The sequence below is a fragment of the Xyrauchen texanus genome, chromosome 29 (genome assembly GCF_025860055.1).
Source record: "Xyrauchen texanus isolate HMW12.3.18 chromosome 29, RBS_HiC_50CHRs, whole genome shotgun sequence".
NCBI classification, from domain to species: domain Eukaryota; kingdom Metazoa; phylum Chordata; class Actinopteri; order Cypriniformes; family Catostomidae; genus Xyrauchen; species Xyrauchen texanus.
The window spans coordinates 7855052-7913763 of record NC_068304.1 but is presented as its reverse complement, the minus strand read 5'-3'; the positions used below and the strand labels follow the sequence as shown (position 1 = coordinate 7913763).

General features: G+C 40.6%; 1 protein-coding gene across 1 annotated transcript; it reads right to left on the bottom strand.

Moving 5' to 3' along the window:
* Positions 1 to 27568: 27568 nt before the first annotated feature.
* Positions 27569 to 54555, bottom strand: LOC127622847 (sodium- and chloride-dependent GABA transporter 2-like). The gene is made up of 14 exons (XM_052096957.1): positions 54417 to 54555; positions 54091 to 54225; positions 53531 to 53671; positions 53055 to 53142; positions 51587 to 51719; positions 35680 to 35814; positions 34292 to 34395; positions 33913 to 34037; positions 32881 to 32993; positions 32028 to 32165; positions 31041 to 31143; positions 30421 to 30521; positions 28171 to 28341; positions 27569 to 27992 (listed from the first exon to the last, which is right to left on the bottom strand). The coding sequence occupies exons 1-14, from the start codon at positions 54553 to 54555 to the stop codon at positions 27864 to 27866; spliced, it is 1755 nt and encodes a 584-aa protein (XP_051952917.1). The 3' UTR covers positions 27569 to 27863.
* Between the last annotated feature and the right edge of the window lie 4157 nt (positions 54556 to 58712).

The following is a 58712-nucleotide window of genomic DNA, read 5'->3' as shown; positions in this document are numbered from 1 at the left end:
TCGAGATAAGGAATCAGCAATTTTATTGTCTAAACCTCATAGGTGCACTACTCGCATGGTGAAATTACCCAGCAAGCATAACCAAATTAGACATCTGATGAACGTATTAATGAACAAAACAGAAGAGAGCCCTTCACTGATGATGTTAATGGTAGCCTCTTTGTCAGTATACAGTTTTTTTTCTTCTTTTGATTGATATAAAGCTTCTTTTTGAGCAGAGGGCCATGCAAACTGCTGCGGGTAGGTGGGCGGGGCCCAATGCTTGAAGAAATGTCCCGAGCGAATGTCTGTCACAGACTGAGCAAACGTCTGTGTGACAGACTAGAGCAGGTGTTCCTAATGGTGTATTTATATGTACTGACTAATTGGTAGGAGGTGGAGTGGACAGATCAGCTGAACTGATGAGCCAGCTGGCACTACCGTCTGCATGAATTACACTTAAGCTCCATTTCAGACGCTAAAGCCTCATTTAATGCATTAGGTATCATGAACAAACAATTAACAATATATTTATTAGAGCATTTATTAATCTTTGTTAATGTTTGGTAATAAAAATACAATTGTTCATTAGTACATAATACATTAACTAATGTTAACAAATACAACCTTTGATATAAAAAATGCATTAGTATACATTGAAGTTAACATTACTAATATTAATAAATGCTTATTAAGTATTTTTCATTGTTATTTCATGCTATCTAATGTTAACAAATGCAACCTTATTGTAAAGTGTTACCAAAAAAAATTAACAAAATAATTAAACAAATAATCAAACTATTTTGTCAGCCCAAAACTGAAATCCATGCACATTCTTTAGGTGTAGGTCCATGATAAGATTAAGAGATATCTTTAATATCTTCTTAACCATCTCAAAATAAAAAAAATACTACTTAATAGAATTATGTCACTTAATCTCTCCAAACTGCACAGAATTATCACCTATTCAGTGTTTTGTGATGCACTGTTCTGAAATAGACAGTGACAATATTAACAGTGTCTATAACATTTATGCAGTTTTAAAAGACACTACAAAAATTATTTTAAATATAAATGAAAGAAATTAATAATACAAGCTATATGGAGCCTTCTGTGTTTGACAGTATTTACATTTATTAACAATTAATCAATTATTTAACTAAATACAATTGGACTATTGAAATTCCTGAAAATGAACATATTATTATTATTTTGATCATCAGGGATGTTGAGTTACACTTCATGCCAGTCTTGACTGAGTCCACATGGGCCAACCCATTCAAAAAAGTCAGGACACACCACTGATTACATAGAAACTTCTTGTATATGTGTTGAGTTAGTTTTCCTTAGTGTTGCTCCTGACCAAGAGAGCCATGTAGCCATATCTCAACACCTATTCCTGGTTAGTGGTAATAAGGGGAGCAGAGCAATCGCCTTGCCAAGGGCTTTAGCATCATGACACCAGCCAACAGGGTAGTGAAACATTTGCTTGGGTGCTGTGGCACTAGCTGACAGGGCAGTGAACTATGGCTTTTGTTACAATGACACTAGCTGACAGGGTAGTAAAACATTGGCTTTGACACAATGACACTAGACGACAGGGTAGTGATTAACATTATACACATGTTCTCTTTCACACCTCTAGAATTCGAGAACACCAATATTAACTGGTTAGTCAGTGATCAAACTTCTTCCCCTGAAAAATCTGGGAAAAGAGCACTACAAGCAGTTCCAGGCGATTTATGTGTTTATGTGTTTAACAAATACACATTGATCTTTACATATTGTATTGATGACATTGCATTGGTGGTTAATTGATTGTTGCATCAATCTAAATCGATGGATTGTCACACTCCTAAGCATTATGAAGCACATTGTGAAGCTCAGTGTGTGGGTGCCGGTGGCTGAACGACCCATCAATGGTCTCAGCTGGGTTTTGCCAAATTTTGTGAACATTTATGTGCCTTGTCCAGCTGCTGAAAGGTCTGACAGTCGTGCTGGGGAATGGCAGAGTTCTGACAGCAAAGAATAGCAAAGATTGAAAATAGCATTATCTTTACCAACATACAACTGCTGGGAAAGCAAGAACGTTATCCTAAGAATGTGGAAGAAGCAACTCCAAATGTTCTATCCAACATACAAACCTCGCAATAATGGCCTTCCATACACACTAAACATCGAGTAACCAATGCATCATAAATGGTGGTCTTGAACGAGAAGTAAGAGGGAGGCAGACTGTGAACTCAAACCACAATTCCTTAATGAAAACCGCACTGAAGGACTGATAAATCAGTGAGTGCAGAACCAAAAAAGCTTAAAAGGAGTGATGAGTGCATTGTCCATGCTGCCATTAAAGAGTGCTGTCGTCCTTGGTCTGTCACAATGTGGGAAAATGCTAATTTAGGTCATGCTGTTTCCAACGTCATCCTAACATATTCCCACTAAAAAGGGAGAACATACAGTGCCTATAAAAATATTCATCCTGATTAAATATTGAATCATAGTGAAATTCATTTGGATTTTTTGACACTGATCAACAAAAAAGACTCTTTTTTTTATTTTCATTGTCAAAAATGATATGTTGTAAAGTGATCAATGGAAAGGAGGAGGCGAGAACCGGCTTTTCAACATAAATAATATTTTAATGATAAACTGAAGCGCACACAAACATAAACACACACATGACGGACATGTCCGTAAACGATCTCTCTCTCCCACACGATCCTCTGCGGTCGACCTTTATCCCTCACGGAGGCTTGATTAGCCTAATACGGGACCGGGTGTGTAGGATCACGACCCGGTCCCGCCCCTCCCTCCACCCTGCCACAGATATACATTTAGAACAAATATTAAATGAAATAATTGACTATATATGTATTGACCCCTTTTAATGCAACTCACCTAAATCATCACTATGCAACTGGTTTTAAAATTCGCTCAGTTAATTAAATGGAGCTCACCTGTGCATAGTCAAGGTATTTCAAGTGATTTTAGTATAAATACACCTGTCTCCGGAAGGTCCACCAACTGTTGAGTCAGTGTCTTGGGGAAAACAACACCATGAAAACAAAGGACCACTCCAAGCAAATCTGCAAAAGGGCTATTGATAAACATAAATCAGGGGATGGATATAAGAAAATTTACTGTGAAGTCAATAATAATAAAGTTTGATCCTCAAACCTATGACTCCACTGAAGGACTTACAAGCTTCAGTGGCTGAGATGAGAGAGACTGTGCATACAAAAACTGTTCCCCTGGTTCTTCATCAGTCACAGCTTTATGGGAGAACGGCAAATAGAAAGTCACTATTGAAAAAAAAAAACATATAAAATCTCAGCTAGTTTCACAGTTTGCCTCCACCATGTTCAAGGACTCTTATTTTGATGTTTTCTCCTGCACTACGTTTCCCAGAATCCACTGCCCTGATCACTTCCTCGTAATCCCCACATGTATGCCATTCCCTCATTAAGTTCCCTGTGTACATATATACCTTCTAGTTTTGATCATGGTTGTCAGTCCTTGAACGGTAATGTTTGTAAAGTAATGTTAGATGTTAAAAGTTATTGTTTGTTTCCACACCAGCGTTTGCTCCACTCCTATAATTGTTATTAAAGGTTTGAAAGATTCTACTCCTGCATCTCCTCTCTTCCTCCTCAACTCCTTGGACACCAAACGTTACAGCTAGCGTTTGCCAGAAGGCTTGTGGGAGACTCTGAAGTCAGCTGGAAGAAGATTCTATGGTCTGATAAGACCAAAATTGAGCTTTTTTATCCATTAAACCAGATGCTATGTTTGGCGTGAAACAAACGCCACACATAATCAAAAATACACCATCCTCACCGTCAAGCATGGTGGTGGTAGCATTATGCTGTGCGGATGCTTCTGTGCATTAGGCCCTGGAGGGCTTGTAAAGGTAGATGGTAAAATTAATCCTGCAATATGCAGAGAAATCTTGAGACTTGGGAAAAGTTTTGTTTTCCAGCAAGACAACAATCCCAAGCATACAGCCAAAGCTACACAAGAATGGTTTCAAAACAAAAATGTTAGTGTCCTGGAGTGGCCAAGTCAGAGTCAATACCTCAACCCAATTGGGAATCTGTGAATGGACTTGAAAAAGGCTGTGCACTCACGGTCCCTATACAACCTAACAGAGCTTGAGGAGTTTTGCAAAGAAGAATTATATAGGTATTAATTTCCTTTCCTTTATAGTGTTGTTAAACTTGTTCATAATCAATTCAACACAATCCAAATCTTGATAAATTAAGACATCTTTAAACAAAGAATGTGTGGTGATAAAAACCGTGTGCCTACTACCAACAACAAAACACTTGCGTACACCTGCAGCTTATATTTAACCTAATTATGTGGTAATGTGCATGGCTCAGTGTCTGTGTGAAGTGCAACGCCATCTCTGCACACCAGGTGGAGCAGAAACTGCAGCAATGATCAAAACATCATAACTTTATGGAAACATAACAAAAATAAATCTATAATTCATAAACAGAAAATGGCATCAATCGATGGCAGTGACATCCGGCCCCTACACTGCATGAAAAGAGCTATATCCAAACCATTAGACTCCTGTAGAAACCACTGAATTTCGGACATATTCAGAAAAGTACTGGCTGGGAGTGTCAAATTCCACAGGACCACAGCAATTCGATTGTATACCATTTCAGATGTTAGTGACTGATGATTCCTTCCGTGTTATGGCCATTTGTTGCCATACTAGGAAATCTTCCAAGGGGCCTTTTTTTTCTTTTTCACATTTGCATTTCTCAAATTCTGGATAAAATGGTCCCCCCATTTGTCATTACTCTCAAACTGGATTGTCGCCCTTAAACTTAACCCTAAATCTTGACAGCATTTAGGCCACTGTATGCATTGGCTTTAATTTTATTGTTTAAAATTCCTATTTAGCCCACCCAAAACCCAATCAGTGTTATGTGGCCCACCACAATTAGAGTTTAATATCAAGCAGCAAACTACGCCACCTGGATTTTTTTGTGCAAGTGAGAAACCCCAGCTAATCTCTAATCCACAATAATTCCCTTTTTTTCCTTTTCTTATCTTATTTTTGGTTCATTTGTTGGGGAAGGAATCGACAATCACTCAAACGGTACAAAAACATACACAATTTATTCCAAAAGTTAAAAGGTGAAAACACAACTTTAAATAAAAAACAGACTACAATCATTAAATAAATCTGGTTTAATCTGTGTCTTTAGTCCCCTTGCAACATTCACTCCAAGTCCATAGAGTCAAGAAGGGAATTGGCAGCTCATACTAAAAAAAAGAAAGAAAAACAGCCAGTATCTCAAGATAATAGTCAATTCCCTCAATTCTCTTTCCTCTCCACGTTCATGGTACACACTAGTTAATAATAATCATTAATAGTTAATAATCATCCCAATTTTTATCACTACACAGATGGTATTGATTGTTCAAATTGTTCTAAAATGTACATATCCGAGCTCACGGTAAAAAAAAGAACTCTAGTGCATGTTGATCACCAAACACAAGAACTAGTGTGTGAACAAATGGTTTCCAGTGCTGATTAATTTAGCATACTCATAGGATGACCGGGTAGTGCCCCTTGCCACCCAGTCTCTTCGATATCCAGCGTTGATAGGAAAAAGCCATCAGTCTCCGTCTCTCCGTCACACAGTCAGATCAACTCATAAACCATAGCCAAATACGCGCCCACTATCCTCAGCATGATGTCTCCCCTCATGCTGGCCTTTCACACAGTTAACTCACGCTTTTAGAGACGCCGATGCCTGCGCAATGTAGCTCCTCCAAAAAGCATCTTCCTCTGTGACACAGCGCACGTTCTTAAAGGCGTAGACTTCCACCCCACTCCAAGACTGGAACTTTCACGCTTGAGAATCATTCAGTGTTCACATGCTCCAATCATGATGAGAAGAAAACACAAGGTCAATCTCAACATAAGAAAATGCAGAAATCACATCACATCAAACAAAATGAGTGCAAAATAACCCGTGAGCACACAAGTGAAACACAGCAAATAATACACAACACCCACACAAATCGGCCCCATTACATCAGCATTTACCTTTTAAAGCCTCTTATTACAGGCCTTTAATAAATGTTGACACAATATAAATGCTGAGACAATAATTGTGTTTAAATATATTTATTAAAAGGAAAACGTGAATTATACAAAACATATCAATAATAAAATATACAAACATCTGAATCACAGTGTGAAGTACAGTCTTGCTTATGTAACGGGAGCCTTTAGCCTCCTTGTTAGAGCACCTGCCTCCCACGCCTGAGACATTGGTTCGAGTCCCGTACGGAGCGGGTAGAACATTAGCATCACACAAAAGTGATTATTTCCCACTATAGTGTGGGTCTGCATCAAGTCTCTCCTGTAGTTTCTGGAACAGAGCTGCTTAAGGCTGTTGGTTTTACAACCAACATTGGCCTCCCATAGACAACACCATTTTCTTCATCAGACACCATGTCCACACAATACACACTACACCAGACAATCCTCCTGTTTCTCTATTGACCTGGTCTTCAGCAACTGCAAATTATAAAAGTAATTTAACCACTGAAAACAACCACTTAAAGAACTCCTAACAACCTATGGCTAAGAAAGTTACATCAATTGAATTAATGAAACTCTTCTCTCTCTTTGCCACAATCTTGAATGAATCTCTCAGCTCTACCTTTCCGGGATGAAAGTAGGAACACTTATTCTTATACCCTCATTTTAAGTCTTGCAGGACACTTAAAAGTCATAAAATATTGTTTATAACAGAAGAACTCAATAGTTAAACCAACATAAAAAGGATTTTAAAAGATTTACAGTTTGAAAGACAACAGTTTGAATGCTTCCTTATATGATCTGTGAAGATTAGTTGGAAAAAAATATTCTGTGGAAAAGAGGAACCATTATGTGAGAGATTATAATGCAATTGAAATCAGATAAAGTTAAATACTGTATTGGCATTTCATACAGTATAAATCATCAGTCTTACCTGGTTAGAATATTATTTTATTGAAGATTCTTCTTTGAGTGTTACAGTCTGACTGACTGTAGCAGCTGTAGGTGTGTTTGAAACAACACCTCAACAAGTCTGATCAGAGATCAGAACAACAAAATTCTGTGCAGGAGGGGGTGAGGTGAAGTGATGTGTGGGGGTGAATAGGGGGTGGGGGTCAATCATAAACAGTCAACAATGGGGGAGTCCAGGGCTTTGGACATTTCTAGTAGATATATTTTTAAAAGTCTTTTCTGTATAGACATGAGTGTCACAGCGGTGTCTGATGCTGATGACTCATCTGGGCTGTCACCTGAGGCTGACGCGCAGATGTCCGCTTTGCTTTCCCGGGCCTTCGTGAGTGCGAGGCTGGACTGGAAACTTCCATCCCCCTCGCGGCTACTCAATCGGTTCGTTGGGTCAGGGTGCCGCTCATAGCCACGCCTCAAGCTTCCTTTATCCCGGAAGTGCATGACGAGCTGACGTGGTCGTGGAGGGCACCTTTTACTGCCCGGAACTGACCCATCCGGTCGTACGCTGTCACTACCATGGACGGCTCTGCGGCCCACGGGTACACGGAGGTCCCCCAGGTGGACAGAGCGGTTGCGATCCACCTGTGTCCCGAGAATACCGCGGCCTGGCGGGACTGCCCGGTACTCCCCTCCAGAGCCTGTAGGATGACGTCATCACTGACCTTGAAAGCCTACAGCTTCACCGGACAGGCTGCCTCCACCCTGCATGCCATGGCTCCCCTGCAGGTCCACCAAGCCAAGGCACTCAAAGATCTGCATCTGGGTAGTCCCGACCCCAACGTGCTGTAGGAACTGCACTCTGCCACCAACCTCGCTGTCAGAGCCACGAAGGTCACAGCACAGGCACTCAGGCGGGCGATGGCCACCCTCGTGGTCCAGGAACATCACCTCTGGCTGAATATAGTCGAGATGTGTGACATTGACAAGGCACACTTTCTCAACTCACACTCCTCACGACCGCACCTCCCTGGCAAATTCCCCTGAGGAAGGACCCTATTTCTCAGGGACGGGCCACCCTCTGGCATCTGCGCCTAGAGCTCTGGAACCTCCACGTCTGGCCCCTGGACGGGAAGGGGAAGATCTGTGTGACCTACCACCTGCAGTTGTAGACACAATCAACCAAGCCAGAGCTCCCTCTACCAGGCAACTTTACGCCCTGAAGTGACGCTTGTTCACAAATTGGTGTTCTTCCCGATCTGAAGACCCGCAGAGATGCGCAGTTTATTCAGTGCTCTCATTTCTGCAAGAGAGGCTGGAGGGGAGGCTACGTGCCCAAGGTTCCTACGACCCCCCTCAGGGACCAAGTCATGTACCTGCAAGCAAGCTGCCCCGGGAGGAGGCAGACCCAGCCTTCTCGTTGCTGTGTTGATGCTTCTACATGCTTTGCGTATCTATTTGGACTGCACGCAGAGCTCTAGATGTTCTGAGCAGCTCTTTGTTTGCTTCAGCGGACGGCGGAAAGGGAACACCATCTCCAAACTGAGGCTGCCAACTGGATCGTCGACGCCATTTCCTTGGCCTTCCACACTCAGGCCATGCCCACCCCCTTGCGGGTCCGAGCACACTCGACAAGAAGTGTGGCATCCTCGTGGACACTGGCCAACAGAACCTCCCCAGCAGACATCTACAGAGCAGCGGGCTGGGCAACACCCAATACCCTTGCGAGATTTTACAATCGCAGGGTTGAGGTGGTCTCGTCCCGTGTTTTGTCAGGTCCGAGCCGGTAGAACTCGGTAACGCGGCACAACCAACCAGGTGTTCCACTTGCACACAGCGCCCTTCATCAAGTTGATCCAGTGCGCCTTCTCTCCCAGGTTAGCCACAAAGCATCGCTTCCTGGATGTTCTCCTCCCTAGCCTTCTGGCTTGCGAATTCAGCGGAGCAATTCGCGTCCAGACCCACTACAAGCCACTGGTGCTCTGTACTGGGGTAGGGCTCCAAGGGCTTAGTTACCTCCTCAGGCAAACTCCCTGTGATGTATCTCCCTTGGGCAGTCCCACTGCCCCCGGTCGCCGTGCATGTAGAGCACCATTTTTTAACTAAAGTAATATTGTAGTAACCATGTTTGTTTTGGAGCTGAAACGTCATGGTTACTGTTGTAACCTCCGTTCCCTGATGGAGGGGACGAGAGGTTGTGTCCCCCTTGCTATGGCACTATTCCTACCACTGTAACGCACCGTACCTTATTCTTGGCTCCTCGGTGCAAAAACCTGACTGACAGATGCACGGCCATCCGTATGTCCAGGGGCGGACATGCAAATTATGTCTGCCAATTTCACATTGGCCTTTTCTCAATTTCAGAGGTACGCGAGACTCCCAAGGAAACGAAGGATAAAGACTCAATAAAATAACAAAAATGCTTCAATTTGCAATATTTGACCATCATCCTGAAAAACATAATCATTAATAGATTGGTGAAGAAGAATATCGTCTCGCTATAATTCTATGATCATTTGTTCTCAAGTTTCTGTAATTCTTAATGCTGCATTAGTACACAACATAGCAATTGTTTATGCTTAACTGAAAGTTCTGCCCACATCGAACGCATAGCATCATGGAACTCAGGAATATTGTGGATAGGGTTTCAGACCTCGTGATCTTAGGGTGTCCCCAGTGCGTCAGATCTAATGCAGCGTCGAAGTGAACCACAAAAGTGAACTAATTTAGTCCCTTTATTATATTTCAGATTTGAAAGTGTTGTGATGATAAATAAACCAAAGTCTAATAATATGCATGTATTGATGGTATATTATTCCCTTTGCACTCACAATAGCCTGTTAATAAAAAATAATAATATTCAGTTATGGAATTTGACTGTTTCCCACTGGTTACAGTTGTAAGCAAGAATAAATCTCATACTTTCACAAAGAGTTTTATTTATGTATTTGTTTGTTTGTTTGTTTATTACATATATTTATGTATTTTACCTACACATCCCGAGGTTACCAGAGCCTGCCAGATCCAGCTCCGGTCCTGCCTGTAGTCTAACTCCCACTGCTACGTGTCGCTAAGTGATGATGACTAACTGCAGCCTGCACCAGCCAGATATCACTTCAGACTACTGCGATGGACTTCACAAAGGATGATCTGATGCCAGCTCCAACCATAAGACATGGGTTTCTTCTTGTGCTACTGCCTGAACCTTGGACTTAGGATGGACCTCACCGAAATGAGCTGCCAGTCAAACTGCGATGCACCTCACTGATCTCTGCCTACATCACCTTATTCTAAGGATGGACTACATTCTTAAAATGGAATACATAGACTATCAATTAATTGCCTTCATCAGCCAATTCGACAATGCATCTATGTGAACTTCTGCAGTTAATTTAGGATGGACTTAGTCATTAATATTACAGTTCATACAAACTTTTCTGTTTAAATATTGGCCCTTAACACTTACTTACTTTACTAATTTAAACCATGGCTTGCACTACACATCAATAACTAATATTGACATCATATTCATGCTGGTTAGCCAGAGGGGAACTGCTCCCCATTCAAAATGAAATATAATGAACAAATAAAACCTGTTCAAAAAAAGTGAAGGTATTAGTTATTGCATTATTTTGTTCAAATAATCATCAAAATAATTTCAAATGGAAATTGTGAATTTAAAAAAGTTACGATTTTCTTTTCTTTTTGCTCCGATCACCACTTCTGTAAACTACAAATAGCTACAAACACTATATCAGCTCTTAACTTGGGTTGGTTTCTACAAACTGTGTATAATTTTACTTGTCTCTCAGCTTGTCTGGGTAAATAATCCACTGTTATGCCTAATATTCCGTTGAATACAGTTCAGCAAAAAAGTATTTTAAACAAATTATCATTTGAATATGCTCCTGAATATAGATGTTGAAATCTTACCACCAATATCACAGTGTTTTCTGTGATGTTATCATTCATGTAGAACTATTGTTTTGACCACTAAAAATAGTTTCACTTAATAAGCCAAAAAATTCAGAAGACCTTTATGTAGTCAGAATAAATATAGATACAGTGTTCTCTATAGGTAGTGCGCCCCCCCCCCCCCCATTTATTGGGCATGTCCCAATAAATTGTAAGCTGGCAGTTATCAAAAAGCAGCTTATAACGGCGATATCAAATCTCCAATTTATATCGAAAATACTATAAAAGGTAGTGTCCTCCCAACTATGTTCTGTTTTACAGAGAAATGGTATACAGTATATGAAGAATTTCAGTTAGGATTTAGGCCCCATCAGAGACAGAGACTGTTCTTATCAGAGTTACAAATGACTTGCTTTTATCATCTGATCACAGCTTAATTTTTTTTCTAGTACTTAGTGCTGCGTCGACACCATAGATCACAACATTCCTTTGGATAGGCTTGAGTTATGCTGTAATTTGTGGACAGGCATTAGCTTGGTTTAGACCCTATTAAGCAGACCACTACCACATGGTCTGTGTAAATGAGGAACTGTCAGATCAAATTAAAAGTTAAGTTTGGAGAGCCAAAGGGATCAGTTTTAGGGCCTCTGCTTTTCTCCTTATAAATGCTTCCCCTGGGAGTCATTATTAGGAACCATGTAATTAGTTTTCATTGTTATGCTGACGATACCCAACTTGATATTTCTTCGAAACCTGATGAAGTTTCACAATTCTTAGCAGTGTATAAATGATATCAAACATTGGATGGCTAGAAATTTCCTTCTATTTATTCAGACAAAACAGAGGTACTAATTATTGGAACAAAAACGTATAAAAAAATCTATTCAGCCAGGCATACACCTAATGTATCACTTAACTCATGGTTATGCTGCTTTATTTAGGTCTGACGGAACCAGAAACTAATCTCTTATTCTATAACCCTGCTCTAAAGTGAATGGCATCTGCGATAATATTTTTCTATTTGTTTCCCTATCTCAACCTCAGGATATATTTCCCAAGGATACCAGAGCCTACCATATCAAGCTCCGGTCCTGCCTGGTGTCCGACTCCCACTGCTCCGTGTCGCTGAGTGATGATGACTAACTGCAGCATGTGCCAGCCAGACTTCAGTCTACTATGATGGACTTCACAGAGGTTGAATTGATGCCAATTCAAAGACATGGAATACTTCATGTGCCATTGGCTGAACTTTGGACTCAGGATGGACTTCAACCAAATAACAAAAGACACTGCATTTACATGCACTTCCACAGTTAATACAGGATGGACTTCAAAGACTTTGTCACTAAACTTACAGTTCATTAAAAAAAAATTTGTTTAAACATAGACATTACAGCTTTATTTTCTGTTAAAGTATAATTTCCTATGCAACTGAAATAATAAAAATGATTTGACATGATTTTACCTGACAAGAACACATGCTTTCTATATTTCTATATTTATATAATGTAGCGATTTTGTATAATAAACCTTGTGTTTTGTCTTAATTTACATTATTTAATATGTATTTATATAAATGTGGCTGTTATACATTCACCTAAAGGATTATTAGGAACACCTGTTCAATTTCTCATTAATGCAATTATCTAATCAACCAATCACATGGCAGTTGCTTCAATGCATTTAGGGGTGTGGTCCTGGTCAAGACAATCTCCTGAACTCCAAACTGAATATCAGAATGGGAAAGAAAGGTGATTTAAGCAATTTTGAGCGTGGCATGGTTGTTGGTGCCAGACGGGCCGGTCTGAGTATTTCACAATCTGCTCAGTTACTGGGATTTTCACGCACAACCATTTCTAGGGTTTACAAAGACTGGTGTGAAAAGGGAAAAACATCCAGTATGCGGCAGTCCTGTGGGCAAAAATGCCTTGTTGATGCTAGAGGTCAGAGGAGAATGGGCCGACTAATTCAAGCTGAAAGAAGAGCAACTTTGCCTGAAATAACCACTCGTTACAACCGAGGTATGCAGCAAAGCATTTGTGAAGCCACAACATGCACAACCTTGAGGCAGATGGGCTACAACAGCAGAAGACCCCACCGGGTACCACTCATCTCCACTACAAATAGGAAAAAGAGGCTACAATTTGCAAGAGCTCACCAAAATTGGACAGTTGAAGACTGGAAAAATGTTGCCTGGTCTGATGAGTCTCGATTTCTGTTGAGACATTCAGATGGTAGAGTCAGAATTTGGCATAAACAGAATGAGAACATGGATCCATCATGCCTTGTTACCACTGTGCAGGCTGGTGGTTGTGGTGTAATGGTGTGGGGGATGTTTTCTTGGCACACTTTAGGCCCCTTAGTGCCAATTGGGCATCGTTTAAATGCCACGGTCTACCTGAGCATTGTTTCTGACCATGTCCATCCCTTTATGGCCACCATGTACCCATCCTCTGATGGCTACTTCCAGCAGGATAATGCACCATGTCACAAAGCTCGAATCATTTCAAATTGGTTTTTTGAACATGACAATGAGTTCACTGTACTAAAATGGCCCCCACAGTCACCAGATCTCAACCCAATAGAGCATCTTTGGGATGTGGTGGAACGGGAGCTTCGTTCCCTGGATGTGCATCCCACAAATCTCCATCAACTGCAAGATGCTATCCTATCAATATGGGCCAACATTTCTAAAGAATGCTTTCAGCACCTTGTTGAATCAATGCCACGTAGAATTAAGGCAGTTCTGAAGGCGAAATGGGGTCAAACACAGTATTAGTATGGTGTTCCTAATAATCCTTTAGGTGAGTGTATATATTATATATATACACACCGTGCTAATTATGGTTACTTTAGGGATGCTTGTGCATCAGCATTTGGTGCTAGAAATGTCCCGCCCCTTACTGAAACAGAAAATATGATTGGTTAACAAATACCCAATCTTGTCTGAAATAAATGTTCTGATTGTTGGATAAGCTTAGTCAGACAGTCGGTCTTACCCGTGCCATCAGTTGTAGCAATAAAGAGTATTCTATCGGGAAGTCACGCAGGCTTGAGTGAAGTTTAAGATGCCATTTATTTGATAAATGTAAAACAGAAAGTAATCTCTCTCTTTGGCGTAGGCCACGCACGGCGGTCCGAGGGAGTTGTACCCGGAACCGTCATGTCCTGCCGGAGATAGGAGGCAGGGGCGAGAAGCCTACCCCCGTGAGGGACAGGGCTCAACTGGTGGTGGTGGGGTGGTGGAGGTTGCCGTGTTAGCATGCTGAAACCGCAATGTTATAGATTGTGAGCAGACTTATAAAGCAATGGCTTACATGCGATTGGCTAGGAATTACCCAGCTAATGATGTGATGATGTACAGCTGCTATACTCTCTTTTAGAAGTGCTGTTGAAGCGCCCTGGGGCAAAGCTGCACTGCCGTGCAAAGGAGAAAGCTGCTGATATGCACCGTAGATCCAACAGCATACGCTCTACAGAGGTGAGTGGAACAGTAAGTGTCTTCAGCTCGCTGATCGCACAACCGCTCGGCTCCGAAGAAGAAATCGGAATGGACAGACGCATGATTCCCTCCTTTTATACCCGTATGTCTGGGGGAGGGACATGCAAATTCTGCCTGACAATTTCTCATTGGCCTTTTATCTCAAGTTCAGAGGTAACCGAGGCCTTCAAAGTCCCCCCTAATGTCGCTTCCTTCCAGACAACGTCGAAATGAGCGACAGATGGGGAACAAACATTAACAAAAAAAGACACACATGCAATGTACTTCTCTCTCTCTCTCTCTCTCTCTCTCGAACTGGTGCCTTTCGGCTAGTCTTTATCCCCCTCCATTTTTAGTTTTGTTCAAGGTTATTAAATCAAAAGTTTTTCAATAACTGTCAAATAGGTATTTTTACTTAAGTTTGGGGGGGTTGTATTCGTTATGAAGAATGTTCAAAATGGGCTCATATTGACTGATCCAATCACAATGGAGATTTTTCAATACTTGTTACATACTGTAGCTTCCGCCAGGAGAGCGAGACCGGGAGATGAGAACAAAAAGGATCATCACTTGTCAATGATTTTCTCTAACAGCTGTTTGTCATTGCAGTGAGCGTGGAGACAAATGCCATTAGAGGAAGAGAGAGACCAGCACACCCACCCACTGAGCCTGTGTTGCGAGAGATTTGGTTGCTTGAATATTAAATATATGAAAATTAAAGTATATTAAGTATATACAGTAAGGTATTTGCATGTGAAATTAGCATAGTTCAGAAGTTTACATATTGGAAGCATTAATTACATTTTCAGTGCATTTGTGTGTCAGATTTATGTGACTAAATTTACATTGTTGTAAAAAATGTAATGGCAGTCCTAGGTAAAAATCTGTATTGCAAATTAATTGCAATAAATGGTTTGACTAAAAATATGTAACTCTGCAGCCTCTAGTCTGGGAATACATTCATTCAGCCAACTGCTGCTAGACAATTTAGAGTCCTAACATTCAACTCAAATCCTGATACACCTCTCATAGGCAGTGGGGCAGTGGTGCAGTGGTGGCTCAGTGGTTGAGGCTCAGGGTTACTGACCAGAAAGTTGGGGGTTCAAGCCCCAGCACCACCAAGATGCCACTGTTGGGCCCTTGAGCAAGGCACTTAACTCCAGGTTGCTCCAGGGGGATTGTCCCTGTAATAAGTGCACTGTAAGTTGCTTTGGATAAAAGCATCTGCCAAATGCATAAATGTAAATAAGCAGTAAAATAGGTGCTAACAAAGCAACTTAGATTTTTTAATATGGCAAATGTTAAGATGAATATTGTGAGTGTAAAATGTGAATAAATAATGATGTCGCCCTGTTGTACAGTTGTATATTTGGTGTTATGGTTATTGCCCCATGTGAGCCTTTATTAGGAGGTTTAAATCACATAAGAACAACAGTCTGACCCTTCCACGTATAGTATCAGATGTGTGAATCAAATCACAGAGATATTGTGTTCTACTATAGAAAAGCAGTAATGTCTTCTTAAAACGTTTACCTCAGTGAAAAAGAATACCATCAGAAGATTAGCCACGAAACCAACGATGTTATTATCTTATTGTCATATTTGCTAAACTCCATGTAGTGAAACATTCCTTTTATTAAATCTGCACTATGTACGAATTACCATTGAATACATAAACAATCAGTGTTCAAAACAATGTCCTTACCTTACCCGATTCACTACGATAAGCCTATAAAAATGATTTGTATTTTGAGTGGTCGGATTCGATTTGCCGCATAATTTATGGCTTATGATGTTCATCTTTGCATTATTACATCATGTCCATACACACAGGAAAGAAGTGCTGGCTTTCTCATGTTCCGGCTGGAGAAACTAACTATGCTGTTCAGCTCAGTTCAGTCAGTCACTGTCACACAGTTCAGGACAGCACTGTTGCAGTCTAGATGGATGTTTATCTGTTAGTCATTTGGCGAAGTTGTTTACATGCTATAATGCTTAGATATGTTTTATGATCAGGTTGTTGAAGCTTATATTGCTTGACATGTTTTTATGAATCAAACATAACTAGTGTGTCAACCGATCGTGATGTACTGTATCTATGTTGTCCAGGTGAAGTTACTGTTACATGTTTAATATGAATGACTTCTGAAATTGACTTCTTGTAATTGTTATATTGCATATTTAAGCATTATTTTTTAAGTTTAATAAAGTATATTTTATCCATGTCATTATTAAATCCTCGTTTATATTTTCAATTTACAGTGTTATTGTGTATTGCAAAGACATGCTATTGTGATAACTGAGGCTGGACAATATCAGTGCAGCTGTACGACCGTGCGCACTGTGCATACCATGAGCGCTCCATTTGCTCTCAGAACATTTCATCAATCTTGAAATGTGTCCTGTATTTCTGTTGGCTGTTTAAAAGAACGTATCGGTTACCTAACGTAACCTCGGTTCTCTCTAGATGAGGGAACGAGTATTGCGTAAGCTAGCTTACGCTACGGGAAAGATTCATCTTTTCTGAGATATTGAAGCCAAAAAATTATCCTTAATTTTTGTATCCATTGTCAACGCAGTGCGGCAGCTGCAGACCTTGAGCGGGCTAGCTAGCGAGCTCATAGGTTGCTCTGCGGCAACTGCTGCAGCCTATAGACGAGCTTGGGCGAACTCGCATCCAATGAGAGGCGTCCGCGCGCTCACTGCATCAAAGCCCGCCAAAAGGGCGTGACTAGAGTGCATATAAGCGTAGTTCGTAGGCTGGAACCCTGGTTTTCATTGACTGAAGCGAAAAGTACGCCGTGGCGCTGAAGCACGGCCGGCTACGCAATACTCGTTCCCTCATCTAGAGAGAACCGAGGTTACGTTAGGTAACCGATACGTTCTCTTACGAGAGGTTCTCTCGTATTGCGTAAGCTAGCTTACGCTACGGGAACCCATTGTCAACGCCGTCGCGCCAAGCATCCACTGTATAAGCCCCAGGGAATTAAGGGGGACCCGGGGAGCCCTTATGAGTGGGGAAATAATATTTGGCCGGCAAGAATGCGGGTCATTGATTGTGTAATACATAAGCACATAGTAGGACCGGGAACGACAGAGCGGCGGTGCCGGTCTGTGTGGAATGTGTCCCATCAGTGCAGCTCACCAGGGGAGCTGTAGCGTATTAAACCGCTAGTAGTTTTGCCTGCAGAGCGGGCACTTCCATATTGTAAAATCTGACAAAGGTGGAGGGGAAGTCCATCCCGCTGCCACACATATGTCGTGAATGGAAATTCCGCTGGACCATGCCCACGAGGATGCCATGCCTCTAGTGGAGTGAGCCCTAATGCCCAACGGGCATGGCAGGTCTTTTGACGCCGTATGCAGCAGCAATAGCGTCCACTATCCATCTAGATAGTGTCTGTTTCGAGGCGGCGAGACCTTTGGTGCGCCCTCGAACGAAACGAAAAGCTGCTCGAGCGTCTGAAAGCAGCGGAGCGTGCAGTATACAATCTCAGTGCTCTGACCGGGCAAAGGAGATTGGCGTCGCGTTCGCTATCCGGTGCTGGCAGCGCCGATAGGGAAATGACCTGTGCTCTGAAAGGAGTACCGATCACCTTGGGAACATAGCCGTGTCTAGGCTTTAAAATGACCTTGGAGTCACTTGGTCCAAACTCAAGACACGCAGCGCTGACAGACAGCGCGTGAAGGTCTCCCACACGTTTGACTGATGACAGGGCAGTCAGAAAAGCGGTTTTGAGTGAAAGGTATTTCAAATCCACGGATTGAAGTGGTTCGAAAGGGGGCTTTCATAGTTTCGAGAACTATAGAAAGATCCCAGATAGGAACCGATGGGGGCGCGGGGTTCATCCTTCTAGCTCCCTGAGGAAGCGGATGACCAGCTCGCTTTTACCCCATGACTGGCCGTGCAGGGGTTCAGCGAATGCCGCAACGGCCGCCACATACACTTTGAGCGTGGATGGGGATCTGCCCTCATCCAGCAGCTCTTGTAGAAATACTGAGCAGCGACGACACCCCACATGTCCGTGGGTCCAGGTCTCTGTCGGTGCACCATTTTGAGAACACAGACCATTTTGACGCATAGAGTCTTCTCGTGGAAGGGGCTCTAGCGTGTATGATGGTGTTTATTACTCCTTCTGGCAGAGCGACGGGTAGTCGTTGATCACCCACGCATGCAGCCCCAGCGCTCTGGGTGGGGATGCCAGATTGTGCCGCTGAGCTTGAGAGAGGAGATCTGCTCTCACTGGGATGGGCCACGGCGCTGTCAGTGACAGCTGCGTAAGCTCCGGGAACCATGTCTGATTCTCCCAACGCGGGGCTATGAGGAGCACCGAGTGACGCGTTTCCCTGATCCTCTGCATTACCTGTGGCAATAGCGAGACGGGAGGGAAGGTGTAAAGCAGGCGCCTGGGCCAGTCCTGGGCCAGCGCGTCCTCGCTTCGAGAAAAATACTGGGCAGTGAGAGTTCTCTTTGGACGCAAAGAGGTCTATCTCTGCTCTGCCGAATAGGTGCCATAACGTCTGGACTGTTTGAGCGTGCAGGGACCATTCCCCTGGGGAATATTGTCTCTGGACAGTCTGTCCGGCCGTCGTTCAGGTGGCCTGGCACGTCGCGTCGCCCTCAGCGAGCGCAGGTGGCACTGGGACCAACTCAGTATGCGTTTTGTCAGATGGAAGAGGTTCCTGGATCTGACACCGCCCTGACGGTTTAGGTAGGATACCACAGATCTGTTGTCCGAACGGACCAGGACGTGGTGACCCTGAATGACCGGGAGAAAGCGCACGAGCGTGCATCGACCGCTATCATTTCCAGACAATTTATGTGAAGGAGCTTTTCCTGAACTGACCATAGGCCGAAAACCGGAGAGCCCTCGCGAGACCGCGCCCCAACCCGTGTTGGACGCGTCTGTCGAGATGACTTTTCGGCGAGATACAGCTCCCATTGTCACTCCCCGCTGATACCATTCGGCCACTGTCCAGGGCTGCAGAGCTGATATGCAGGTCTGAGTCACCTTGATGGGCTGGCGGCCTGTGGCCCAAGCCTGGCGAGACGCTGGTGTTTAGCCAATGCTGAAGCGAGCGATGTGCAGTAAACCCAGCTGAAGTACTGCTGCGGCTGAGGCCATGTAACCTAGCACTCTCTGGAATTTCTTCAGAGGCGTGAGGCTGTTCATCTGAAAAGATGCGGCTAGTCGCTGAACACGGCGTCGTGCGCTGTGTAGATAAGCGAGCCGTCATTGCCACGGAGTCTAGTTCTATTCCCAGGAAGGAAATGGTCTGACTGGGCTGTAGTGAGCTCTTGGTCCAATTGACTGCAAGACCCAAACTGTTCAGATGGCTGAGGAGAACTGCTCTGTGAGACAGAAGCTCCATATGTGACTGAGCCATAATCAGCCAGTCGTCCAAATAGTTCAGAATTCGCAAACCCTGACTCCGCAGGGGTGCGAGCGCCGCATCCATGCACTTCGTGAAAGTACGGGGTGCTAAGGACAGGCCGAACGGAAGGATGGTGTATTGATAAACCTGGCCGTCGGCGAATCTCAAGAATGGCCTGTGACGGGATTTATCTGAATCTGAAAGTATGCATCTTTCAGATCGAGAGAAATAAACCAGTCCCCTGGCGCATCATGCGCGAGGAGTTTCCTGATTGTAAGCATTTTGAACGGTCTTTTTGCAAGCACCTTGTTCAAAACCCTGAGATCTAATATGGGTCTGAGGCCGCCGTCTTTCTTGGGAACAAGAAAATAACGGCTGTAAAGCCCCGACTTCGCTCAGAGAGGGTGGCACTTTTTCTATGGCCCTTTTGCACAGAAGGCTTGCTATTTCTGAACGAAGCATGCACGCTGCTTCCGTGTTCACAGTGGTTTCGAGCACGCTCTGAAGCGAGGGGCGGCGATCGAACTGTAGCAAATAGCCCTGTTGTATTGTGCTTAACACCCACTTGGATATCCCTGGAATAGCTTCCCACGCTTTGAAGCGTAACGCTAGAGGGTGAATGGCCAATTCGCTCTGATTGCCGCACACAGAGCTGAACAAAATGTGTGAGCTGCGTTTAGTGTGTTCATGCATGATTGCTCGCAGACAGCATGAACAGGCTGTTTTGTGAGTGACTTCCGATTGGAATGAATGGGGAAAGAGTCACATCTGTTACGTGATGCACAAGCATAGTCATGGGCACGGACTTACACACAGAGGAATGGTTGCTGGCCGTGTAACAGAGCGGGCAGAGAATGGGCGCTACGCACGCATTTGCGGGCGCATTTATTGACTCTAGCGCTCGAGCGGTTCAGTAACCGCTTTATGTGAGCGTGCTCTGGTGGGGACACGAGACATGCAGTGCTTGTGTGCAGAAGTGAACACTGGATTGTGGGCACATTTTCTACACATAGGGCTGGTCGTGTGACAGAGCGGGCAGAGAATGGGCGCTACGACGCATTTGTGGGCGCCTTCATTGACTCTGACGCTCGAGCGGTTCAGTAACCGCTTTATGAGAGCGTGCTCTGATAGGGGCACGGGATGTGTTATGCTTGTGTGTAGAGGCGAACACTGGGTTGTGGGCACTTTTTCTACACATAAGACATGTTTGCTCTTTACAAGATTTATTTGGGTCGCCGTGAAACGGCGTTTGAGTGCAGGCAAGCGGGCAGTGTCACCGGCTTGTTGGCTGCTAAATTCACCACTGTAGTAGCCTGAGAGAAGGGGACTGACAGGGGTAAAGCTTTGACAGTGGTCCGGCCGCGGAGGGACTGAGCCGTCGTTTGTTCAACACAGTTAGGAAGACTTCGGCTGCTCGGGTTTCAGCGTTACCTTAGATCGAGGCCCGCGGGGAGGCGGTCTGCGGCGGCTGTCTGAGCGCTGATCGAGGCGGCCGCCCTGTCGACGCTGAGAAGTCTGAGATTGTTGAACTGGGCGCTGTGAAGAGGCTCGTGCAGGAGGCTGATCACGTGAGCGGCCTGCAGAGGAGCTAGCGCGACGCCGGCAGGAAGAGGTTCATGGCTTGGGTGGCTTTCTGGACTTCTGAGAAGCGGTCAACAATGCCACTCACCGCGGAGCCGAAGAGACCGGTTGGAGAGGCGGTGCGTTGAGGAACGTGGAGCGCTCTGCTTCTCCCATGTCGGCTAGTGTTAGCCATAAGTGTCTCTCGGTCACAGTCAGCGAGGCCATGCACTTCCCTAGAGCTTGGGCTGCAGCTTTGGTAGCCTGAAGGGCGAGGTCTGTCGCGCCAGTAGATCAGTAACAGCCTCTGGGTGCCTGCCTTTCTCATCCCACTCCGAAGAAGGTCTACTTGTAGGATCTGTAAAGCGGCCATTGAGTGCAGAGCAGATGCGGCTTGGCCGGCGGCGGAATAGGCGCGCCAACATAGGCGGAAGTCGCTCTGCAGGCCTTAGACGGGAGCACAGGCTTGGAACGCCATCTCGCGGAGGGCGGACAAAGGTGTGCTGCTACCGAGTCCTCGACCGGGGGATGGAGGAGTAGCCTCTCTCAGTGGCGCCGTCCACCGACGCGAGAGAGGTGGAGACGTGTGAACGGGTCCTGGCTGAAAGCGGAGCGTTCCACGACTTTGCAAGCTCCGTATGTAATTCCGGCAGGAAGGGAGCGGCCCGGCCGCGGGTGTAGAGCGGCGATGGCTTTGAAGAAAGCAGCCGTCGAGTCTGTTGGGTGCCTGCTCAGGGGCGGTGACCACTCGAGCCCGAGGCGGTCGACGGCCTGTGTGAGGAGGCGTGTTAACTCCCTTCGACTCGGCGCGGGTCCTGCTGGATTCCTGGGCTGAGGAGGAGGCTTGGGAGCCTGTCCACAACTCGCTGTCAGAAGCCATGATGGAACAGCAGCCCTTATCCTCCGGCCGTCATCCGAGATGGCAGCAGTGCGGCCGCTCGGCGGCAACTCGCTGGCGTCCGGGGCGGGGAGGGTGAAAGCGATGCTCGAGGGAGAGGCTCGGCGAGGCAGTCGCTTCAACCACAGTTTCCGGCAGCCTTTGTGAGCGGCGCTTCTTCCTGCGCTGGCTGAGGGTAAGGCGCGCGGCGGTTTCTGCTTTGATCGCTCGAGTCGAGCCCGCAGGGTCGACATCGGTAGCTCCTCGCAGAAATCGCATCCGCCCTCAGTGAGGGCGAGCTCTGCGTGCCCCAGTCCCAGGCAGAGGCGCCAGATGATGTGGCGGTCTCCTGTGCTGAGAAGGGCGCGACATGAGGCGCAAGTGGAGCGAGGCATCTTGAAAAAGACGCTCGTACTCTTTTGTGAATAGTTCTTGAGAACTAGCTTGCTTAATAAAAGGATACGTCGTCGGATGGCGTAGCTCGCAGGATGGCTGAAGGTAGCTGAGACGGCCGGCTTCTTCTAGCGCTGTCCACGCTTGCTAGATGCCCCTCAAACGGCGACGCGGCTTCCAGGTCAGCGATGTGGAGAGCTTCGCTGAAGAGATGAAAATCGGGGTTCCAGCCTACGAACTACGCTTATATGCACTCTAGTCACGCCCTTTTTGGCGGGCTTTGATGCAGTGAGCGCCGGACGCCTCTCATTGGATGCGAGTTCAGCCCAAGCTCGTCTATAGGCTGCAGCAGTTGCCGCAGAGCAACCTATGAGCTCGCTAGCTAGCCCGCTCAAGGTCTGCAGCTGCCGCACTGCGTTGACAATGGATACAAAAATTAAGGATAATTTTTTGGCTTCAATATCTCAGAAAAGATGAATCTTTCCCGTAGCGTAAGCTAGCTTACGCAATACGAGAGAACCTCTCGTAAGAGAACTAGCAATGCCCAATTTGCGAAAGAATAATTATTTTCAGACATTATTTTCAGTGAATTCGCCAAACAGGCTTGCAAAACTGTCTGAATCGATTCATAATTCAGTACAATTCGTTCGGCGCACACTCTCACTGAATCATTTGGAGCGGTTTCTCACACAATGTTGCATATGAAACGTTTCTTTAACCTTTTTATTTAGCTTGCAAACACAACACGGAAATACGAGTCATCGTTTCTAAATCTTTTTGTTTACTAAGCGGATCATGGGAAATGTAGTTTAAAATATAAAGACATGAAATAAAATACACAACAACAAACACAGAACAAACAGCACTGGATAAAGTGGAAATGTACCTAGTCAACTGAAACAAAATCTGTCTTTTTGAGAGGTAACTTTGAGAAACGTCAGCTAGTGATGTGTCATGTGAACAAGGGGCTGTTCAAACCAAACATGCTTTACTTTGTTTTTCAATTGTTTTCCATGTAAACATTCACTAAATGGATGTCTTTTGACTACTGCGTCATGTTTCACTGTGTTTTTAGCATCACTCATGGGAGTGCTGCTGTAAGGCGGGTGCCAGTGGGTCTGTGCTACTCCTCGAGAAAACAAAAGGCTCTCATGAGAATGAATATCTGAACTCTCTCTTGCATATGTAACAGCAACATACGAGATGCAACAAACTGGGCAGCTAACATCTCCCTTCTAAAATCTCTTCATCTCACTCCTCCTCCTCACTTAAAGCTCACTAAAAACCTATGCAATGTGAAGTGTGTACAAAAAAGTAACTATAACATGTTTGGTATCATTTAAAGTGTCTCAGTGCACCTGGTAAACTGGTCTCATCCTCCCAGCCATAATGAAAAGCAAAAAGAAGTAATAAAATATGAGAACTGTGGTATGCCCCTTAAAGGTGTGCCCTCCCCCAGATCCTCCATACAAACTAACTCTGTATGTAAATCTACAGGAACCCCCTCAATAGGGGACCAAAATCTAATTATAATGACAGACACCACCATTTGGTAAGCATATTGAATTATCTGGGCATTTAAGGAGATGTGACACATTTTTCAGGGTTCTCTGTAGTCAGACGACCCCACACGGTTTACTGTGTGTAATTCATATCAGGTGATTGCAATTCGAATTTCTTAGTTTTTAATAAAATGTCTAACTTTGACTTATCACTGTCTAATTGGAATTGATGAATTTATTATGTTACCTGGTCAATAAATTGTCAACATTTGATTTTATCCTGACTGACTCTGACATTGTGTTTTCCAAACAGATTAAACGATTCGTATGTTACCGCAAGTCTGCGTCAGATTATTGACGACTAATATTTGGCATCGATTCAAGTGTACTTGGTTTGCAAAGACAAAAAGGGAATTTCCGTTTAGAACAGCAAACGCTGCTTGACCAATCTAAATCTGGGTGTCTTACCTCTGTTTTAATTTGATGTTTCTCCAGATAAGTGTACGTGGGAAACCACGCATGGCCAATCCAAAGCTATTAGAAGAGAAGTTATGTTGGTCAACTTACATCTGTAATAGTGGCCGTGACCTCTACTGAAGAAAACGTTAAGTTACATTCAAGTGTATGCAATTCCATGGGGCTATACTGAAGTATCTTTGATTGTGTGAACGTGACCGATCTCAGGTATATAGCAATTACCTCTGTTTGATGATCCAATACTGGCCGCTTGTGATCGTGAGACCCGCGGTGTAGAGAAAAACACGCAAGGACCTCAAAGCGACATAGTTTCTTAATCTAAACGGGTAAAATATAATTAAAGGAGTTAAAAGAATAATCAAACATTCGCTCACTTTTAATGATGCTCAGATATCATTAAAAACCTTTTTCATTTATGGAGTCAGATGAAATAACGAGGTAATACATAAAAGAAAATGTATTTCATTTAATATTGTTGTGTTGCGTACAAGGAAAGACAGTAGCGAGCAGAGACCGCCATTGGACCGATAAACGGGCTTACACTGCATTTTTAGATGCTGTCAAGTTAAAAAAAACTCCTTCAACTGATAAAAACACACCTTAAGTTACCTGTGCTCTCGTTGTTGTGCGTTTTGCTTTGTTTGGTTTGAGAATGTGTAACTGGAAGAAATGCTTTTAGTCAATAACACTACTCAAATTTGAGAAAAAATAATATTCTCTCAAAGTCACCCGAATTGAATGCTTTGGGGTTGTTTATGCAAAACAAATCTCCTGTGGGAGCATGCCCGTGGACCGCCATAGATATAAGGTTGTATTGGGCAGATTTCTGTGCGTACCCACAGATGAAATCCTGCAAGCGCCCATGGACACTATAGTATAAAAATAATGTCTTCTATTGAACTCGTATCAGCCATATCAATGTTCAACCTCCTTAATTCAAAATTGTAGTACAATTCAAATATTAATAGTAGATAAAACAATTGAATAATCATATTAAGATATACCGGTGGTGGCTGAGGAGAGTTTCCTGTTCTCTATATAAAAATGCTTTGAGTCTAATGTTAGTGTAAAATTCAATCAAATATGTAAACAAGAGTATTGTTTAACTTCATTAAAGCAATAAACATTTCAGTTTCAAATGTTTAATTGTATAACATGACTCCAGTTCCAGTCATTATCACAGTCTTGTGATATTGTCTAGGTAAGCTCAAATTGGGAGATTCAGCTGCCAGGAGAGCAGTGCAGAACACAACTGACGTAGTCACTTGAGAGCACAAAGTTACAGCTGCAGCTTTAAAGGTGCACAATGTAATATATTTACTGTACTTAAGCATAAAATGATCATAATATACTATGAGAGATTTAGGAAACATGCTTGAATTACTGGCTTCTCCAAAAACAATGCTACATCAGCCCGTATATTCTACTTTGAAATGTCTGTTCCAGGACGGAATTTCTGTTTGTATTTTGGCCTGTGTGATCCTGCCCACAGCCCATTTCCCAATAGTATTTAGACAAAACGGGTTGCCAGATTTGAAACAAGTTAGCGGGCAAACACAGTGCGCTGCAGCCAAGGAAGCCAGCAATACATCTAGCTAACATTGACAGAGTTATATAAATCCACATTGCTCCTTTAAGCCAACATGTCTGAAATATTTAAGTAATTATTGAAAATGAACTATTGAATTGTATAAAAAATAAAGCAAACCCTGAGGTTGTAATGCGGACACCACACGCAGGATAATTATTTTTTAAATAGTTAAATGGGCCAGAGTCAATTATTCCACTTACAGATTGCTTTCCATAGATATTAAAAGTTATTTCGTACACTATAGAAACTATTGTATTGATCAAGTTCCCAGGTGCGTTGAACCACAGGCTGTTTATTTCTCATGTGTGTGAATGTGAAATGGAGAGAGGGAGCTCAAGAGTGCTTTCCAACTGATATCACAGACATTGTTTGTCATTCTTATCCGATATACTAAGCCAGTGTCTTTCTTTTAGATGGTTATTTTAATTTGCTGAGGTGGCCTGTACGAGTTATATGAAATAACTGAAATAATTTGTCAAAGTGATATGCAACCGTTATGTGGTCAAGGCCCGTAACTACTTTATAGCCATGCGTTTACTGAAAAGTAATTGCATACCTTAGAATGCCTGTCAACCAGAGAATTATACAACAGTTATTTCTGGCCCTCAAATCTGATTGCACGAGAGGCGTTCCAAGAGTGCTGATAGCTCAGACCATCCATCAGCACTGGGATGCTACACTGTTTAGATTACCCCACTTGTGTTTGTGGCATTCTAAACTAAAGTGTAAGAGCAGTGCAGATGTGTGAATTTTCATTCATCCCTGTGAAATTTAAGATTTGAGCCTGTAGGTGGTGATAAAAAGACTTTATTGTGTGTGCTATGAGCGAGTAGAGTTGAAGTTGAGACAGCATTGTCAGTCAGTGTGTGTTTTTAAAAAAATCATATGGCATTGTCTCATATTCGCTCGGATTATTGCTACACTACAGTTAAGAAATACAGCTGTTCTCCATGTTTTCTCTCCGGCAACAAAACACTTGAATGTGTGTGAAATTCTGTACTTTTAGGATAATGTTTGGTAGCATCACTCCACAATCGGAACAGATTACTAGCACACAACAACTGAAGAATAGAGTTAAACAAACAACTTACGGTTCTTCAATGCAACAGACCCAGGTAATCACACGCTCAGTCTCTCTCTCTCTCTCTCTCTCACACACACACACACACACACACACACACACTTTCACTCACACACACACACTCTCTCTCTCAAACGCACGCACGCGCATGCACACACACACACACACACACACACACACACACACACACACACACACACACACACACACACACACACACACTTGCTCATTCTTTTTACTCCAATGACTTATTAGAAACAGCCCAAGCTGTCATTACTCGTTTTAAGGTGGCGTTTTTACATTTGTGATGGAGGCTTGTGTGCATCTTTCAAACTAGCAACAGCAGATCCTGATCCATGGCATATAGGTTATGCCAGTGAAAAATTTCAAAATAATTATTTTTTCATTGGGACAAAAGTGTTTTAATGAAAAATTAAAAAGCAAAAACAATTTCATGGCTTCACTGAAATATTTTTGGTTAGTATTTTCTCAACTGACCCAACTTTAGCAGGTGTGACAAAAAAAACCTTTACATGTTACGGAAAATATAAAAACCAGAGAATAGTGTTTACATTTTTCTTTCAATATCCATTGCCATGATTGTATTATACAGAAATGATTTCTTTTCTTTTCTTGCATACATGTTGTGTCAATTTTCCTTTGTGCTGCTCCTGACCAAGTCTTCCATCTCTGTGGTGAAAGTAATTTCCTGTATTTCAGCTTGTTGCTTACAGTTGAGCGGGAGGTTTGTGTCAGGACTACACAAGTGAAGCCAACGCTGTCAAGGAACACAAACACAGGGAAACAACATTACACTTGTAACACTTTGATAGAACTGAATTCATTAATAATTTACTCTTGGTTAGTTATGTAGATCTTTTTTTTTTTTAAACAGTTAAACATTCACATCCCTGCCTTGGTAACATCACAGGGATGAACATGTTTTCATGCTTTACCTGTTTCAGGCTCCCTTTGCCAGCAATAAGTTGGCCCAGTGCCCATCCAGGCACCAGCAGAATGGAGGATAGGGCCAGCAGCCAGCCGAGTACATATGCCCAGCCCGGATACACATATGAGCGGTTGAAAGTCAGGGGCTTGTATTCAACCAGCGAACAGATGAGAGAAACCTGAGATTTGTAGAAAAGAAAGTGAAAGTGGTGTGGGATAACTTTAAAGGAATAGTTCACTCTGAAATGATTTTTTCTTTGATAATTTACTCATCCAAGGGCCATCCAAGATGTATCTGAGTTTTTTCTTCATCAAAACAGAATTTAAGATTTTAAGAGGCGTGACAATGACAAAGTTTTCACACATACCTGAGTTTGCTTGAAAAACAGCACGGGAACAGCCGATGAATTCATATATCAACCCTTTGTTGGTTGGAAATTCTCAGCGGTAATATGTTCACTGCACACCCTCCAATATTTGACAGAATGTAGGGGTGTGCTGATATCCAGGTTCAAGCCAGAGCTTCAATAGCTCATGATCATGTACATGCAATCGATGAAAAGTTCATATTTTCTTGGCATGCATTTTCTTTGGGGTTTCTGAAGGTCGAAGTATCCAGGATACACACACCAAATGACCATTTTGAACAATACACTTATACAAATACAAATCTACAGCAAAGACTATTAAACTTTTGGACAGCGCTCCTCTTGTAAACAATGATTCGCTTCTTGTCTCTTCCTCCACGTGACGCGTGACCTTACCAATGATCTTACATCATCCCTCTCATGGAGATGTGCAGAAGCGAACATTTGTAGTTAAAAAGTATATAAGTATTGTTTTGTTTCTAAAAATAATAAATTGTTTGGGTTCAAAATAACTTATGTGGATTATTTTGATAATATTAAATATTCGTTTTGGACCATCAAAAAATGGAGTACATTCACTTGCATTATTTGGAGGAGGAAGCCTGAAATGAAATCCTAAAAATCTTAAATTCTGTTTTGATGAAGAAAGAAACTAAGCAAATTTAAATTTTTGGGTGATCTATTCCTTTAACTGAAACAGATCGGCCCTGTGTCAAGATGAAATGCTTCAGTTATGCATCCATATATAAATAATATATAATATATTTATTTAAATAAATATTTATTAATAAATATGTTATTCTCTATTCACATTATAAACAAAATTCTCCAATCCGAGCATCATGCTTTCAAAACAGTTAAAGGGATAGTTTACCAAAAACAAAAATTCTGTTATCATTCAATGTTATGTTGTTTCAAACCCATACGACTTTCTTCCGTTGAACACAAAAAGAGATGCCAAGCAGAATATTAGTCTTTTGGGCACCATTTAATTAAATTGATTCTTTATTGGAAATGAACAGTAATTGAGACCAACATTCTTCTGAACATATCCTTTTGTGTTCAACAGAACAAAGAAAGAGTTTTTATACATTTTTTACAGTATTTTTCATTTGTACATGTGTGTCTATGCTGAATATGTTATGTCATAAATAGATAATACATCTATACTGTTGAGTTCAATGTTAGTATTTGCTTTTTAGAAAATAGTTCACCCCAGGCCATCCCAGATGTGACTTTCTTTCTTCTGCAGAACACAAATAGAGATTTTTAGAATAATATTTCAGCTCTATTGATTCTTACAATGCAAGTGAAGGGTGAATAGAAATAAGAAGGTCCAAAAAGGACATAAAGGCAGCTAAGAAGTAATCTATGTGACTCCAGTGTTTAAATTCAGATCTTCTGAATCACTATGACAGGTGGAGGTGAGAAACAGATTAATATTCAAGTCCTTCTTTTACTATCAATCTTCACCTTTGACCAGCCCTGACCAGTAGGTGGCTGAATGTGAAGTGAAGATTCCTCACCCACACTTATATCACATATGAAGATATGGATTTTACCACAAGAGTTTTATTGATTACTTTTATACTGCCTTTACGTTCCCTTTGGACTTTCAAAGTTCTGGTCACCATTCACTTTGTATGGACCTACAGAGCTGAGATATTCTTCTAAATATCTTAATTAGTGTTCTACAGAAGAAAGAAATTAGTAGTAGTTTATTATGCCATGCAATTGATCTGTTTTACTAAATTAAGAATCTGTTTTGATGGCTGTGTAAATTTGTTTTGAGAGCACTAACCTATGTTTGAAGAAAAAGTAATTTGAATACTATTATTAACACTTCTGACCAATACATGGCATCTGTGAAACTCAAACAGATGTACTTACCAAGGACACCAAAGGAGTCAGATATTTCCAGCACAACATGAATATGTAGTTGGGTCGAGAACTTGTCATGTCTTCAATGATGTCAAACATTCTCTCAGCCCCTGTGGTAGAGGTACTTATGTCATAATTGAGCATCATTTGCTTTCAGGGCCAGTTGGAGGGTGCTGATCTATCAATTTCAGCATGTGTGCTCTAAAAACATGTAGTGGCACCCTCCACAGAACATAAATCACAAGCACATGGCTATGCTGGCTGTGTAGAATCAGAACTAGTAACTATTTGAAGTCAGAACTTTTCAATGAATTGGTCGAGCGTGCTAACATATTTAGCATATTTACCATGACTGTACCATGGTACTGTAACAGCAGGCATTTAATAATAATCTGACAACCTTTACAATGTCAAAAGTGTTTTTAGTCCATAGTTACATTAATACTACACAATATAGGCTAGAGGGTCTTGCCTAGGGTGCCAAAGGGGGCAGGACCAGCACTGCTGCCTTTCCAATCCTGTCTTGTAGTTTTGTGACATTTTGTCTTTTATACTACAGTATGTGGAGATTGATTAGTATACGATGGGTTTCTGTTAAGGTCACTTTCTGTTGCTTGTTTGCGACTCACCAAAGATCCAACCCATGGCCACAGACTCAAAAATAGACAAGAGCAGAATACTGGCTCCACTGCAGGAATAGTAGTCAAACAAATAGAATATATACATCCCGCCCTGCAGGTCACAATACAACATTACAAATCAAGATTAAGTGTCTTGTACGTTTAATGAGTGTATGACAAGCCATTTTAACATTTAACATCAATATGAATTATAGGCATCTAATACCCACTGAAGCCCCCGAATCACATTCAGCAACAGCCAAAGCGGTCTCGTATAGTGCTTGTAGAGTTTTGTGAATGGAACGGCAGTGGTAGTCAGCTTGCTGTCAATACAACCGCTCGGCTCCGAAGAAAAAGTCTGAATGAATTCGTATACCAGTCTCCCTTTTATACCTGTATGTCAGTGGGAGTGGCATGCAAATTCAACTCGCCAATTTCTCATTGGCATTTTCTCAAAGATCTGAAGGTGAATCTGGCTCCCAAGTGCGACCCTTAGTGTCACTACATCAACACAACTTTGAGTGAGTGACAGAAGGGGAACTATGGCAGTAGTTGCCAATAGTTTTTTTATAATTTCGTCATTTCAAAATTAGAATCCCCGGTGTGTTTTTCGGGCTTGTTTATACATGAAAGTCCCATTGCATGCACCAAATCTGTTTTTCTGGTTATTTTGGGGATTTTGGGGAATTGCATCTCAGATTTTATTAATTTAGGACTCTTTTTCTGTGCCCTTCATAGTATGGCAAGAATATATATATATATATATTTTTTTTCACATTCGTACGTTTTACACATTAATTGTTTTAAATTGAAATAAATATTTAAATAAATGTTTTACATTTTTCTGAATTCTTAAACATTCTCTTTATTTCTCGGTTTTAATTCGATTTTGAATCCAAGATTTTTGCATGTGGACTCAGATTTTTGTGTTCTAACAATTAGAACACAATTTGCTAATTGTTTTTCTCTCTCATACACAACACACTCTCCATTGACCTCTGTGACCATGACGAGTTGACCAAAGAAGCAGAAAAGACAGAAGAGCAGGAGTAAAATTTCTCGACGTCCAGATTTTCGCAACGCCATTGGGAACAAGTCTGTCACTGAAGTCATGATAACCTCCATTCCAACAAACTTTGAGGGATGAAGCACAAAGCAAGTGCATTAGAACTGCGTAACACTTCATTAGATAAAACACATTCTAGAAATAACTGTCCAACATATAAATGTAATTTATTTATTATTCTACATGCTTATAACATAAAAGCCTGTAGGAAGACATACTGTATCCCCCTCAGACAGATTGTGCTTAGTACATGTATTTGTGAGTTATTAACTATTCACTTTCAACATTTTCTCTTTGCCACATCTGTAACGTTTACAGCAATTCATATGTAAAGGACCTTTTACAACACAATTCTTCACTAAATAAAGACTTTGAATCGAAATAGTAGATTCCTTTGGCATAACCTTTCACACCAGGAGCAAGTATTCTCATGCAGACAAAGCAAGGTTTTTAATGGTGAGTGAGTAATTATTTCTCAAACTAATAAAATGTAAGCTTTAAGCTGACATAACACGTGTGGGAGCTAATGGGCCAAATTATTGGTTTAATGAGCATTCAAATCAGTTAGATTGAATGTTAGTTTAAAATATAACTTGTGTTTAGTCCATTATTTTGTTTAGTTAATTTCACTGTTTGTGTAGTAGATTGAGAGGCAGACATTTGGCAGACAAATTGCAGACACAAAAAAATGAATAAACAAGAACTAAAGTATAATTGAGCTTCTCAATTCTTGAAAAGGACTAGTAGCCACTGCTATGTGTATATGTGTAAGTTCAAGCTCACCTGTGTATCTAGACCGAGCAAAATTAACATGATGAAGAAACATGCAGCCCACAGCTGAGGGAGAGGCATCATAGCTACTGCCTGTGGATAAGCTATGAATGCTAGGCCTGGACCTGAGAGAGTGCGAGAGAGATCTGATGCTGAGAATTCAAAATTTGTAATCATTACTTAATATTGTCTGTTTGCAAAATTTTGCTAATTTAAATACTTTTTAAGTAATGGACAATCCATGGCTAGGTGTGCATTCAACTATTTTAATGGACGTGGAGGCAAAGAACCACCCGACGCAAGTGCTGTGTTGTGTGTTCTTGCCTTTTTCTGTTTATTTTGCCATTGCAAACACAACAGACACCCTAGCCTGGCAAGCTTGTCACCCGAACAATGGACAATATCCCATTAATTATTCCATTAGGATACACTTCTCCTCAAATCCCTAATTGCTTGTGTCTCTCTCCTGTTTTATAATCAGTATGTGACTCGCCTGACACACGTTTTTGTTTCTAGATGATGCTCCAGGGTCAAGTACTCACCCTATCCTCGTCTGGCTGGACACTGAAAGACACATTTGATAGGTCCCAGTTTCATTTTCTCTCTCTCTCTCCATGCAAAACATAGCTGAATGTCAAGCCATACTTTCCTTTCAAGCCTCATGTATGTAAGAGAATAGTGCAGGTGCATTCCTAATTATTTCCAGGTCCGACTCAGTAACACGGTGCTGATGAACATTGACGTCTTTTTGATCAAAACTGATTTAAAGAAGGCATTGCATAATTTATGCTTTGTGTTTATCAGCTCTGTGACTCATCTGACTTGCTACACTATATTCACGTCCAGAGGTCGTTTGAACAAAGGCAAACTCTCAGAATGTCTCATTACAGAGGACAGCAGAGAAGGCACATTAATATAGAACAGTGATTAAAACTGACTGGAACTACCTGTGCATTTAATGGTTTTAACACATACATTCCAGCTAATCAGAATCAAGTATTCAAATGGACCATGGTATAACTTGTATATTGAATATTGCAGTACCTGATTCTGCAACCTCTTTAATGGGGATGCCCTGCTTGTGGGCCATGTATCCCAGAACTGAGAACACAGCAAATCCAGCCACCAAACTGGTGCCACTGTTCAGTAGGCAAAGTAGCAAGGAGTCCCTGTTAGGGCACACATAGATTAAACAAACACATACACACACATTAAAGTCATTAGTTGTCTGACATCTGCCAGCCAAGCATTTTAACAAATCACAAGATGTAGTACAAACATATTTGTAATAAATAAATATTTCCCAGAGTTCTCTGTTCTCTCTTCTGTGTTCTTACACAACAAATTGTGCTGTTCATCCTTTATTCAAACATTTGTTCACTCATGCTTTCTTTCATTCTTCATAGACTGTATTAATACTAACCTGTAGCAGTTGTTGTTGTATTTATTGTAGCTGCCAAGTACAATGAGAATACCAGCACACACACTGTAGGAGAAAAAGATCTGAGTTCCAGCCTCCATCCAAACCTACACACACAGCAAAAAAAGCTGTTTGAAAGCTTACATTTTATTGATATTTTTGGAAAAACATACTCTTTACTGGTTGTGGAAAAAAAAAAATGTTATGTATAAATTAGGGCTGTCGATTTAACCCGTTAATTCAGTGCGATTAATTTTACAAAACAAATAACACGTTAAAAAAAATTACGCAATTAATCGCATGCCCACAGACCACAATAAGGAAGATTCCTGAGTAATGCAAGCTTGTAGTACCACCTGTTTACTCCAGAGGGCAGTAAGTGAAATTTCAGCGGTATGAGCAACACTCAGTTTATATAGTGAAGAAAAACACACAAGCAGCAGAACAACACAAACATGCATTACGTTCTTGCGTTCAAAACACTCGAAGGAGCGCAAATGCGATCTAAGGGATCTCAAGATGTGTTTAAAGATTGTGTATTAAACTATATTTAACTTGACATAGTGACCTAAACATTTTATGTTTATGATGCAACACACCGATGTCTGACATAGAGCCCGAAGCCATTTGTTTTGAGAATAATGGCTGGCTGATGAAGTTATTGGCTGGCTAGCCGGCTCAGCCAAAACCTAAATGGCTGCTGCAGCCACCAAACTTTTCATAGCTGCAAATGGCTGAAGCTGCCACTTCATGTCTACAGATGTCTATGTTATACTGATTTACTAGATCTCAATATTTCCAAGCAATGCATGGCTTACACTATATTTCTACAAAATGCAATACAATGTAATAAAGAAAACACCAGATTTTACTTTCACAATGTATGTACATATTTATTTTGTAGTCTGTATAAAAAAAAAAAAACGATGTTTTTGCCTGCCGTGTCTCGCTGTAATATAAACACACACTGTTATCAGTATTATTTTGGACAAAGTTTTGCACATTTCACTTCAATGTACACTGAAGCATGCGTAGTGAATTAGCAATGTGGAAACGGTGGTTTGTTACTGCAGTTATATCACGTTCAGTGCTATAAATCTCTCCGTTCCAGAATATTTGGTTCATAACATCAATCTTTGATTCAGGTGTTTGTGTAACCGTGCCCTGAAGATTTAACAAAAGTCTGGGTAGGCCTAAGTTAAAATTAAAAATTTATTTGATTAAAAAAAATTAGCGATTGACAGCCCTAATATATATATTTGTTCTTTTTATACTAGTGACTGACGTCTATGTGGTTCTAAGGCAGAGGCGGACAGATGAGCTGAAACAGGCATCAGCGTTATGCCGATGTTATGCTGATGGACAGCGACAGGGCAGATTATGGGGGTTACCTGTGGGTCAAAGAGACGGGCCGGTTCAGGGTACAGGTAAAACACAATCCCCTCCAGGGCTCCAGGCAGAGTCAACCCACGAATCAACAACATCAGTAACATCACATAAGGAAATGTGGCTGTGAAGTACACCACCTGAAAGCACAATAAAAGAAATGGTTAGATATCATAATTTTAACGATGTAGATGTCTAAAAATATTTATTTTGGGTTTAATAGCAAATAAGAAGTAATTTGTTTTCATTCTGCTGGACATTATTAGTTTGCTTTGGCATTTACTTGAAAAGAAAACGAATGGACGCAGACAATTACATAAATTTTTGCCTTTAGCGTAAATCTAGCAAACATCATTATATTTTCTTTTTTTTTTATATTTAAAATTTGATCCTGGCATCTATTACCCTGGGATTAAGTACAAAAACAACATGTTGCCACAGGTTTCTAATAGAGATCTTGAGGGAGTGACAGTAAATTTAGCATCTTTCTCTGTTTCTTTTCTCTTTTAAAAAGTTGTGGAAATGCAATAGTGGATTTTCTTTTAGCTGTTGGAGCAAATGGGAACACAGAAATAATACATGCAGTTATCACCTATTCACCGCTATTGAAGTTGACCCTACAATAGTTTACTTCTGCATTTTAAACCCAAAAATGTGAAAAGGCTCCATTTCTTTTAATAAAAAAGGAAAATATTGACATTAACAAATTAATAATGAATGCAAACATATTTATACAAAACTTATTCATCAATATTCATTTTCCTCTGCTCCACGGTCCAGGCCCCCTATTCCACCATGGTCCTCAACCCCATCAGCTCTGCCCCTCGAGCCTCTCATGGCAAAATGGATGAACTACATCTCCTCACATGTACAAATAAGGACTTTTCAAACTCTGCTGCACTGTGCTTCACAGAAATCTGGCCATTCAGGACAGCCCGTTACATCTGCCAGGCTTTCAGCTGTTCAGAGCGGATCGCATCACAGAGTTAACAGAGTTGGGGGGAAAAGAGAGGCGGTGGAACATGTTTTTACATGAAAGTTGGTGTACAGTTATAACAACGTTAAAGAGGATATGCTGTCCTAATTTGGAAGCGCTCTATATTAACTGTAAGCAATTCTACCTGCCGCGGGAGTTTTCTTAGTTTATTTTAGTGTGTGTTTACATCGCTCAAAACATGTGTGGGAACATAGTGCTGCAACAGCTGGCTGATCAAATCACAGACATTGAACAACAAAACCCAGATATTATTATTTTTGGGGATTTTAACAAAGCTAATCTCACACGTGAACTGTCCAAATACAAACAGCACATTAAAAACCCCACCAGAGACATGAATATACTGGATCACTGCTACACAACAATAAAGGATGCATATCGCTCTGTCCCACGTGCAGCTTTTGGACTTCATCTTCTTCTGACCTACAGAAATAAATTTAAATCAACAAAGCCAATAGTAAGAACTGTAAAGAGTGAATGAAGCAGAGCGGGAACTACAAGCCTGCTTCAATTGCACTGATTGGAGTGTTTTTGAAGCTGCAGCTACAGACCTAGACAAGCTCACAGATACTGTTACATCATACATCAGATTCTGTGAGGACATGTGCATCCCTACTAGGGTATTTTTATCATTCAGCAATGATAAACCATGGTTTACAGGAAAACTCAGACAGTTTTGTCATGCCAAAGAGGATGCATACTGGGGTGGGGATAAAGTCTTGACAGGAACACACTGAATAATGAAATCAGATTGGCTAAAAGACGTTACTCCGGTAGCTGGAAACGTTTTCAGCTTACGACCCTGCATCAGTGTGGAGTGGCCTAAAACAACTTAAAGATTACAGGACTCCTACCCCCAACCCTGTGTTGAACCAATGAATGGCTGACGACCTGAATGTGTTCTACTGCAGATTCGAAAGGCCCAATCTCACACCCCACATCCACTCCTACCTTCACTACACACAAACACCAACACCTCCAGCAACCCCCCTCCTGCTACTCAACCTGAACTCAAGATCTGTGAAGATGATGTGTGCCGTGTCTTTCGGAAGCAAAAGACGTGGAAGGCTTCAGGCTCAGATGGCGTCTCACCAGTGTGCCTTCAATCCTGTGCTAACCAACTGGCCCCCGTCTTCACACAGATCTTCAATAGATCACTGGAGCAGTGTGATGTCCCATGCTACTTCAAATGCTCAATTATTATCAGCTTTCAACACCATGATCCCAGCTATTCTCCGGACTAATTTAAACTAATGCCCTGTTCCCATGTCTATATGTCAGTGGATTACCAGCTTTCTGAAGGACAGGCAGCAGCTTGTGAGACAGGGGAAATTCACTTCCAGCACCTGTACAATCAGCACTGGTGCCCCAAAGGGATATGTGCTCTACCCACTACTCTTCTCCCTCTACACCAATGACTGCACCACCAAGGACCCCTCTGTCAAGCTCCTGATGTTTGCAGACGACACCACTGTCATCGGCCTCATCCGAGATGATGATGAGTCTGCATACAGAAAGGAGGTTGAATGGCTGGCTCACTGGTGCAATCATAACAAACTGGAGCTGAACATGCTAAAAACGGTGGAGATGATTGTGGACTTTAGGAGGAACACCCCAACACTGACCCCCTCACCATTCTAAACAGCACTGTGGAAGCGGTGGAGTCATTCAGGTTCCTGGGCACTACTATCTCACAAGACATGAAGTGGGAAACACACTTTGACTCCATAAGGCCCAGCAGAGGTTGTACTTCCTTCGCCAGCTGAGGAAGTTCAACCTGCCAAAGGCGCTGTTGATACAGTTCTACTCAGCAGTAATTGAGTCTGTCTTCTGCACTTCAATAACTGTCTGGTTTGGTGCAGCTACGAAATCAGACATCAGAAGACTACAGAGGATTATTGGTTGCCCCCTGCACCCCTTCAAGAACTATAAACTTCCAGAGTGAGGAGAAAGTCTGTAAAAATCACTCTGGATCCCACTCACCCCGCCCACTACCTTTTTGAACTGTTGCCATCTGGCCGACGCTTCAGAGCTCTGAGTACCAGAACCGTCAGGCAGAGGAACATTTTTTTCCTTCAGGCTAACCATCTCATAAACAGCTAAACCTGCCCTATTGAGCAACAACTATGTGCAATACACTAGAGTTGGGGTACTCGAACTTGGACTCGGACTCGAGTCCGGACTCGAGTCCAATTTTTTATGAACTCGGACTTGTCACGCACTCGGATGAATTTGGACTCGGACTTGACACGGACTTGGACATTTTGGACTCGGAAAATATTCCGAGTACGCGTCGAGTCCGCGTCACGTGTAACAATAAAACCAGCATAACATTTTTAATTGTCTTAAAATTATTTAATGTCTCCCCGCCTGTCATTTTACTGCACCACACCGGTAGGCAGCAGTAGCATCATCTTATGCTTGCAGACAAAACAAACACACATCACACAGTGTGGATATCAATGCGTAGGACGATGTCTTCAAAGTCAGCAATAATTTGTTTTGCTTACAAAAATCATAGAGAATTTATTTGCAAGACATCCGGTAAAAAGAAGCACTCTGCGGATTGCAAATTTTGCAAAACAACTCTTTCTGATGTTTCTGGAACAACTTCAAATTTCTACCGACATGTTCAAAGAAAACATAAAGAAAGGTAAGTTGCTTATTATAAATTTATACCAACTTAAATCCAAATAACATTGTTAGGGCTGGGCGATATGACGATAAATATATATCAGCTGTGTGTGTGTGTGTGTGTGTGTGTAGCTGCCAACTTAAATCGTGCAAACAGAAATGAGGCCGCATCAATGTGCATCATCAGTAATGGATTTAATGGTTTTACGCATGTACGGTCAAAAAATTCACACACATCATGTCAAAATGTAAGTCTGGCCAAGTATTCATGTAAACAGTCGGTTATGTATATTTTATGTACACAGCCGGTTATGTACATTGGTAAGACAGACGTCTTAAGTGAATGTAAACAGTTGGGAAAAATCAATTCAATCAATATCAATATCAGTCCAATATTAATCTGTTGCCGTAATTTTAATCAAACAAAATCACTCACTTACTCTACTGATGACTAACTTTATTCAATTTAATGAGAATCATTGTGCGTGTCATACAGTGAAGTCTGTTTTACATTTAATTGCTTTAGCCTATTTAATTTCTGTAGTATTTGTTCTTACTTGAATGCAGACCTACTTATAAAACATATCATTTTCGTGAAATAAGATTTAGTATCGCCCACGCCTAAACATTAGCATGTGGAGATTCCGGTCTTTAATTTTACAAAATGTTAAATGTAATTTAATTCTTAATGTGGGAAATAACATAAACCCTGCTGATTGAGACGTGTTTTTTTGTACATTTTAGTAAGGAATAAGGAAATTAACATATCACCACAGAAATGCAGGGACTGTAAATTCTTCTTTTCTTTGAAAACATTTTTGATAGGGAACTAGTTCTGTTGACATAAAATAAAAATGTTTAATGGCAATAACAAGATGTAATAGTGGTATTTATTATTTCATTTTATATTGCCATTGGTTTAATGGGTTGAAAGGTTAAAATATTAATAGAATGTAAAAATTGACAATACCAATTTCTAATCTTTTTTCAATTTAAATTCTTTCTGGACTCGGGCGGACTCGACTCGGACTCGGCCTTTAAGAACTCGGACTTGAGTCCAACTCGGACACTTTTGGACTCGGACTCGGACTTGATGTTTAAGGACTTGGTCTTGACTCGTACTCGACAAAGGTGGACTCGAACCCAACTCTACAATACACAGTTTAGTCTATTTATGTTATCTAACATATCCTCTTCTGCCATTACATACAAAAGGAAGGAAAAAAAAAACTTTTTGCACTGTATATAACATACTGTATTTTTGTACTTAATATAATTATTATATAATTATGTAATAGATTTGCACTACATGTGTGTGTATGTATGAACGTGTGTGTCTGTGTGTATGTACGTATATGTATGATTTTTTAATTTGTTTATTATTATCCATGTCTTGCTGCTGTTTTCGTATTGTTATTTGTATTGTTGTGCACTGGAAGCTCCTGTCACCAAAACAAATTCCTTGTATGTGCAAGAATACTTGGCAATAAAGCTGATTCTGATTCGGATATCTCCTGAACAAGAGGATGTTGCTACTCATAACTGGTTTTCGAAGTTAGAGACAGTGAGTCTTGAGTGGAGCCGAGTCATTTCAAGTGTCATTTTACCAAAAAACTGTTCACAGCACCAAGCCGTTCCAAACACAGGTGATATCATCAGCGCATGCCTCCTCAGAACAAGAAACTACTTAGGGCTTACATACTGTACAGTTTGTAAAATTCAAGCAGAGGGAAGCTGTTGTACCTAGCTTTGAGTTCATCACTGCTTTGGAGCTCAATTACTGTATTTTGGAAAATGTTGGGCACATCAGCTGTTTCGACGTTAAATGGTGCACTAAATATGTTCAACTCCAGTTGTTTGATTCTAACGTTGTGAAACAGTGCGCTTAATGACTCGAGGAGTTTGCACACTCATTTGCATATTCTGATGTTGTAGCAGGCTTCTCTGCTTGCAGAGTGGGAAAATGCATCATGTGACCCCTTTCAAGTTGCAATTGCCATAATTTTAATTTGGCCTTGAATTATTTGACGTTTGATACCAGTGTGCTGAGAAGCTTTTGGGGACCCTGGAGATTGACGTTAAGCTCTGAGAGGTACTTGGTGATGTCAACCATGAAGGCCAGATCACACAGCCACTTACTATCACTGAGCTCTACGACAGGTTTTCCTTTCATCTCCAATAACTTTTTAACCTCCTCCCTCAGTTCATAAAACCACATCAGCATGTTTCCACGGCTCAGCAATTGCACTTCACAATGGTACACCAGATCACTGAGCTCCGATTCAAGTTCAACCAGCAACTCAATAAATTGGTGACTGTTCAGTCCTCTGCTCTTGATAAAGTTTATGCTTGACACTACGTTGAAATAACATTGTTTAGCTTCAGCAACTGTGCACACAGGCTTTCCTGATGTAAGACGCATTGGTTTACAATGAAATCATTGTCAAGCTTTTGACATCTAATTTCTTTTTTGACTAATGCAGTTTACCCTTTTTGTGAACAACCATGGCTGCACCTCCATCTCTATTAAGCACGATTAACTTTTCAAATGAAGGCTCCAGTTTTTGCATGGCTGAATGAGTTTCTTAAACACATCCTCACCTCTGGTAGTGCCATGCATTGCTTCCAATGACAGCAGGTCCTCTCATGTCAAATTCCATAGTAATCCCGCAGGAAGAAATTTCCAATTGGGAAATATTTGTTATGTCGGTTGTTTCATCGCAGGCCAAAGAGAAAAACTGGAAATCTTTTGCAGACTCCTTGAGTGTTTTTTCAACATATTGTGCCATGTCTGTAATCCGATCAGTGAGTTTTTTTGAGACAGACTGACACTAAAACAATTAAAATTTGTCTGGTGCTAGCAACGTTGCAGTTAGCTCACTCACCACATAACTTGTCTTAACAAATTTGTCCCCATCACAGAGTGGCTTTTTTTAAAAGATCTTGCTGAGCACTCAAACCTGCCTGAAGAGCATTGATTTTATCCGAGCGCATTTGTCTTTGCAAATCATTACGTTTGTTGTTTTGAGCTGTAATTACTTTCAAAATTGGCCTTTTTCATTACAGCAACACATCCCCACAAACTAGACATATGGGCTTGACTTTTATCTCAACAAAAAATTAATAATTGGTCAATTTTTCTTGAAAAACTAATTCTTACATTCTACATTCCTACATACTGTTCACGTCACTGTCACATCACTGGACTTGCTGTTCCTGTTGCTGAAGGCACGCTGCATGAGTGTTTGTTGCCTGCATAGTATTGCCTATTTTTATTCTCTTATTCTCATACGTTCGACTTTTTATCCTTTGTCATTCCCATATGTTCGTCATTTTGTCATTTTACCGCATTTCGTGTTTTTCCACTTTTCTACTGTTTCATCTGTGTGTATTTTATCTGTTGCTATTTGCCCTAGCTCAAGTCTGTGTTTGTAGCCTGCTGGCTTTTTTTTTTTTTTTAGCATCGTTTATATATATATACATATCTGTTTTCAGCCTTTAATCCTTAACATCTGCCAATCTTCAGCATGCATCGGGATTCCCCCCGCATTATTATCCTATCGCGAGCAACTGCGTTCATCTTCCGAGTGCATCCAATTTTTATCGCAATTAAACTGCATTTACAGTGTGCACCCATTTTTCTCCTCTGTGTTACAAGAATTATTGCAGCGATTCACATCGATCTCAAACCCAAACTGCTCAGGAACAACCAACAACAACAAACGGTAACATGTGGTTAGTCATGGCATTCGCTCATGTTATTTTTTCCTGCATTGCATGTCTCTTGTTTACAATAGCCTTCTCTGTCAGCAGTAAGGGATTCACATGTGATAAATTTAAGGAATTAGTCAGGCTGATGAAGAAGGTTAATGAGTTAGAGACACACATCCGAATGCTAGTGGAGGTCAGTGAGAAAGAGAAGATACTGTTTCAGATGCTGGCAGTACAGAGAGAAACACACACTTTGGTTCCAGCTGTAGAGCCCATGCATCAGGGCATTTGTGTGACGTCTCAGTGGCATACTCGCTCAGCAAAGAGACACCACTCTCCCATACCTATTAGGGTGTACAATAGGGTGCACCCACTGAGAATCATGCTGAAAGAGCCCTTGTTATTGGTGATTCTATTGTAAGGAACGTGGAAATAGAGACTCCAGCCACTATTATTAAATGCATTTCGTTTGCCAGAGCATCTGACATCAAATCAAATTTACAAGTGCTGGCTAATGCTAAAAGTAGATTGTCTAAAATTGTTATTCATGTTGGCACTAATGATGTCTGGCTTCGCCAGTCAGAAATCACTAAAAATAATGTTAAAGACGTTTGCGAATTTGAATGTCAGACACTATAATATGTTCTGGCCCCCTCTCTGCTCGTCGTGGTGACAAGGTTTATAGTAGATTAGTGTCACTAAATGGCTGGATGTCTGAGTGGTGTCTGAAGAATAAAATAGGATTCATAGACAATTGCAAGAGTTTTTGGGGTAGACCTGACCTACTAAAGAGAGACGGACTTCATCCCTCCAGGGAAGGTGCCGCTCTCCTCTCTAGTAATTTGGCTCATAGTCTTAATAATGATAGTATTTGACTAACTGGTGCCCAGGTCAGGAAGCAGACAAACTGGTTAAACCGAACGTCTGATAGCTGCCATGAGACATCACACAGGTCACATAAACAGCAACACATAGAGACTGTATCACCTAGATATATCATAGAGACTGTCTGTTCATTGACCTACCAAACACAAAACTCTCCCTAAATCATTTAGAAAAACATCATATAAAGGTAGGGCTACTAAACATTAGATCTCTTTCTTCCAAAGCACTAATTGTAAATGAAATTATTACAGATCATTTTTGTATGTACTCGGTTTGACTGAAACCTGGCTTAAACCTAAACCTGAATATATTAGTTTAAAGGAATCTACTCCCCCAGGTTATTGTTATAAACACGAGCCTCGTCTGAAGGGTCGAGGAGGTGTTGCTACAATTTATATTGAAGTTTCTCAGAGGAAAGGATATAAATGTAAGTCTTTTGAACTAATAATGCTTAATGTGACACTGTCAGATATAAATAAAAAAAACTATGTCGTCTTTTACCCTTGCTACAGTTTATAGATTTAACCGGGCCTTATTCTGATTTCCTTGGTGAATTTGCAAATGTTTTGTCAGATCTTGTAGTTACTGTAGATAGAGCTTTAATTGTTGGTGACTTCAACATTCACATAGATAATAAAAATGACACATTGGGATTAGCATTTAGCAATATTCTAAACTTTCTTGGAGTCAGACAAAATGTAACAGGACCAACTAATTGCTATAATCATACGCTAGATTTAATACTCAATCTACATCAAGCTATCGTTCAGGTAGAACTATTCTTTCGACCACTAAAGATAGCTTCTCTAATAATCTTCCAGATCTATCTCATGGAAAATATAAATACAGTCATTTCTAACACTCTTGATATTGTCGCACCCCTTCGATTAAAGAAAATTAAAGAAAAAAGCCTTGCACCATGGTACAATGATCACACTCATGCTCTCAAGAGAGCAGCTAGGAAAATGGAGCGCAAGGTATTTCTAAAGTAAAGTTAGAGGTATTTCGCGGTGCATGGAAGGGTATGTAGCTACAGAAAGGCACTAAAAGCTGCCAGGTCCGCATATTATAGTACATTCATAGAAAATAATCACAACAATCCTAGGTTTTTATTCAGTACTGTGGATAAATTTAATTAATCAGAAATAAAATTGGAATTATGCAATCATCTGTTACAGCACCTCAGAAAACAGTGTCTCCTTATTTTACTCACATGAAACTTCAATCCTTCGCTGTCATAAGTCATGAAGAGCAAACAAAATTTATAAAATCATCAAAAGCCACAACATGTCTGTTAGAGCCAATACCAACCAAGCTCTTAAAATAGGTTTTCCCTGTAATCTCAGAACCTCTTCTTAATATTATTAACTCCTCTCTATTCTTAGGACATGTCCCAATAAACTTTAAAATGGCAGTTATCAAACTGCTTATTAAGAAGCCACAACTTGATCCTGAAGAACTGGCTAATTATAGACCGATTTCAAATCTCCCGTTTATGTCGAAAATACTAGAAAAGGTAATATCCTCCCAAATATGTTCATTTCTAAAGATACATTTTATATATAAACAATTTCAGTCAGGATTTAGGCCTCATCATAGTAAAGAGACTGCACTTATCAGACTTACAGATGACTTGCTCTTATCTGATCATGGCTGCATTTCACTTTTAGATCTTAGTGCTGCATTCGACATGATAGATCACGACATTCTCTTGAATAGGCTAGAGAATTATGTTGGCATTTGTGGAGATGCATTAGCATGGTTCAGGTCCTATTTAGCAGACCGCTACCACTTTGTCTATGTAAATGAGGAATTGTCAAACCAAACAAAAGTAAAATAAGGAGTGCCACAGGGATGGGTTTTAGGGCCTCTGCTTTTCACCTTGTATATGCTTCCCCTGGGAGATATTATCAAGAATCATGGAATAAGTTCCCACTGTTATGCCGTAGATACCCAAATTTATATTTCTTCAAAACCTAATGAGATTCTCCAAATTAGCTGTGGGTATCAATGAAATTAAAGATTGGATGGCCAGAAATGTCCTTCTACTCAATTCCGACAAAACAGAAGTACTAATTATTGGACCAAAAACCACTAAAAATAAGCAGCTAAAATATAATTTGACTCTAGATGGATTTACTGTTACATCATCTTCAACAGCAAAGAACTTATGTGTTATATTTGATACCAATCTGTCCTTTGAAAATCTAATTACCAATGTTTGTAGAACAGCATTCTTCCACCTAAGAAATACTGCTAAATTAAGACACTTGCTCTCTGTTGCTGATGCTGAAAAACCAATTCATGCATTCATGACCTCAAGACTAGATTGTAATGCATTACTGGGAGGATGTCCAGCAAGATTAATAAATAAACTTCAATTGGTTCAAAATGCAGCAGCCAGAGAGCTGACGAGAACCAAGAAATATGATCATATTAGGCCCATTTTATCATTGTTACATTGGCTGCCTGTTAAATTTCTTTTTTTACCAGTATTAATTTTAAAATTCTGTTAAATACGTACAAAGCTTTGAATGGTCTAGATCTGCAGTAGTTAAGTTACAATAAATTGAATGGCATCTATACTAATATTCACTTTATTTCTTTCCCTGTTCAACCTAGGGACTCTTATCCTGAGTTCATCAGAACCGGCTGGATCCAGCTCCATTCCTGCTTCGTGTCACTGTGTGATGATGACTAATAGCAGCCGGTGCCAGCCAAACATCACTTCAGTATATTACGATGGACTTCAGAGGATGAACTGATGCCAACTCCATCCATAAGACATGGGATACTTCATATGCCACTGCCTGAACCTTGGACTTAGGACAGACCCCACCACAAATACGGTCCAGGTTGAACTGCGATGCACCTCACTGATCTCTGCCTGCATCACCTCTGTAAATTGATGGACTACACTCTTGCAATGGAATACATAGACTATCAATTAATTGCCAACAAATCCCTTCATCAGCCAACCTACAAGGACAATTGCATCTATGTGAACTACTGCAGTTATTCTATGATGGACTTCAAAGACATTAGTCATTACTCTTACAGTTCATACAAAATCTTTGTTTACTGACCCTGACAACACTGACCCTTAACACTTACTTAGTTTAATAATTTTAAACCATGACTTTAAGTATACATAAGTAATATTGGCATTATATTCATGATGTTATTCAGAGGGGAACTGGCCCCCACTTTGAGTCTGATTTCTCCCAAGGTTATTTTTCTCCATTAACCAACATCTTATGGAGTTTTCTGTTCCTTGCCACAGTCACCTTCAGCTTGCTCATTGGGGTTATAAATAAAATAATTATTAAATTACTTATTTTTAAACACAATTCACAATCGTATTTTATCAAACTACACAATGATTACTCTAAGACATTATAGATATTACATTTTGATCTTCTGTTAATGCATGATCTTCTGTAAAGCTGCTTTGAAACAATGTGTGTTGTGAAAGGCACTATAAAAATAAAAATGACTTGACTTGACACTAAATTCTGAATCCCCCTTTCTCTTCTTAGTGCTAGCCATTTTAAATTGTGAGAAATGAGCCATGTCTGTGTGTCTTGTGAAGACGCACCAGAAAAAAAAAACATCCAATGAAATTTTAAAAGGGACTTTCATTATACTTTGCATAGATATTATTTAAAATTATTTTTATCATCATTTTGTTTTTTAAATGATCGAATATGAAATCAAGCCATTTTTTTACTTAAGATATTGCATTCTCCAATGGCTACGTGGGCCAGTTCAAATGATCTTGCAGCCTGGAGACAGGATGTTCCTCACCCCTACTCTAGACTGCTGTATGTAAAAACAGACTCTTAAAAAGGATGAAAGAGCTATTGGCATGAGCGAGAATGAAGATTAACCTCTTTGCATGTATGATCAAAACACAATGATTACACTATGCTGGGCTCAGAGGCTTACGATTGATCTGGTGTGAGGGACTGAATCAGTTGTCATAATTTATCAGCTGCTCAAATAGTCTTTTCAACACCACAAAATATTTGTCTTTTTTTTTTACAAACATTTAAATAATCACAAAATAAAAGTTGAAAGCCCTTACCATCTGGCTGATTTTTGATTCAGCGATGTAGCCATGTTTTCTGATGTCAAACAAAGAATTTGACACATTAAAGAACTATGAAAGAAAATTAAAGAGGCATGTCCAGATGGTTGGCATGGGGTGGCCGTGGCCACCCACAGAATTTGATTGGCCACCCCAGGTGCTACCCCAAATATTGAACTATGATTGGTCATTTCCCAAGTCTGAGGCAGGCTTTCGATACAACCATGTAGAACTACATTGGTTTAAATTGAAGTGGAAAGCAGTCAAGATATGACAATTAATTGATTAGACTTGGGGGGGCACTGTGAACAGTCATCTGAAATGAAATATGGCTTGAAAACGCACTGTAGGCTGCGCTGCGCTGCGCTGCGCTGCATGTTACATGATCCGTGAGAACACGACACTGAAGTGCACCCATAAAGCAGGCTAAACGATGATGAGGGACCATTTCACTATAAACAACAGTATCATTAACTGCAAACACCATACAACAACCAGTGCTATGATCAACCATCCTGTCACCATTGATTGAAGTGAAAAGGTATGCATTTCCCAAAAGCATTGCAATCTTACATTAATCGTAAGACCACCGGCGCCAATGGTTTCTATGATCTACTCAGCAGAGTAAGCATTACAATCACCAGTTTAGTTATATTTTGGCAAATATTCCTATCAGTTTATTCTAATAAACCCACTATACTCGTTTAATATTTTTAATTAATCAGCACATCTACATTGAATACATTTTCTGATAGATCAATAACGTGTGACCCACCCAGCTCTCCGATTTCTAGAGATATGATTTATAATCATGTTTTGGAGTTGACAAAATTAATAGGTGCATCAATTTGAGAATTTTCAGGAATTTGCTTCTCCATTTAACCTATATTTATTTCCCATATATATATATATATATATATATATATATATATATATATATATATATATTTAAAGCATGCAAAGAACTAATATGCATTCAATGTTACATGATGTGCTGTTCTGAAAGAGACAGTGACCATATTAACAGTTTCTATAACATTTATCCAGCTTTAAGAGACACTATATTCATAAAAATTATACTGAAAACAAAAATAAATAAATAAATAAATAAATAAATAAATGCTATTTGGAGTCTGTGTTTGCAGTAATTACAATAAATTTCAATTAATCAATTATTTAAAGATGCTATATGTAATATTTTTACTGTACTAAATCATAAAATTACCATAATATGTCATTAGAGAATTAGGAAACATGCTGTCACAAACGCCTACAAAGGCGCCTCCCTGATCGGCCACCGGAGATCTGACTCACCTGAGTATTAACTTTCCCCGCAACCCACATACCGGGCTTGATTAGCCCACAGCTGCTCCCCATTAATCTCCCTCTATTTAAACCACGTGCAGTTACACACACACTGCGAAGTCTTGTTTGCTCCGGCTACATTACCGAGCGTTTCTAGTTTACATTCCCTGCTGATTATCTGTTTACTGACCTTGCTCTGCCTGCCTGACTACGTTTGTTTGCTACCTGCCTACTTGAACTCTCGCCTATCTTCCCGCATTGCTGTTTGCTGCCTGCCTATGATTGCCCTGTCTGCCCGTTGCCTGACCATTGCCCGTTATCACCTGTGTACTTCAATAAAAAAACTGCTTATGGATCCCAACTTACCTGAGTCTTTGTTACACATGCTAAGTTGAAATACTGGCTTCTCCAATGCTACAAACATTATATTCTATTTTGAAGTTTCCATTCCGGACAGAATTTCTGTTAATGTTTTGGCCTGTGTGATCTCGCCCATTGCCCACTCACAATAGTATTTCGACATCACCGGGTTGCCGGATTTAAACAAGTTTGCAGGCAAACAACACAATGTGCTGCAGCCATGGAAGCCAGCAAACGATCTGGATCAGAGATAACAGATTCCACCCAATCAAAAAGCCTCGCCATCCGTCTAAAAACCACCATGACCAGAGGCATAGTAAAACAAGGATAAATATTTGAGATGCCTTCGGAAGATGGAGACAGCTTAAAGCCTAGAAATGCTTTAAAACAGATGCTGAGTTGGCTAATTTGTGTGTCAACATTCTGGCAACCTGCATGAATTTTGAGTCTGGGGCGGGGCAGACAACTCTCCAATATTTTGAATTTGGACTACAGTACCCATTTCAAACACTTGCTGTCAATCTTACATAAAGCACCTTTAACTAAACAACATTCGAATATTGAAATTCTTAAACATTTACATATTTTCTTCTTCTTCTTCTTCTTCTTCTTCTTATTATTATTATTATTATTATCAGGGACGTTGAGTTATGCTTCATGCCATCCTTGAATGAGTCTGTGCCCCACATGGGTCACCCCATTCAAAAAGGTCTGGACATGCCACTGACTCACGCTTTCTATTCGTTAGGGACTTTGGAATGACCAGATATAATTTAAGGTGGATGGGGAAAGGTGGATAGGCTTGTCACATTTTCTTTCAGAAGTAGCATTGTTTGGAAAAAATGCATTTCAGCTGCCTCTAATGTTCATCACCCTGGGCTATGACCAGAAGACCAAGCTGGACAGTGAGGCCTCAAAAGTAAATCTGTGGCACATGTAGGCTGGTTGCAAGACAACCTTGGCACAAGGATGGTACAGTTGGAGGGATGTTCAGATCCGCCACAAGATGGCGGAGGTCCTAGAGATGTGTAGAGTAAAGCCAAACAAAGGCTGGCATGATCTACAGAGGCAGTTTATTGATTTTGTTAAAAAGGGAGGGGTTATACAATGCAGTGTGCAGAGGGAAGCCAGATCAGTCCTGGCACCTGGAAAAGACTGGGCAATGGAGGTCAACCTTGGCCAGCAGCTGAAATGTAGTGTTATGTTTGACATCAGCTATAAAAGTCATGATGATTAAGCTTGCCATCCCTTGGGTATATGGACTGGATGCAGCCCATGAGAGGAAGAAGTTAAATTATGCTGATCTAGCCGCAACGTGCCGGGAAAATGGATGGAGGACTGCCACTTACCCTGTGAAGGTTGGGTGTTGAGGATTTATAGGAACATCAAAGCAATGCCAAAGCTGAGAAAAGGAGCTTCAGGCCATCATCAAGTGTAAGTGGTATTATTGCAAAGTGGAAGCATTTAGGAACCACAGCAACACAGCCATGAAGTGGCAGACCACATAAAGTTACAGAGAGGGGTAGCCGAGTGCTGAGACGCATAGTGCGTAAAAGTCACCAACGCTCTGCTGACTCAATAACTGCAGAGTTACAAACCTCCTCTGGCATTAACATCAGCACAAACACTGTGCACCTAAAGCTTCATGGCATGGATTTCCATGGTCGAGAAGCTGTATACAAGCCTTACGTCACCAAGCACAATGCCAAGCATCAGATGGAGTGGTGATCAACTCGATATTAATGCCAATGGATTTAGAATGGGATATCATAAAAGCTCCTGTCCTGTAGGTGTAATGTGTAGGTGTCCCAATACTTTTATCCATATATATATATATATATATATGTGTGTGTGTGTGTGTGTGTGTGTGTGTGTGTGAGTGTCAAATATTTAAACAGTGTATTATAGACAATAACTCATTCTTGCACACCTTGCCTGTAGATTTGACTCCTTTCCAGATACAGAAATAACATATGATCCACATTGCAATGAGACACAGAAGAATCTCCCAGTTGATCTTACCCAACTTCTCAATGCCTCCAGAGATCGACAGCACTCTGCGTCTGTACATTGTCAGGAGGAGAGAGAGAGAGAGATGTGTTTTCAATGAAATATGAAAATATATAGTCTACTTGAGTCTTAAATAAATTCCTTTAGATTCCTTCTGCATGTTCAGAGTAGTCTCTGAAATATACAAAGGTTATTACTTCTGGAGTGATGGAAACTTTTACTACAAAAAAACAAAATAAAAAAATAAAATAAGTAGGTAAATTTTCTTTGGTGATGTCTGCAGAACAGATCACTGTGCCATACATTAAATAAGATTTCCCGGACATTTTCAGTTTCAGTTTTCAGAATGACCTTCCCATCTCAATCCGGGAATCTAACTCACTCTCTATCTTCAAAAAACGGCTAAAAACACATCTTTTCCAAAAGCACATAACCGGTCAATAATAATAATAAAAATGATTTACATTTCTTGTTGCACTTAAATCTGTTATACTATTCTGATGATAGTGAAACTTTGTAGTATGGCACTTTTCGTACTACTGTCTCCTTAAGATGATTCGCTTATGTTTTCCTCTTTTGTAAGTCGCTTTGGATAAAAGCATCTGCCAAATGAATAAAGGTATGTAAATGTAAGATTATTGTATCCACGTTGTTGCGCAATAAGCTACAAAATGCCGAAACTATATTAATCAAATTGTATCAATTATGCGGATAGTAAGTCTGGCTCGAAAGAATATGTCTACATTTTAGTGCTAAACAACTCAAGTTATCGTGTGAACATGCAAATCACTGTTAATGAGCGTCTCTCAAAGCGCATGTGAATGCACAAAGGATGTCAAGATTTTCACTGAAAAAGTACTTTCATATTTTTCATTTTCTCACCAATACCTGTTGTATGCCTTCAGAACGGCTCATTTAAAGCTTTAAAGTGATTCACAATTAATTGCTATTGTGTTAAATAATAAGGACCAGGATATTCATTAAAACATTTATTTTTGTATTCTGCAGTAGAAAGTAACTCATATGGGTTTGAAACTCAGGAGGGTGAGTAAATTATATTACTTACACTATACTTTTAGGGCACAGAGTAAGTTCAGTGCTGATTGCACCTGTTTGAACTGGCATGCAGGTGGTTTGTGAATGAACACACATTTTTGTGCTGAAACACCTTGTCTAAAAGTGAATTCACCCCTTAAAATCAGACACCATTTATGAAAGAAATTGTAAGAATAGTATGGTAGTATGCGATTCCAAATTTAGCCATAGACAAGTTTTAAGCCCTGAAAGCCCAGCCCTAGGTCCTTAATAAAATTTGTATAGCAATTGATACATTTGATAAAATATGTTTAATACAGCATGCTATTCCAAGTCACAATTTGTATATTTACTCCCAGAACTCAGTAACTGAAGAGGTTGAGTTAATTTGTGTTGTCCAGTTGAGGGTCAGATTCCTTTCTGCAAGATTTACACAGTCATCTAAGACAGAGAAAAAAAGAGAGTTACTGATTTTTCCAATGATTTTTAGTTGTGATTTTCAATTATTTAATCGCCGGCCAGTCAGAGGAAGTTCGCATTAGCGTCTACCAGCAGGAAATCATTAATCACTTGACCATAGGGACTCACTGCTGAGTTAATAGTTCTATCAGGAAGACTCATAGACTTGAGTGAAATTCAAGATTACATTTATTTGATGAATATAAAACAGAAATGTAATGTCTCTCTTTGGCTTAAGCCCAGTCTGGCGGTCCGAAGAATTTGAACACCAAAACAGTCTTCATGTGTGACACCCTCGGCCAAAATCGTGTGGTTTGTAGTCTGCTAGTGTGGCGGTGGTTATATTAAGATAATGGAGTCACATTATTACCTGTGTTCCATGTGTTATTGCAGCTGGCCCATGGTAGTTGGGATTTGAAAGAGAAGATGAGATAGAAAAGCGCCCAGGCCAGAATGATGATGTAATACATGCAGCTGTACACAATCATCAGTTGTCCTGCATAACCGATACCTGACAAAAGCAAATAGACACACTAACCAGAAGGAAGGAAATAAAACTAGAATTAAAAGGCACCTGATTAACACCAATTAAATCAGGATAAGTGCAACTGAAGATGACAAAATATTATGCCAGATAAAGTACAATCAATCAACTGTATCTTATTTATTTAGCATAAAGCAATTATAATTTTACAAGCAAATATTGCATGAAGATAAAAATGTTAATTAAACGTTTAAAAACCTTTTAAATCCTTTATGAGGTTATTTTGCTCTTTTATGATTCTCACCCACAGCCGGCAATTACAATTTTGGTAAAGGCAAAGTTGAAATACATTTTTGGCAAAGGCGATGTTTTCATGAAGAAAAGACGTGTCAATAAAAAGTTACATCCTTCATGTAGAGATTCAGATTTTTTTTAATTATTCTAACCTTTAGCTAATGGACAGAGACGTTGCCAACATGTAATGCCACCTTCCTGTGTGTACTGCCCCATTGCTGTCTCTAGCAGAAACAGAGGCACCCCACAGGTAACCACAAACACAAAGTATGGAATCAAGAATGCCCCTGAAATCACACCCACACAAACTTACATTATTCAGATACCACTGACATAATAAAAATATTTAATTTGAAGTAATCAAATGAAAAATTATTCTTGTAATTGGCAAACATACTTTATGGTTCCTGTCATACATATGTAGTGAAATCTTAATAAAGCAATTTTTGTACAGTATTTAGGCTGCCTCATATCATACCTCCTCCATTCTTGTGGCAGAGGTAGGGAAACCTCCACACGTTACCTAATCCAATCACATTTCCTGCCACAGCCAGAAGAAACTCTGCTTTACTCCCCCAGTACCCTCTCTCCTCTATTGGTTCATCTATCCTGTTCATACCTAAATGCGGTTTTTACCAGCTCTCTCTTGACCCTGTTGTCCAGACTGCTGTTATTCCACAGTGATGGGGTATGAACTGAATTCAGGTTGGCTGTAAGTTTATAAAAGTGCATCAGTGAACTCAATGAATGATCCATCCCACCCCAACTAAAGGCATGATTTGAAAAACAAATAAGTCTAAAAAGTCTAAAGTTGATACAAACCAAGTTATATAATGGGGACCTGGGCCTAAGGTGAAATCTTTAATGTAAAATGATTCGTTTCAATAAAATGATCTGACTCAAAATATTTAAAGTCTACAGCCTCCAGTCTGGGAATATGTGAATTATCAAACTGGTGAATTCATTAACTGCTCTAACTTTTATTACAAGTTAAAGAAATCAGGCTGTGCTTCTAAGATCAACATGATTTAAAATGGTATTTTACCAATACTGTTTCACATTGAATATTATATCATCTACAGTACAATAAGCAGATTTGTCCAGTGTTTATGATATACCAAATCTTGAGAAAATGATCTGGACAAGAGTCCTGCCAATTGCAAACCGCATCTGTCAATTCAGTTACATGTCTTTACAGGTGGATCTTGACCTTTTAAATATGGTGAAAGTGCAGACGTATCATGGTCCATAGGAATAGTTGCTAGTGCGCAGTGTTGCTAATATTTTTGTGTAATCTAATCTGATTACTTTTGGATTACCTCTGACCTAACTTGTTTATTTGTTGTAATTTGCATTTAAGAAGGATAATCTATACTATTTTGACATAATGTTGAACTTAATGCATCTCTCGCTCTCTGAGAGGATGCTGTGAGTGAGTGGGTGGAGCTGGCGTGTGTGAGTGAGAGTGCTGCGGTACGAGTGAGTTTACTCTATCTTTCTCTTTTTTTTGTATTTTGTCTCTGATTTAGGTTTTGGTTTAAAGATTGTTTGAAAAAGAACACAAAGAAAGGCTTTGGAGTGGGGGTTTTGAGTCTTGGGTCACTGTCAACCATTTTTTTTCAATACCGGGTCGAAGCAAAACAAAGTTTGAGCAGCTTTCATGCAGGCATGGGATAAAACTTGTGCCTGTGGTGAACTGCTCCGTGGAGGATTGCAGCTTGGCTGTGGCTAAAGCTGGTGGTTTTGATAGCATAATGTCAGCTTCACGAATGAACAGTGCTGTTGTTATCGTACTTGATACCATCGAGAAGGTAAACCGTGTAGTTTAGAGTAGAATAGTAATTCAGGACACTTTTACTCCAATAATGCTGCTGGTTCAGCCGGCAAAAAGAATAACATTGGCGAATATACCACCTTTCATTAAAGATGAGCTCTTGATTAATGAATTGTCTAGACATGGCAAAATTGTGTCTCAAATGAAAAGGATTCCACTGGGGTGTAAATCACCCTTGCTTAAGCATGTTGTGTGTTTTAGACGGCAAATACCTTTGATCTTAAAGAATGATTTGGATGAACTGAATGTGTCTTTGAAATTCAGAATTTATGGCTTTGATTATGTATGTTGCAACATCTGATACTATGAAATGTTTTGGCTGTGGACAAGGGGGGCACATTAGGCTTGCGTGTCCTGAGAGAGCAAATGAGTCAGACACTGAGCCGATGCCATCTGGAGAAATGTTGTAGTAGTGTGATAGTAGTAGCGCAATGTTGACTGATGACACTGTCATCTACTGTCAGAGATGATGGCATTAATGTGGAAGGGGAGATTACAGAAAATGAGGAGAAAGAAACCGATGCAGTGTCTACTGATGTTGCTTTGTGAGTCCATTGTGGAGGAGGAGGAGATGGTGACAGACATTGTTAGTGATGAAACACTATTCAAAATACTCATTTCTAAGAGAAAAAGACCTAAGAAGAGTAGAGAAAAGGCCAAAATAATCAGATTAACAAAAATGGAATCTGAATAACTTGATGATGCTGAAGGCAGTATGATTGATGATTCTGACAGTGAAGTAGTGGACAGTAAAACAGGACGATAAAGTATTTTCTGCAAAGAACTAAGAATGTGAAACATTTTCAGTTTGAGGATTTTTTTGCTGATTGCAGAATGTTTATTAATTCAGTGACAATGCAAATTTTACAGTACAAGAGATATATAGACTGAAAAAAACTTGTTTCCAAATTTAAATTAGAAGTACAAACTGAAGATGGTTTTGAAACCTCATAATCTCTGTTTTCTCATGTTTTTGGTTGGTTTGTGTCCTTTTATATTATTTACTTTAATGAGTGTGATGAGGGTGAGCTCTCTTAATTTAAATGGGGCCCCGAGATATACATAAAACAGCATTGCTGTTTGAGTTCATCAAACAAAATAATATTGATGTACTGTTTGTTCAAGAAACATACAGTGACTGTATTAATGAAATTGATTGGAGAAAATATGGGAGGGTGAAATGCTGCTCGCTAACTTGAGCTCCTCTAGAGGAGAGGTGGCTGTCCAATATGCTAATGTTTCATGTGAGTGTGGCGATCAAAACGAGGACAGACAATACGCAGACTACGCCACCCTGGGAATTTCACCCAGGGAATGATTTTACTACCTAATTGCAATGGTATTGATACAATTAAGGACACACAGGTACATGTACAATTCAGCCAAAGACAACGTTCAATTTTGAAGAAACACCTTTTATTTCAATCATTTAAAACCATTTAAAACACAATCATCTCTCGGGGAAGAGAGCACAAAAAATTATATTATAAATATATATAATTTATAATTGCTGAGGCTTACCGATGGAGGAGAAAAGGAGTCAAAGGCAGTAGAAAAATCCCAAGGAATGTTCCCCTAGTAAACACACAACCACACCACAGTGAACACAAAGGAAAACAAGAAAGGTGACACAGCACACCAGAAGCGGACGCTACCACCCAGACACCAGCACCACCATCGGCTCTCAGCCACTGTAACGAAAACACACACTCAATTAACAAAGATTCACAAAAAAAAAGGAATAAGGAAAATCAATATATAATCTTTAAATGAAAAGAACTAACAAACTTATCACGAGATAAACACAATATAAACTGCCAAAACCAACAATGGTTATAAAGAGGCAGTATAAAAAAGGAAATATATATATGTAGATATATATAAATTCAATAATCAGCAACAAAAGAAATCAAACAAGGGAAAAATACAACTTTAATCTAATTTGAAATCAAAACAAACAGAAAAAAACCAAACTTCTTAAATCAGCAAAATTATAATATAAAGCCCCAACCCCTTGAGCTATCTTCAAACATCATAAAAACACTGACCCACATGAAACAAATGGCACATATTTTTAGCCATGCAGCCTTAATTGCCCAGTGGTTATAATGCCAAGACCAGCGCACAGCAATCGGCTCCAGTTGCTGGTACAATGTTCAATGCATGCGCATGAAGCAAACAGCGGTGCAGGCGTAAAGCAAACAGCAGCACAGGCATAAAGCAAACAGCAGCAGTGCGGGCAACACAGCGATGCAGGCATACAGCAGTGCAGGCAAAACAGCAGTTAGCGAATGAATACTGTGTGGCTGGCGCCGATCTCCAGCTAAACCGGCCTCATTTCTGTTATTTACACAAAAATGTTTACCATTAACCCCAATTAATAAAAGAAAAATAAATGAGTCACACGCCATTTGGCATACATACCGATCAAGCAGCATTCATTTATACCCAAGGGAAACAGCTTGACGCAGGCCAACGGCACCGATAATGCAGCAAATCAGTTTGTTGAATGTGATGAACAGCAAGATTGGCCCTTCAACCGGAGATCTGAGCGTTCAACACATAGTAACCATAACAGCAGATAATAACTGATGTTCGCGTAGAGACAGCGAAGCCGCTACCCTACCTGTTAGCGCAGCAGAACACACGGCGAGAGTGACCCGGAAGCACAACACCTCTTCAGTCACCAACGAGCAAGAGAGGCCGTTAGAAGGACTAATCGCTATATTTATAGGACGGAGCCTTGCACGGGCATTGGTCAAATGTACGCCAGCTCATTATACTTTAACTCATACCGCTACAATCTACCCCCCTTTTGCATCGTTGCCCCGACAATGGACAAAGCCGAAGATATCCCATACTAACTCCAAGGTCGAAAAAGAGCCATTACTACATTGGACACCGGGCCAAGAGGATCGGCGGCATTATCCGCTGCCGCTA

Bases quoted from the DNA above. Each gene is read 5' to 3' on its own strand.
- LOC127622847 (XM_052096957.1), bottom strand. From the start codon at position 54,555: ATGAACAGGATAGATGAACCAATAGAGGAGAGAGGGTACTGGGGGAGT. The intron at 51,720-53,054 runs GTAAATATACAA...GACAATGTACAG, and splicing joins TCAGTTACTGAGTTCTGGGA to ACGCAGAGTGCTGTCGATCT. The intron at 32,166-32,880 runs GTGAGCTTGAAC...CATCCCTCAAAG, and splicing joins TGCTCGGTCTAGATACACAG to TTTGTTGGAATGGAGGTTAT.